Genomic DNA, 72,089 nt, shown 5'->3' on the forward strand with positions numbered 1-72,089 from the left:
TTATAAGGTGATTTTAGCCTTTAAAGTGTAAAAAATAAGAAAATACTCATATGCACACAACACAACCATTTTAATATCTTGGAATCTTTTAAGCAATATTGCCAATACTTTCATGACTCATAAAATTTTGATCCAATTTTTTTTAGAAAAGTAAAAACATCAATCCAAAATTGGATAAAGCCATCATCTTCATTTGTGTTGCAATAAGCAACAAAAAAATGAGAATAAAAAATAAAACATAAACAAAACCTTATACAGCAATAAAAAGAGGTTCATGGACATATAGGTCATTTAGCTAAATGCGCGCAGCACTCATATAAACTGCATCTAGAAAGAAATGCATAAGTAAAAGAGAAAATCACATTCCAAGTCATTCATGCATCTTCCAAAAGAGAATTTAGTCAATAGAAAGTTCACGTACAATGACTTATATTAAATATTTGAGCATTGTATTATGAACCAATAATGTAGGGAGATCCAAAAGGAAAGTTTTCATGAGCATAAAGGAAAGAGTGGAGAAAAAGGAGCAAGGTTGGAATGAAATTTTTTTTTACCAAGGGCGGGAAAAGAAGTGTTGATAAAAGCAGTGGCCCAAGCAATAGCCCTTACACAATGAGTGTCTTCAAACTACCTTCTACTTTGTGTGAAAATCTTAGCAGGGCAAGGGAAGTCAGAATCAAGGCATGAATTGGATGAGGTGAGAAAAATTATGTGAGCCAAAAGTAAAAGGGGGATTGGAATTTAGAGATTTAGAGAGTTTCAATTTGGCACTCCTGGCAAAACAGTGCTGGAAATTACTCACCATGGAAAACACCCTTGGATTCAAGACACTCAAGGCAAAGTATTTTCATAGAGGGACATTCATGACAGCAACAATAAAGTTCAATGCCTCATATACTTGGCAAAGTATACCAGAAGCAAGGTATGGCAAGATTGCTGGGTTCCAACTAAACCAACCCATAAGATTGCATTCCCTAGGCTGCACCATCCACTTGATATGAAAGTTACTGAGTTGATTGATCAAGAGAGAAAATGGGGAAATTGAAGCTTGTTGCAGAGCACGTTCATGGAGCATGAAGCTGAAGTGATTCATGATATCCCTATAAGTCAAACTCTGCCTTGTGACATGCTGGTTTGGAGTGGGACTGCCAATGGACAGTTTACAGTTAAAAGTACTTACAAGCTGCTAAGAGAAGAACCAGAGAGGGATCGTGGTGAAAGCTCCCATGGAGCTGAACGAAAAAATTTCTAGAAGGTAATATGGAAAATTGAATGTACCAAGCAAGGTTGGTTTCTTCATCTGGCGGCCTTGTAATGATATTATCTGAACTAGTCAACTAGGAACAGCTTGAGCAGAAGATATTTGGTGTCCCCCTATGTGGTACTGGGAGATAGACTACGGGCCACGCGCTCTGGAGTTGTGAGGTTATACACAGGGATTTAGTGCACCACTTTCCTTTCCTATTCACTCAATTCCAATAGCAGGTCGGGGTGATTTAAATTTTTTATGGACACAATAGTGGACAAGAGTGATACGGTGCTGCTGGAGAAAATAAGAATCAGAATGCGGGCACTATGGAATAATAGAAACAAATGGCTTTGTGAAGGAACATAGCGGGATACCAATGGTGTTATTTTAGAGGCTCTGCACCTCCTGGAGGAGTTCCACACAATACAGGCAAGAGCAGTGGCAAAGGAGATACATGAGGAAGCCCAGTGGATGCAGTCAACAACTGGTGCTGTGAAAATAAATTTCAACGGTGCTTTTTTTGAATGAGAACAGGCATTGGGGCTTGGAGTGATAATCCGGAATGCGAGCGGTGAAGCCATAGCAGCTATAAGTAAATGGAGTCCTTATACCAGAGAAGTTGCTACAGAGGAAGCCATGGCAGACATAGAAGGTTCAAGGCTAGCCAGGGAGTTGGGGTACAGAAACATCATATTGAAATGGGATCCACAGGTGGTGATCAATTCTGTGCAAGGGCCTGCAGCTTCAAGGTCTCTATAGGGACATTAGGATAAAGGGCCGTGAATTTAATTATTTCAGCTAAAATTTTGTAAAGAAAAATGCAATTATAGAGGCACATGTATTGGCCAAATAACAGACCAAGAGTGCTGGGTTGGCCAAAATCCACCTTTTCGTACAGTTCCAACTGCGAACTGATGTACTGGTTTATTTAGCACTATGAATAGAAGTTTTATTTTCAAAAAATAAAAAAATTAACTATTAATGACAGTATAGGGGAGGCAAAAAAACATAAATTGAACTTGAGGTTGCAGAACTAGAATCAGGAGATGAGAGAGAAAAGCAGACCTGCTTATCATGCTTTTTTAACCCAGCACCCAGACGAACAACTTTTAGAAGAGCCTCAGACCTTTTGGAGTAAAAGTCTTCATAAGGTAGCCCATCAGGAGGTGAGAGCTGAGCATGTGTAAGGACCACCAAAGCCCTATTCCATATTCCTTTACCAAAACTATCTGTTATGGCTTTAACAATCTGCTTATCCAAGTTATCAACCCTATACGCATCCAAGCGGTCCACATAGAGTAGGATATCAATGGTCTTGTTCAGAAGGAAACTGCTCAAACAACCCCCCACACCCACCCACAATGAAAAATGAAAAAAGAAAGAAAAGAAGACGAAGTCAGAGTTATAAAATAGATTGACATCAATTCCTCAAGAAACAGCCAGGAACATAATTCACTAAGGAATTGTAAAACTTAGCATACCGTTTTATAATCTCAAGTGCCTGGTCATTGACATATCCTCCTTCTATAAGTCCGGGAGTGTCAATGATGTTCAAAGTAAATCCAGCCCTTGAACGCGACACCATAACAGGCCTTGGTCCTTCCGACTATGGCAAACAACAAATAACCCGTATAAACAAATACGAAGTGCACAGAAAGGTAGAACGAAATAAATGTTCTATGACAGGGAAAGAATGAAAGCAGCATATACCTGAAAAGGACTAACAGTCACCGCTCTTTCCCCTATGATTGAGTTTACGGTTGAGGATTTCCCAACACCACCTTTCCCCATTACAAGTATTGTCAATGTGCTCACATCCTACACCCATAGCATATGCAAGAAATCAAAAAGTATATATAATCAGCACAAGTGATAATAATTAACAAAAGCAAAGCAAAGCAAAGCAAAACATGTATGTTAATAATGCGAAAATGGGGTACGAAAAAGAACCTCCTGCTTAAGTTTTCCCAACAATTCAAGCAATTTGGTCTGGGTGGCAGTAGCGAATGTGTTGATCCCTACCCAATCACGAATAAGCTGGGACGCCATAGATAACTCTCTCTTTTTTGTCCTACTCTACTACTCCAACAAAAGAAAAACCATATAAATAAACACATTCAGCAAATAAAGGTCTGGGACTGGGACTGGGTTAGGGTTAGGGTTAGGGTTATAAATAAAAACTGCACAGGCCAAAATTAAACCCTAATTAAGATGATTTAACATAAACCCATCTTGGGTAATTAATAAACTTAAAAGTAGTTATGGTTGATTATAGAAAAATATGTACAAGCTCACAGCACGAAAACAGTAATTACACAATAAAAAGACCCAGAAAGAGAAGTACCCTAAACCCTAAGAGAGAGAGAGAGAGAAAAGAATTAGAGAATTTGGTTACCTTACCTACCTGAAACTGAGGAAAGGAAAGGCACAGAAAAGAAAAATTAAAATGCAGTTTGTTTTTCTTTAGAATCTGTGAATACAATTCTAAGTAGTGAGATTTTGTAAAGAAGCAGGAAAGCCGAAGCGGCCTTATCTCTATCTATACTATATTATACTATACTAGAGTCTGTCTACTCTATCCCCTCTTCCTAAACAAACAAACAAACCCAGGCTGCCCTTTTTTGTCTATCGTACTCGTACAACGCATTTTACAAACTGACGTGGTACTATGCCACATCAGCATTTACATGTGGAAATTTAATAAAAATCAAATCCAAGCAGGCCGGCAATTGTCATTTTCTCCTTCGTTTTATTTTTTGGCATCAAATTTTGTATTAAATACTAATCATTCGGACGCCAAAACCCAGGTAAGGTGGTATGTTTCAAAAATAGAGAGAACGACTACAAGTATAACAACTCGTTGACTCCGGAGACAGAGAGAGAGAGATTTGGTACTAAATTTGGGTTTTCATTTTTTTTAAGTTTTGGTTTCTTAAGATTTTCTATAAATTTTTCCATTGCCAAGTCAGTTTGTAAAATATGTTGTAAGTTTTTCTCTCTTGGCCTGTCTACTCACTGGTGTCTCCGTCCTTTCTTTATTTTTCCCTTCTCTACATTTTTTAAACTACCTCTCAACAAACCATCCAAACATACTTTAGTGTGTTTGTTTGAAAGTGAAATAAGTGGATAGAAAACTTTAATACAAAAGATAATGAGTTTGTGTATTGTTTGGTTTGAAGGGGAAGAAAACTTTTATGTGGAGTCCAGACATTTTCCACTCGGGTCCACACAAAACTTTTCTCTCCAAAATAGAGAGAAAAGATAGATAAAAATGCTTAGGAATAAGGAAAAACAAAAACGCAGTCCCACTTTTTGCTCTAACCTACTCCCTACTTAATCTCACTTTCCCATCTCCTGATCATCAATCTCACTTCAACCTCTTCACAACAACGGTGAACTCTGCAAGAATGTATAAATATTTATTGAACAGTGAGTTTTGTTGCCCAGGTGAAGAAAATTTAAATATTTGTTGAATGGTGTTTGGTGCCCAAGTGAGGGATGTGTTAAAAACTAGTTGAATTGTGTAAATTTGCTGCCCACATTTTTGCTACCCAGTTGCCCAGTTAAATTATTAGTGCAAGTTGATTTGCCCAGTTGCCCAATTAAATTATTAGTGCAAGTTTTGATTTATAAGTTTTACCCAATTGAATTGCTTAGCTTATTTGTTGCCCACGTTATATTCACTAGTTGAACAGTGAATATAGGAATACTCTTGTAACAAAATCTTTTGCCCAATTAAATTTATATGTACACTATTGTAATTTTCATATTGTAATAATAAAAACTAGCCTCTGAGCGCACGCTCACACATGTGCTCAGAGACTCTTCTATTTTTTGGGTAAAGATTAAATTTGCATTTATTATAATTTGGAATTTCTACTTTTTCCAATCACCAAAAAAAAAAAAAAAAAATCCACTAAGGGTGTGATGAAGAAATTATTTCCCCCATAAATGCATAAATCAATACTACCAAGAATTTTGGAAGATACCTGTTTGCTCAATGAATGGTTTGAGTCTTGATTGCATTTGTCAATCTCAATTCCAAACCCTGTAAAATGTGTCCCTAACATCAAATCCATTGAAGTCATCAATTAGTTGCTAAAGTTTGGCTTAATTTTAAAAAATAACCATTGAAAAGCACAAATTGAACAAATTGTCAAAAAAAATTTACTAAGAAAAAGAAACATGAGATTGATGAGAATGAAACCTGGCCTTCACAAATATAAGATAAATATAAAACTGACTAACAAACGTGGAGGTTAGTGATAATAAGGAGATCGTGAGTGAGAAAGTGAAAAACAAAAATAAAAGCATGAGAAATTACATAGTAGTAACTGCTTTTTAGTGGAGATGTTGGGATGATAAGGATGGATAGAAGTTATAGTACTGTTGTACTGGTTTTATAGTAAGAGTCTTTTTTTTTTTTTAAATAAAAAAGAAGAGATTTGGGAAAATAAAAATGTGAGATTAGAGTAATGAAATTTAAAAATAAAAATAAAAAATGAAAAAAAAAGGGGACAGAATAAACAAATACATCGTGATGAAGTAAATAAAAAATAAAAAATGAATACATGGGGTGAGTTTTGTAGATTTGAGGAGTTTTAAAACTAACAAAAGAGTGATCCTATTTTGTAGGGAGTTAGTGAGTAGAAATAGGAATTTAAATCAACGTAAAAGTAGAGTTTATTAGAAGCCGAAAAGCATTTCAACGTAGAAGTATAAATTTATTATTTTTGTCAATTTACTATTTTAACCTCATTTTTAAGTTTTAGGTAGGAGTATTTTTCATAGTAAAAAAAGTAATAACTAATTTTATTTTGCCAATTTACTATTTTAACCCCATTTTTAAGTTGTTGGTTAATTAAATTAGGGGTATTTTTGACAGGAAAAAAAAGTAATAACTAACTTTCTGAATCCTCTTAATATATACATACAGATAATAATATAAATTTATATATGTATGATGTAGTAAATTTTATATTATTTAATGAGTATAAATAAATTTATTTCTTATGTATTATGTAATAAGGGTATAATAGTCAATTTATATAAACTACATTTTTTATCCTCTTACTATTATCTTCAACCAAACAAAAGAGTTTTCCATCCTAACACTTTTTCACCCCTCCAACCAAACACACATGAGGGAAAACTAAATCTTTTCAATCCTCTCACTTTTTAACTCCTCCATTTCTATCTTTGATCTTAAAATTTAAAAAAAAAATACTAAGTTTTTTTATTTGGAATATCACTTCTTAAGTAATTCAATATTAGGTGGCAATGTATAACACCAATAGGGATGGCCAAATGGCAATTTAAACCTGTCTTTGCAGATACCAACCTCATTTTTCCTTAAATGGATGGTTTTTATTTGTCCTGAATAGCAAATGGGACATGGATTAGGGTAAACATTTTCCCCTATACTCACCCGGCACTCACTATGTTTATATTTAAATAGTTAAAAAATATTTTTTATAATGCTTTTAGCTTTAAAATTTTAAATTTTTGATTCTCTTTTTATATTGTATTATTAAATTTATATTTTTATGTTTTTAGATTTAAATTTTTTAATTGTTGTATTTTTATGTTTGATTTTTTTTTTTTTTTTTTTTTGTGTTTCTTCATATTTGAATTGTTGTATTGTTATGCTCTGAGAATGTTTTGTAATATTATAACTTGTTTTTTAAAAAATATTTATGAGTTTTAATTTGATGTATTCAAAATAAACTTTAGTGAATTATATATATAAAAAACTTAAGTGTGGTGAAATGGGTACCCACTAGAACAAGGCGAGGGGAAAAATGGCTTGAAGTGGATGTGGGGCAAGGAGGGGATAATAGTCAATTTATATAAACTATATTTTTTATCCTCCCACTATTCTCTTCAACCAAATAAAAGAGTTTTCCACCCTCCCACTTTTCCACCCCTCCAACCAAACACACACGAGGGAAAACTAAATATTTTCTATCCTCCCGCTAATTTTCTATTCTCCTACTTTTTCACTCCTCCATTTCTATCTTTGATCTTCAAATTTTTTTAAAAAAATACTATGTTTTTTTGTTTGGAAAATCACTTCTTGAGTAATTCAACATTAGGTGGCAATGTATAACACCACTAGGGATGGCCAAATGGCAATTTAAACCCATCTTTGCATATACCAACCTCATTTTTCCTTAAATGGACGGGTTTTATCTGTCCTGAATAGCAAATGGGACATGGATTAGGGTAAACATTTTCTTCTATACTCACCCCGCACTCACTATGTTTATATTTAAATAGTTAAAAAATATTTTTTATAATGCTTTTAGCTTTCAAATTTTAAATTTATGATTCTCTTTTTATGTTGTATTATTAAATTTATATTTTTATGTTTTTATATTTAAATTATTTATATTTTTTAATTGTTGTATTTTTATGTTTGAATTTGTTTTGTGTGTGTGTGTGTGTGTTTCTTCATATTTGAATTGTTGTATTGTTATGCTCTGAGAATGTTGTGTAATATTAGAACTTGTTTTTTTAAAAATATTTATGAGTTTTAATTTGATGTATTCAAAATAAACTATAGTGAATTATATGTATAAAAAACTTCAGTGTGGCGAAATGGGTACCCACTAGAACGGGGCGAGGGGAAAAATGGCTTGAAGTGGATGTGGAGCAAGGAGGGGAATAGGAAACATACCCATACTTGCGAGAAATTATTAGAACTTACGGGAGGACCGCTGAAGTGGCTCTCCCAAGTCCTCCCAACCAATAGAAAGACGCCACCTATTAAAAAAAATGATTCGGCTTCCTCCTTATTGAACCTAACCCAAATACATTTAAGTTCTAAACTTCAAACTCCAAATTCAGTATGTCGCTTCTCATCCAATTTTCAAAAACCCATTTTTTTAACTTGCTTAGACTCTCTTCTCTCTCCTTTCCCACAATACACACCATCCTCTCATCACTCTTGCTTGCCGAAATCTTAACCTTTAAGCTTTCTAGAAGCCTTTATCTGTACACTATTACTAAAGTGGTTGGCATAATCCAAACACCGCCCCGCCATTGCAACTAATTATGACTGATCAAGGCATATTACAAAATCTTATTTCACTTCAATGTATCATTTTATTGCTATGTTTTGTCTTTATCTAACTTGCACTAAAACATTGCCTACAAAATAGGAACACTCTTCCACTAACCCACTTCTTCAAAGTAACTATACGTTTATTGTTTTTTTTTAAATAGAAAAATAAGTTAAACACCCCACATTTATCCAAAAACAAATCTAAATATCAAAAAAAAAATAGTTATTAAAAAAACTAAACTAAATAGATATATACACGTTATATATATATATATATATATATATATATAAAAGTAGATATATCTTTAACTCCTACTAAAAAGTTGCCTACAAAATAGGACTACTCTCTTAAAGATTTTCAAATTGCTTTGTCCATTTATAAAAACAATTAAAATAAAATAAACACACGTCTTTTTATAAAAACACATCTGCCATTTTGATAAAAAAAATTAAAAGAAAAAAAACACATCTACCATTATTGGAAAAAAAAAAAATAGTCGTACACCCACATTTTAGTCACACAAACAACTTCAAATTTCTACCCAATAAATTTAAATCTCCCCATTATCACCCCTATGTATTTTTGTGATTGGAAAATGTAGTAATCTCAAATTATAATGGATACAAATTATTAAGATTTACATAAAAAATAAAATAGCTAGTCTAGTTTATAAATATGGTGTCTTCTAACTATTTGCTAAAAGTCCAAGATAAGAAAGTAGTAAAAGAATGAAACTTTTATTTTATTTTTGTTTTTCTATGTCTAGTTTATGTGTATAGTGCCCTTTAACTATTTGATAAAAGTCCCTAAATATGTTTGAATGTTCTTAAATGTTCATATGTGTTTTTCATGTGTTCTTGGCTGTTCATTATATATTTATGCATAACAATAGCTTTAATCTTAAATCCACGTCAAAAATATGGAAAACATGTTTGTTTCATAATTCTTTCAAATTCTTAAATCTAGGATATCATCATTCACATACATTCACTAGAATTTATTTTTCAATCTAAATGCAATGCTTAATAAATTGAATTAGTGTTTATCACATGCACACACATTAAATTTAATATGCAAATTGATTGATAACATATTGAATTCTATAATATGAGTGTTGGCCATCATAGTTTAGAAAACCGGTTCATCGGGCAAGATGGATGTCTAATCTTGTAACATAGCCTCCGAGCTTAGATCAAGGGTTGATAGATCAATACTTATCCATGTAATTTTCAATTTCTAGATTGTAGCTAGAAAACAAAGTCATGTACTTTATCTTAGATTATATCTAGGACCAAACTCATATAATTTCTTATGATCAATGTAAATTCATTTGCAAATCAATAAAATGATGAATTTTTTAATTTTGGTTTTCTTATCTATTCCAATAATTAAATAAGTGGTGAATTTATTGTAAACCCCTTAATCTAAAGGGGAAAATATAATCAATCGAACCTCCATTTAGAGAGGCAATAACACGACTCCACCCATTCACATGGGTTTGACCCATCACCAAAAAGCGAGATGGGGGCACGGTCTCTCACAGAAATTTTTAGTTATGATGGGTTCAACATTAATGAAATTGCAACTATTATCACTCATGTAACTCAATTGATTGACACATGTGATGTTTCCAACTACAACAAACTTATAAAAAAAATTATGATATTTTGAATCTTGGGTTTTATTTGTTGGTGTTCTTAGATGGGTTTAAAACTTTTAATGTGTGTGGGATATGAACAGCTATTTATGATGATTTTGATGACAAATCACAAAACTTGTTTGTATTTTTCTATTAATGGGGTTCTCATTTTAGGTTGATCAAATTGATTTTGTTGTTGTAGTTGTCAAATTAAAATGGAGTCTCAGTTTGAAGAAGGCACAAAAAACAAATACTTTACTTTTATGTTCTTGTAAAAATAGTTGTGATACACATAAATGCTTCGACATTTTAGTTTGTTTTGGTCTTCTTATTTTGCTATCATGCTATGAATGGAGTTGCTTTATATCCTGCATACTAGAAGGCATATCCTTGTATTTATGCTTATGCAGATAGTCTTATTTGGTGAAAACAATATGGCAATTAATTGGTAAATATGTAACCAAAAAAGAACTCACCCACCTTGTATTTTCTTATGGCCTTGAATGAAGTTCAAAGTGAAAAAGAAGAGGTTATTTTTGTTATGTGATAAGAATGTCACATTTATTACTGTACACTTATTGCTACCACTACTTTAGAGTAGGTCTTAACTCTTAAGTGTATGTGTGTGTGTGTGTGGTGGGGAGGGGGGTGGGGGCAAGTGTAGACACTCCATTTCATTTCAACTTATATCCAAGCCCTCGATCCCAAATTTCAATGACAAGAAATCAAATCGCTACCAAAATGATCAGCATCGTGTGTGGAACCCAATGAGGATGACAAGCTTAAACATGACTTAATATAGTCTTAGTCCGAGCCCAATAATGAAAATATGTAGAAAGCCTAAAACCCAAAAGACAATTTTTTGACCTGATTTGGCCTAGGCTTACAAAGAGTGCATACATCGAGTATTTGATGAGTACGCACTCAATCTGTGGCATACACACTCTCTGTACAGAAAGCCTAAAATCACTCTATTTCCATATTGATAAGATTCTAAAGCAACCGGCCTGATCAATTAGCTGCCCAAACATGTCATCAAACCCTAGCTACCCATTTCCACTATAAATACCCCCATTTCCAACGTCCAAAGGGGGTCAGAAAATTAAGCCTTATCGAAACTCTACCAAAATTCTTTGATAATACTCAAACCTAGAGTTTTAAGGCTAGAAAGAAAAAAAAGGGCTAAGCATTAAGTTAATCTTTAGATCCTTGTTGATTTGAAAGTAATCTCTTTCTCATCCATACTCGAAATCTAGTTTGGTTCAAGTTTGCAATCATACTACTTAAGGCCTCTTAGCAAACCTTAGGTCACTCAACTCATCCTCCCATACATACAATTGCGGTAGTCGATTTTGCCCGAAAGGGCTGGTTGAAACTACATCACTGTAAATACTATGAGAAGGAGATGTGGATCTTTTCCGTGACCCACATTCTCCTCCTCGATTCTTGTTTCTATTATGCTTTTGTTGTTTTTAAGCCTTAATATGATGTTTTGCATGTACATATTCATATCGTGTCTTTAATTTTGTTCATTTCTATTGTTTGTGTTAAGAGCATATAAGAACCCTAATTTGCCTCAAGATGCGTATGTGTCGATGTCCTAGCAGACGCACTTCTCATGCGACTAGGGTTCTTGTTTTGGTTGTTTTTTAGAAATCAACATTGAGTCTTAATTGCATACGCTAGTAGAAAAGTGCGTATGCATCCTTCTTATGGCATACGCCAATTTGAGCTCAATTAGATTTCTTGCCTTTTTTGTTTCATTTGTCATTAGTGTCATGTTTTATTATCTTTCCTTATCTGCTTTTACTTGTCATTAATGTGTATATTCTGTTGGAGCATTTTAATATTAATTAATTAAAATGGATTTATATGACAATATAAATGTAAAGATGTGGAAGTTAATATGGAAGATGAGGAGTTAGTGAAAATGTTTAATCCTATATTGAAAAGGAGAGAGACTTTTTATTCTTTTTAATTGTGGTGATTAATAGGCTGATATGTATTGTAGCAATTTGTGGGTTAGATACATTTATATTAATTTCCATATTCATTGGTAAGTAAATTATTATTTTTATTATGGAAAAAACAAGAGCCATTCACCCACTTAATGGATTAGCTGTTGGGCCTTTTTACTCTTCAGAAACTCATTATGTCATCCATTTAATTGTGTAACTCTAGCCCATGGCCAACAATTAATCTTGTAATACCTATTATATTAGAATAATGAACCTAATTAATCAAATTAATTTGGGTAGTAAATTCATGAGGCACATTAAGCCAATAAATAGACTCATTCAGACTCAATACCGGTCACAATGTTAACACCAAAAATCCAGCAATTGCAAGCATTCTGATACAATAAAAAATAGAAAGGTTCTTGGCAAAGAAGAGTGTTCTTTCTGGTAGAGTTTTGGGCTTGAACACTTTGTGTAGAGGTTGTTCTAGTCATACGACATTTGTTGAGTTGTTGTATCTTGGAGGAGACAAGTTAGAGAAAGTCTGCACCAGTTACAAAATTTAGCCAACCAAGGGCTTGAATCTCCTTAAAGAAAACAAGTGTCACACCTTAGTCCAAATAGTGTTGTGTATTTTTTTTCTCTTCAAATTAATAATATTCAGAAATATTTTTTAGGTTTTCTTTGTGTTATTTCCATTATTATTATGTTTGCAGCAACATATTCTATTTGTCTTTATTTCCTTTCTTATTTGACATTAATTATAAAATACCAAAAACATTTATTTGTTTCATTTTCTATCTCTAAACCCTAATCCATTCTCTCCCTTCTCTCTCATCCAATTTTTAATTATAATTCAAACTCAATAAGGCAATTAAAAGTCTTAGAGGTAAATAAGGTAGACATTTCAAATATAAAAGATTTAAATACTTTCCAAACTCAAATTTAATAGTTATTTAGTATTCAATTCCCTTGAACCTAATTAGCTATTCACATCAAAGGAAAGCATTGCAAGGAAGATTTTAATTGAAGTAATTGACTTAAACTTAATTGGTAACATTAAAAGTGAAGTTAATCAAACCCTAATCAATCAAATTTTTGTTAAGCCTTAAAAGTCACTAAGATCTTAATATCAAATCAAGACAACTCAAGTCTAATAAAGGGAAAACACACACATAAATTAATGGTGATTCTACTTCAATTAATAATTTCTCCTCATAAGACTCGCAACTCTGTTTGGTATCCACATGCACGTACCCGCATACATGCACGATTGAATGTACACATACACACACTTGTTTGTCTTATCATGATGTCTTCCATGTCATGCGTTGTTTCTTTGAGTTGATTGCCATGAATCAATTTTCTTTTCCATGACTACCTTTATGCTTTTATGTTCACATGTCTATACCGTTTTTCATATTTTGTCACACATGACCCATAGATTACACCAAAGACTAGACACAAACGCATATTTTTGAACTTCTAGGATAAATCTACCTACTATTCAAATCAAGCAACGATATATGAAGGCTAGCTACGGTTGGACAGGCTTGGGGTGCTTAACCTCCTTGTACCCTAACTCTAGACCTTGTCTGGTAGAAAGACCTTCATGGAGTCATTTCTTTAGTTCCTGGACTTATAACCAGGTGACGACTCCTTTGCTTCTTTTTAAGAAACACCACGTACTTTTAGGCTCACGCTCAGTTTAAGTGTAAACCATTTTTAGGGAGATTAAGTACCATGTACCCCGCCTTCGCAGAAGGAACCGACATGTCAATATGTCATCTAAAGGGGGTACAAACCTTACAATGGGAACCAAAGCCTTGCAATGTGTTGGCTTGTCAAGTATATCAAATTCAGAAGGAATGTGTTCTATCATGAAAACAATGTTGTAATGGGTACAAACTTGTTTTTGTTTCCATTTCTTCTTCTACTTTTTTTCTTTGGTTTCTAAGTGATGTATTATTGATGCATCATTTTCTTGATATAAGTTGCATTGTCTAGTACTATTTATAATTTCAAATAAGCAATAATCCCAAGCGTTATGTGTATTTTCAACTAAGCATTAATCCCAATGAGATTTTTCTGAACAATTGGTTACTTGTTTATTTATTGTATTAATGGTTATTACTTTGTCAATAATAATTGAAAATGTCTATTTCTAATTGTGTAAAATTATTTCTCCAATGGTTTTAGACAACCAATCTTCAACAAAAGCTATTTGACTTTAAAGATTTTTTATAGGCATTCAATATGGAAGATTAATCAAATTTGGACTAATGGTCAAAGAATTAAAAGCTACAAGAAATGTCTTTTGTATTTTGAAGGTAATGAAAATAGGTCTATTTATAGTAAATGTAATATTATATTTCCTTATATATATATATATATATATATATTGTTATGCCTTCTCATCCTTTAGACAAAAATTACATTGTTTACCATTTTATCTTATGCTTACTTTTGTATAAAAAGATATACTAAACTTTTGAGCATCCCTAGCTTTAGCATTGATTAAATTATGCTTGTTCACCACATTATAACAATCTCTTTTTATAAATCCAACATTTCCAAACCCTTCAACTTCCTTAACTAAATAGGAATGTGCACTTATTGTTCTTATACCTACTTCCTTAGAAGTTTTTATCACACATAATTAAGCATTAGTTATTTTTCAATTCGACCTTAGAAACGACATTTCTTCTGGCTTTGCAAGCTTATGACTATGATTATGATTGAAGTGAGTAACATTCTATTGATCATTTGTCATTGTAAACTAGATATTAGCTTCCTAACCAATCCTAGTTTTTAATTTTGAACTTCTTAACATCCAACTGATTACTATCTCGTGGGAATCCTTCTTTCGAACATGCATACTCTCACTATCTTAAACAATTTTTTGCATATCTAAGTTTTTCTTTTCAAATACTAAAACCCAATTCGTATGGCATAATCATTATACAGTTTATATGATTCATCCTCACTGTGTACCACCATTCCAAGCAAATTTTCAATATCTTGAAAGTCTTCTTCATTGACTTAATCTATGATTAAAAACACTACAATAATTTTTTTTTTTTTTAATTTATAAAGAAACTCAAATCAAAAGCATATTAAATAACAACAGTGGTGAGAATGGTGCATGTCTGTGTATAAATTATTAACTCGTAAGAAATAATTCATTTTTTTATACTATTTTCGCATTTTGGATTTTTATCAAATAGTTAAAGGGAACTATATTTATAAACTTTTTCTTTTTTAGAAACAAACAAACACGTGCGTGCACACACACACACACAAGGGAGGCAAAATGAGTTTTAATACAAAGGCAAACCACAAACTCATAAAAATTCAACTTTTTTATATTTATAAATTCGATACAAAGAAAACAACACATAAAAATTTCATTCTTTTAATTCTTTATCATCTTGGTCTTTTATCAAATAGGTAGAAGACACCATATTTATAAACTATATAGAGACAAAACAAAGCAAGAAAATGATATATTGAAGAGTGAAATGAGTTTTTGTAACATATTTTGGTCAGCCATAGTTACTTGCAATGATAGTGTTTGAAATTTGGCAACCACTTCAGCCATAGCCTTTGAGATTATGTACTCACTACTCATCCATGGGAAAAGAAGGAAACAAACCTAGATAAATTAGGCCCAAAAACCAAGTTAGTTCAAAATCTCAGAGAGCTAGTCTTGCAAATCTACTACAATGCTTATATCTAGCATAAGATCATTCATGCAAAGAAAGACTCCTTCAATGCTGTGGGAAGGGAGAGATAAGAGAACTTAGTGGGTTAAATAAAATTTTGGGTTTTAGAGAATTGGGTGAGAAGCGGCTAAATTAATTTAGGATTAGAAGTTTAGAACTAAAATGTATTTGGGTTAGTTTGTTTAAATATCAAGTTGGTTTTATGGCTCAATAGGTTGAGTAATTTTAAAAAAATAGGTGGCTTCTATTTATTAGTCGTTATTGGTTGGCAGAACATGTCTCCATACTTGCATCCCTAAACACGAAGCGAATTTTTGTGGGTTAGTGTTTATTGTTAATGTGTTTGTATAGGTCAATATGCTTTAACTCAATTAATAAATGGGTCAATTTTCTATTGACCTGATTAGCCCACAATCAACCTTTAATGTAAATAAATGTCTTTTTTATCTAACATAAATTTGAGTTTTAAATATAATGGAGTAATTAAAAAAATTATTGGTTATATTGATAAATTAATTATCAAAAGTCTAAAGTCCCTAGCCCTTTTACCTAAAACAAAGAAAAAAACAAAATCTCTTTTTGCTTTATTTTTCCTAGATTGTCTCTTAAATGAGTTGAAATAGGCTATGTCATGTCAGCCCATTATATAAATATGTTATGTTAGGATTGAGGAGATTTGACATGATTATTAAATGGATTGGGTCAAGGTTGAGCTATGTATTCAAATACCCATACCTCAATATGACCCGCTAACACAAATTGTCACCCCTAGTTGTCTTATGTACTGTCACCCAATTTTATAACTTACATTTAACCTTAATTGGGGGCAAAATGATCTTTTGACATCTCAAGCGTTAAATAATAATTTTGATAATTGGATTTCTAAATTCTTCATGTAAAAAAAATCTTGAAGTCTTAAAGATTAAAATGAAGTGTCAAGAGTTCCAATCAGAACAATGGATCAAGGAGTCTCCATCAAGGTTCAAGCCTAGATTGTTTATTAAACGAGTTGAAATAGGTTATGTCACGTCATGTTAACTTGATTTATAAATATGTTATGTTAGGATTGAGGGGATTTGACATGATTATTAAAGGGATTGGGTCAGGATTGAGCTATCCATTCAAATACCCTTATTTCGACATAACTTGCTAACACAAATTGCCACCCCTAGTTGTCTCGCTAACACCCAATTTTATAACTTACATTTAACCTCGTTTGGGGGCAAAATGATCTTTTGACATCTCAAGGGTTAAATAATAATTTTGATAATTGGATTTCTAATTCTCCATGTAAAACAAATCTTAAAGTGTTAATGTTAAAAATGAAGTGTCAAGAGTTCCAATCAGACCAATGGATCAAGAAGTCTCCATCAAGGTTCAAGCCTATCAAGTTCCAACTCTCAAGATTAGACATCCTTAATGGACCAAGAAGAAGCAAGTATCCCAACTTTGCTTCACTCCATAAGTTGTCTGCCAGAATTGGGTTTTCAATATCGTTGTTTAGCATAAAGTTTGTTTGTTTCTATTTTAGTTAGGGATGTTTGTTTGAATATCAAAATGTCATGTTGTATTTGATGCATTTTTGTCTCTTATGCTTTGTTTGATGCATTTTTTTCATATATACATGTGTGTGTGTGTAAAAAAAAAAAAAAAAAAACCTTCAAATAAGATAAAAACAAAATCTAAAAAAAAAAAAAAAAAGAGATGGCAAGTTCCTTTTTTTTTTTAAAGGCACCAATACAACTCCAACTATTCACACAGGTTTGGCCTAACTTCATTAAATGGGCTGAGTGCGTGATCTCTTACAATTGTGTAATACATGTGTACACCATGGTTTTAAAAACCGGTATGGTTAAAGAACCATTTTTGTTCCTGGTTCTCAATTTTTACCAATTTTGGGAGTTTTTATTGATCGGATTGGTGCTGGATTCCCGTTTGAACCAGTTTGACTAGCCGATTTGGTTTGGTTTTTAAAGCCATGGTGTATGATGCTAGTTCATTTTGATGAGGACCTTAGTAAGATGGTAAATGCCTTCCACCAAAATTCACAAGTCGCGGGTTCAAGTTCGATCAATCTCTTCAAAAAATTAGTGTTAAAGTTGCCTATCATAACCTTTTTCAGACCCCGTAAGAGTTTTGTGTACTATGTACTACCCAATAAGTTATTTTTATGGTTCATGCATAATACTTATTAGGCGTTTTAATATTTTAGAGCTTAGTTTTGATTATGTGATGTATTATATGTTTCTAATATGAGTTCAAAAATGTAAATTATTAGTACTTACAAAAAAAAAATGTAAATTATAAGTCATATAATATTTGGGAAATTAATTTTGATTATATTATACGTCATTGATTATATTTGGAAAATTAATTTCGATTATACATTATATGTCACTAGAATGTTTAGGTTGTATCCATTATTTAGTGAATTTTTTAAAAGAATTTTTGGGTTGATTACAACTTATCCACCTATGGTTTGGCCGAAATTTAAGTTGCCTATCTATGGTTTGAAATTCCGCACTTTACCTACATGAAGTTAGCTTAGTTAGGGTTCCGTAACTCACATATATTAAAAAATGGGATTAAATATGTGTCTTTGCTCTCTTTAATTTTTCTCTCTTCTCAAAACATACAAAATATAAAAGAATATGTTTTGTATGCTTTGAGAGGAGAGAAACATAAAAGAGAGCAAAAATACATATTTGGTCCCATTTTTAACAAAGGTTGGTTACAAAACCCTAACTGAACTAACCTCAAGTGGGTAAAGTGCCAAATTTCAAACTACGGGTAAACAACTTAAATTTCGGCCAAATTGGGTAAGTTGCAATTAGCCAGATTATTTTTAAAATTTCTTTTAATTAATGACAATTAATAGTTAAGTTTTTGTGTCTATCCAAAGAATTTATAAAGCAATAGAGAAAAAGTTGATAGGAACAATTAGGCCCTTAATTCTACTTATAAAATTGTAGTAATTTGGAACCACTTGGTAATTAAACATAATACTTACTTGGTGCAATCATGACTTTTAAACCAAACTTTTATTATATAATATATGATGTGATGTGGATAGTACATACTATCCTTGCATCAAGAGATTCTTTGTTTCTCCAAAAAAAGAGAGACTATTTTTAAAAAAAAATAAAAAAAAAGGTTGACTCTCTATATGTATGTGTTATTAGGAAAATTATTACGTACTCTTGGAGTACCATAAATGCGTACTCCCTCCTCTCACATGAATGATGGGTCACATCATGAATTTAATTAGTGGAACTCACCATTCATGTGAGAAGAAGGAATACACATTTATAGTACTCCAGGAATACACAATAATTTTCCGTGTTACTATAGTTAATTTAATTTAAAATTTCAAGTGACTCACTAATTATTACGATAGTTTTGATTAGATTTACTTGGGTTGCGAATAAGTATTTTTATTTTCTTTTTGAGGGAAAGACAAAAACAAACAAGTAATTTTTGTTTGATGGAGCAATATTAGGGATACAATAATTTCACAACAAGTATTGAGATAGAATAGTGCTAAACGACAAGTTTTAACTCACCTTCCACGAACCTAGCATTTGTTTTTTTTTTGAATATTAAGTATTTTTAACACACACGAAAAGATGTGAGAATGTCTTAAAAAAACTTACGGTAGTATATATCCAAAAGGGCTTAACTCACACTCATTTTTTAATGTAGGATTAACCCATTATTTTTTCTTTTAAGAATATTAAGTATTCTTGACACACAAAAAAAAAAGAAAAAGAAAAAGTCTTAAAAAAAGTTGACAATGTCTAATTATTGAATACACGACACAAATCACTGCCCTGCCTAAACATATTTTATTTGGAGTGAAACTTTTGCTCATTCAATAACAGGGACCGGGTCGGGTCGGAAACGAAAGGCTGCAGTGTACAACGTTTTTTTTGTTTTTTTTTTTGTTTTCACTTTCTTTCTTTCTTGGGTTCAGTCTGGGTGGAGAGAGAGAGAGAGAGAAAACTAGGGCTTTTGAAAAGAAGTTGAAAATGGAGTTGGTAGTAGAGAAGAAAGAATCAGATAGCAACAATAATAACAACAATGGTAACAACGGTGATAACTCCCAGCCAATTCTGGAATCTTCTTCTTCTTCATGGTCAGCCACTGTTGATAGCAACAATAACAACAAAGAAGGCGAAGATGTCCGTGAACGCCAAGCTCGCGACCTCAGAGCTGGTCTTCATCCCCTCAAGGTCTCTCTCTCTCTCTAAATTCATTGTAAACTCTGTTTGATTCTTAATTTATTAATACTAGAACTGCGAGGCTCTAAGAATAATTTGATTTTAGAAATTTAAGAATCTATTTAAACAAATTTCAACTAATCAAAATCTGATGGATCAAATATAGTTTGTAGTATCTGTGATTTAAGTGAGAGATAGATAGAGAAATAGGACTGAATTGAATTGTTGGTTACTTGGTTTTGAAAGAATGTGAGTTAGGTTACGTGAATGCTGCTTATTTGAACAATTAGGAAAATAAAGCTTAAACTTGAAGTTGAAATTGGATTGGAAGCTTTGAATTGAAACTTACTATCTTTGTGAGTTGAAATGGTGACAGACGATGACATGAGTTTTGCTACATCTAGCTATCAACTATGAATCATCCACTCACTAATTAGGATTAGTCTTATGTATTCTTTTCCATCATTCTATCATATCCAAAAATCATACTCTCTATCGATTCCTTAGTCAGTGTGTGTATATATATATTTATATTTATTTATTTTTCCTGTTTTACTACTTCTACTAATGTTGTTTTAGATCTTTGGTTACCTTTTTTTTGTTCTCTCTATGTGAATCAACTCACTCTTTCTTACTTGTCCATTACTCGTTCACCTCTGCACATGATCAAACCAAGCCATCTCAAATGATTTTCCCTTGTCTTTAAGCGAATTTCTTTCGCTTCAAATCCTATCTTGTATTTTTATACAATATGTATGGCTAAAAAAACCATTGCCCCAATGTAGGCTACATGTATTCCATACATAAATTAAAATTTCCTCAATCATGGAACTAGAATTTTAATGTCATTTTTAATATGGTTCTACAAAATTAAATTGAATTTATCAAATCGTTTTACAGTTCTGAGAACACCCTTAAAGGTTGTAATTATTGTATGGGTATGTGGATTTGGTGGTCTGCTATAGGTTAGCCCTGCCTGATATGATATAAGAACGAGGAGTAAAATTGACATTTCTTGATAATTAACCTGGCATTGATTTTTTATCAAAATAATACTTGTCCATTAACTTTATGAATCTCAGTACAGTGCAATGAATTCCATTCTACAATTTTTTTAAAAAAAATATATATTATATGTAACACCATAGGGTCAAGGAGTGGTTGCTTCCATCTCATTTTCATCAGGAACTTAAATATTCTTTTCTACCTTCCTCAATTATGTGAATTTGAATACTGAAAAGAAACATTTTTACCCTCATAGAGGCTTGCATGTGGCCTTGGGTGGGGAGAAAAGTTTTTGCTTCTATCCCTGATGGGAGCTTTATCTAGATCAGGTTTTGAAGGGTCTCCTATCCCTTAATTGTGTGAGGCAACTGAGGTGGCCTCTCATTGCTTTTTCCTGTAGGCATATTAAATTCTGGTTAACTTAGAGACCTAGATTGACAACAGTTTCATGAACTTTTCAAATTATTGGAGGGGTTAAATTTATTCTATAAGGTTTGACTGAATTTAAATTTTAGCATGAAATGCTATATGTGGTTTTGTTATTCTTTTATTGTCTAAAATTTAAAGCTGTTTTAGAAAATTTATAATCACAATGGTTTATTAACACTTATTTTTTTATGTCTTTGTGACCAGTACAAGTTTGTTTTTTGGTACACTCGTCGAACCCCTGGAGTTCGAACGCAAACATCATATGAGGACAATATAAAGAAAATTGTGGAATTTAGTACGGTAAATTCTTGGCAAATACCAGATTAGTTTGAATTGTTACCTCATTTTGAAGTTCACTTTCTTTGATCATTGTCTTCATTAGCACTCTGAACATTATGTGTGCCTAGGTTGAAGGTTTTTGGGTCTGCTATTGCCACTTGGCCCGCCCCTCTTCTTTGCCAAGCCCAACAGACTTGCATCTTTTCAAGGATGGAATCCGCCCTCTATGGGAGGTAAATTTCTAAGGACTAAGCCTGAATTAAGATGTTCCTTCTTTTTTCTCTTTTTATATGATTTTTTTTTTAAGTAATAAGATTTATTGATATAAAAAAAGGGACGCTCTAGTACACAGGAAGTGTATAGGGGTCAAAGAAATCAAGTATAAAAATTACAAAAATCTAGAAATCAAGAAAGGCAGAGTAAGATTGGTTTTGCAAAGTAGACAACCAATCTACTAAGGTTCTAAAGAAAAATAACTTGAGGTCTGAAATGGATCTGTCATTATCTTCAAAGCACCTACTATTTCTTTCCCTCCAAAGAGACCACATGAGACAATGGGGAATGATTATCCATACATGATTGTTCCGATGACGACCAAAACCACCCTTGCCAACAATCTAGGGGCCCCACAACTTTGGCATATACCCAACTTACTCCAAATAAGCCCAAAACCATAGACCACAAGTCCATGGCAATTGGACAATGAAGGAAAAGATAGTCAACTGATTCACCATTACACTTGCACATATAACACCAATCCAATATCCAAACCTTCCTTTTTCTTAAATTATTAATCATCAAACATTTCCCCCAAGCTGTAGTCCAAACAAATAAAGCCACTTGAGAGGGGATCTTTTGCTTCCATATGCTTTTCCAAGGAAAGCATAAATCATGAGAGACCACTAGCAGACAATAATAAGCATTAACCATAAACCCCTTAGTTCTATCTAGTTTCCAGCTCATTTATCCTCCCCAATTCCCTTTACAGAAGTTCCATAAATGGTATCCATGAAGCTCAACATAGCCTCCAATTCCCTATTATGTACAGCCCTAAAGAAACTTACATTCCAATGAAGAACTCCATTTGTAAACTTCATAGGCTCAGCCTGAGTCACACTTGCCTCCTTTTTATATGTGATTAGTTAGGACTTACAAAGGTAAATTTATCAACAGTACTCACTAGTTAAATAAACTTTGTTGTTTCTCAGGACTCTGCTAATTGTAATGGCGGTAAGTGGATAATACGATTCAAAAAGGTTGTCTCAGGTCGCTTTTGGGAAGATCTGGTAAGGGGAAAGGCTTAAATTACATTTTTTTTTTTAATCTCCATAAATGTGTAGTTTCAAGTTTGCGATGATTCATATTCGTAGTTAATTTCTTTCTCTTTGATTTGATAGTTTCTGACTTGTTGCCACAAGTCCTATCATAAGTTCATATTGGGTGTTTTCAACATTTGATTTCATTTGAGCTATTTCATAAATTTGATGTGTCACTTTCACGCATTTAGGTTGTTTTATTGAAAATATGATGTACTTAGAATTAAGTGGCTTCAATTTTTTATCTTGGCAATTGCTATTTATCAAATGAAAATTGTTGATTTTGCCAATTACTGAAATTGATCTTTGGACCTTCGTTCCAGTTTTTTAAGGAAAGTTTCATTACTTAGGAAATTCTTGGCTGTGTGTCATTTTACATAGTGCATATAGAATGGTGATGATGAAACTTTTTTTGCATATAAGCAGCAGTGGTTTCAGCTAACTGAAATTATCATGAAATTTAAAAAGAGGGCATTGGTTTGAGAAGCCTGTTTGCACACGTGCAGTTAACCATAAACCCCTTAGTTCTAATGTTGTTTTAGATCTTTGGTTACCTTTTTTTTGTTCTCTCTATGTGAATCAACTCACTCCTTCTTACTTGTCTCTTACTCGTTCACCTCTGCACATGATCAAACCAAGCCATCTCAAATGATTTTCCCTTGTCTTTTCATCAATAGGGGTCACACTATCTTTGAGCAAATTTCTTTCGTTTTGAATCCTATCTTGTATTTTCATACAATACATGTATGGCTAAGAAAACCATTGCCCCAATGTAGACTACATATATTCCTGACATAAATTAAAATTTCGTCAATCACGAAACTAGAATTTTAATGTTATTTTTAATATGGTTGCACAAAATTAAACTGAATTTATCAAGTCATTTTACAGTTCTGAGAAAACCCCTTAAAGGTTGTAATTATTGTTGGGTATGTGGAATTGTTGGTCTGCTATAGGTTAGCCCTGCCTGATATGATATAAAAACGATGAGTAAAATTCTGGTTAGAATAGAGACAATCTAGTAATTTTGAGTTTGTGTCTCATGGCTTCAAATTCTGATTTGGCATTCTGAACCCAGTCCCTACCTAATATTCTACATGCTGGTCCGTAGAGCCAAGCCACAATTGATCTCAGTAAAACCTGTAAGCCCCTTTCTGCACTGAAAAGTATGTGAGTGCTCTTTTTGCAGTGCTTCCCAAGGGCATAAAGCCTTGTAAACATAATTTAGTCACTTTGAGCTTGGTCTCATGTCTTCAAAATTTGACTTGGCTTTTGAACTCAATCACCTGCCTTATATTGTACACTAAGTTCTGTGAATCCTAGCCAGTATAAATTGATAAGTCTTATGGTTCATTTCTTCTCCTAAAAGTATGCATATGATTTTAAATTCCATTTGGTTAATTGGATGACAATTTGTCAGCAAATGCTATATGGAGACTTGGGTATTAAATGTTTTTTATGTTTTAACCATGCTTTATTGGGGAAATGGTTATGGCCAAGAGAAAGAGGCATTATGGAGAGTAGTAGTTGATAGAAAATGTGAGAGTGGTTGCAGCGGACGGGTTTTAGGTGTGCTTCATGAACCACATGGTGTAGTCTTTGGAAGCATCTTAGAAATGGTTGGCCAAATTTCTTGAGGTTCATAAGATTTGAAGTTTGGAATGGCCATTGTATTCAATTTTGGCATAATGTATGGTGTGGGGATGTTATACCTAGGGAGGTATTTAAAAACTTTTTTGCATAGCCCAGTCTAAAGAAGCCTATGTAGTGGAGGATTTGCCTTGGAATATTGATGTTATTCATTGGGATATTACTTTTAGAAAAAGGTTTCTCTGCAAACTAGTTTGAAGAGAAACCCTTCAAATTGCTCATATATCTTTTATTGGGTGTGAATTTTGAAAATCTAACTTTTAGATGCATGTTCCTTATGTTCTTAACCTGCATGTCAAATTTCGTTCAAATTGGATATTATTTACTATTCGGATGTTATTGATCTTAACTGTTCTATTAAGATTGAAAGGGATGGCGAAGATAGGATTTGCTCGATACCAACAAGGACCGGTACGTTTGAGTTAAAATCTTTTTGCAGGGTTCTCTCTAATGGGAATCCTCAATAATTTCCATGGAGAAGTATTCGGGGCATTAAGGTTGCCATAATTTTTTTTCTATATTTTACTTAGACAAATGCTTGAGTGAAATTCCTTACCATGGGTAATCTTCCAAAGAAGATTTTTTGTTTGGAAGAGTGGTGTTTCATGGGCAAGAATGGGGAGTTCATAGACCACTTGCTCATTCTTTGTGATTTTCCGTGTGGTGTTTCATGGGCAAGAATGGGGAGTTCATAGACCACATGCTCATTCTTTGTGATTTTCTGTATAATCTATCATCATTGGTGTTTTGTTTGTTTGGGATTCAATGGGTTATGCCATAAGAGAGTTGTGGATTTGTTAGCTTGGTGGAAAGGGGCTTTTCACGGACATCGAAGTGTAGATATTTATAATGTGATTCTTTTATGCATCATATGGACTATTTGGAGAGAATGGAAGAATACTTTTGAAGGGGTAGAATGATCACCTTTGGAATATTTATTACACACACACACACCTATGTATTAGTGGATGACTGCCTTAAGTGGTCATTCCTTTTCTGATTAGGTGTATTTTTTGGATTTATGTGCCTTTAGATGATGTATTGTAGCAATTAAAGTACACTTGCTGTGTACTTTTTTTTTTTGATAAATAACGTAAGAATATTATTAATAATAAAAAGATTGCCAAACCGAGTACATTGGGGATGTACTATGGGGGCACAAGTCAAGAAACAAAAGAACAATGGTCAAGAAACAAAGAAAAGGAAGAACAAGAAAAATGAGAAAAAATCACACTCCATTCAAAGAGAGTGTGTAGGAAAAAAGACTTAAGCTACAGTAAAGAGTGTTCACAACCCTCAAAACTTCTATCATTCCTTTCACGCCAAATGCACCAAATCAAGCAATGAGGCACCATTCTCCAAACATCAATGTGGCGATGTCGCACAAACTTTCCTTGCCAAGCCTCAAACAACTCAAGAACAGTATGAGGCATAACCCATTGAATACCAAACAAGCAGAAAACCATGGACCACAACTCCCAAGCTATGGAGCAATGAAGTAGAAGATGATCCACCGACTCCCCACTCCTCTTACACATATAGCACCAGTCAAGCACCATCACTCGTCTTTTACGAAGGTTATCTGTTGTTAAGATCTTACCCAAGGAAGCAGACCAAGAAAAGAATGCCACCCTTGGGGGAACCTTTGATTGCCATATCATTCTCCATGGAAAAGAAACAAAAGTAGGAGGGTAGAATGAGTTATAATAACCTCTAACCTCAAAACCTCTATTCCTTGCAGGTTTCCAACAAACCTTATCAGGACCAAACCCCTGCACCGTCGAAGAATAGACCAATTCCATAAACCGGTCAAAGGCTTCTTCTTCCCAATCTTGTGGTGGACGACGAAATTGCACATTCCAGTGAAACCTCCCAGCAGACCAACCCATAACTTCAGCCACCGAGGAATCCTTTGACCTACTAAGACAATAAAGCTCTGGAAATGCCTCTTGGAGAGACCATCCCCACACTACAATGCTTCCAAAATTTCACTCTAGTACCATCCCCCACATCATAAACAAGGAATTTAGAGAAGTTCAACCAGCCACTTCTAATGTATCTCCACAGGCTGACTCCATAAGGACTTGTCACCTTTTTCGTACACCAACCACCCCAAATATTCCCATATTTTGCCTCTACAACCCTCCTCCATGAAGCATCAGTCTCCATACCATACCTCCACAACCATTTACCTAGCAATGCAGAATTAAAGTTCCCCAACCGTCGTATACCCAACCCCCCCACCTGCAAAGGCCTACAAACCTTGGCCCAATTAACTAAATGTATTTTAGGTTCACCACCAATCCCATTCCACAGAAAGTCTCTCTGTAATTTCTCCATACGCTTTGCCACCTTCCCTGGTAAAGGAAAAAGGGAAAGAAAGTATGTAGGTAAAGACGAGAGTGAGCTTTTAAAGAGAGTCACCTTACCCCCTTTAGATAAATACATTCTCTTCCAACCTGCTAATCTCCTCTCCATTCTCTCTAGGATAGGATTCCAAACAGATAAATCCTTAAATTTGGCACCTAAAGGAAGACCCAAATATTTCAAGGGCAAAGAAGACTGCCCACACCCCAACAAACCCACCAAATCCTCCAAATTGTGTACTCCACCAACAGGAACCAGCTCAGACTTCCCCAAATTAATATGAAGCTCTGAGACCTCCTCAAATCTAGCAAGTATCGCTCTCAAATTAGCAATCTGAGAAGGTTCAGTAATATATATATATATATTAAGTCCTTGGGCTAATTGGGTTCAATGGGTCATGCCAAAAACTGTGGGGATCTCCTAGTTGGCTAGCGAAACTAGTTTGGTAAACACACACCTATGGTATGGAATTTAGCCCCTTGTGTTTGATTTGGTTATTGTGGGGGGAACACAACAATGATACCTTTGAGAATGTGGTGGTTTCAGAATCCCAGATAAAGAGATTCTTTCTTAGACAGCCAAGAGAGTGGTCAGATGTCTTGGGGTTGAGTGATAGTAATACTGTCACAGAATTTATTCACTTTCGTTTGCTTGTAATTGTTGACCTATGTTTTTAGGCTACCTTGTGTTTTTCCACACATGAGGTAGCTCATAATGCTATAAAATACATTACTTATTAAAAAACAGTATCCTCCTTGAGAGATCTAAGCCTAATTTCCACTACATGCCACCCCTTTTAGGGATTTTAGGACCCTTGGTTTAAATTGACCTGTCCTTTGTTTTGTAAGTTAGTCCTGCCTACCTGTGCAGGTTCTTGCATTAGTGGGTGACCAACTTGATTATGGAGATAACATATGTGGTGCAGTACTAAGCATTCGTTTCAATGAGGATATATTGAGTGTGTGGAACCGCAATGCATCTGATCACCAGGTTGGTGATTTTATAATCTCTCTCAACACAGACATGCACTTTACATGCACAAAATACTTATGTAATACCTTGACCTTGGTTTGCTTGTACCAGGCTGTAATGGCTCTCAGAGACGCTATTAAACGGCACTTAAAGCTTCCCCATGGCTATGTTATGGAGTACAAGCCCCACGATGCCTCTCTGCGTGACAACTCATCATACAGAAACACATGGTTGAGAGGGTAGGGCTCTATGCTCGATTCTCTCATTTTGCAACCATATGTGTAATCGAAGTCTTCCTGTCAAGGTGACTGCTATATAGGAAATTTATCTACTGATAGCAGTCAATTAATCCTGTTCTGCAATCTAACTACTATGTGGGAGTGTGTTGTGATTGGTGACAATCCTTTAGGTTGAACTGAATTTACTGTTAGTTGCATTTACGAATATCTGGTTTTATAATGAAATTTTATGGTACGTTGCATACCTAATGCTTTTGCTAATACGTGGATGCCAGTGTTGTGAATAAATGTGCAATGGCTCACTCTAGGCTTGTTTCACTCTGGTGGTGAAAAGGGATAGTGGAGACCTGCATAAGCACTAATTCCGTTCTTTAACAGCATCAGGTCGTATTCAAATTTAAGATTGCCATCAGAAATGTTATTGTTAGAATGATTTTGTTTTTGTTGAAATTCTTTTCCCCACCATTCTAGTTAATTGTTCAAGGGTTCAAATCCTATTGCTCTCAACCCCTAAAGTACCCTCTGCCTTTATAGTAATAGACTGAGGGATAAACTATGATTATGGGGGTAACAACTGACAACATCCCGTCAATCAATCTCGATGGGTCTCACCCATTTCTTAATACTTGAAAGAAAACAAAAGTTTACTGTGAGTCGCAAAACAACTTCTTGAATGGTTACTGTTGATGGCTCATCTCATCATGAGATGCCCTCTTTTTGGATGGTAGATCGAGGATAAATCCGGTGATTTGATAGAGCACCACAAAGGGAAATGGATCTTGGACTATTTGAGTAGGTTGGGCATATGCCACTCGACTGATTATTATTAATGAGGGTCTTTTGATATTTAAAGCATATTTGATAGACTATAATAGACACTGTAATGTAATAGTTATTTTTACGATTTAGTTATTTTGTAGTTGAGTCATATTTTTATTACAAGTAATAGTCATTTTTTATGAATAGTTCTTCTCTAAAATAAAGAAATTATTTCTAAAATGATTATAATAGCTATTTTTTAATAGGTGTAATAATTTTTAAAATTAATATATTTTCAATTAAAAAAAACTTTTTATATACACATAACAATTATAAAAATAAAAAATTATAAAAAAATAACTCATCTTTTTCTCAAATTTAAATAATATCATTTTTAAGGAAATATCATAACAATTATTTCTCCAAAGTTGTTTTTTTTCTTCTTATTATTTCAATTGAATAATTATAATGGATATACATGTGCAATTTATAATTTTTTACCTTTTATGGTGAAACGATTACTAATAAAGTTCCATAACAATTATGCTATAATACATGTACAACATCCTCTAAAACCATTTTACTTGAAACATTACAACATTATTTATGGTAACTTACTAGTTTATCTTAGTTGAAAATGATTTTACATAAGAATGAAAATAGATAAATGTTGGAATACTAAGGTAGTGGACAAAAAAAGAAGAAGATAAATATTCTAATTCTCTTTTCAACTACTATGATGTCAAAAGGAATAGCTTTGGTCAAGCTCCCTATAAAATACAATCACTATACAACAACTGGAATATCTGATAATGAAAGAACCCAAATGCTCTCACTCTCTACAGAGTGAATTAGATGATTACAGGTTCATATAAGGAACTTAGCCAAGTCCAAAATTAATAATCCTCCAACTTGAAGGAAAGAAAAAAGAAAGGTCCGGCAAAACTGACGCCAGCTTCCTCTAAAATTGCAATGGGGTCAGGCTAATTGAGAGTTGAGACTCAAGATCCGGCCTTGGTGGCCATACAAGTAATAGATCAAGGCGTTGGAAGCATATAAAGTTGTTGCAAAGACAAGAACTTGGAAGTTTACCAGAGACACCAAACTATAAATTTAGATGATCATGCCCACAAATCCGAAAAGTTCACAGATAAGAAAAAAGGACTTTAAAATGTAATTTCAGTTTCATTCATAACCATGTACATTCCAAATGCTTTCCAAGGTCCTTCTGCGGGAGAATTGCATATTGCATCCATGTATGTTTCATGAACCTATTGATTTTTTGCAAGCAATCCAACCTAAACTGATGATTGAAGCCCAATGATACCTGACCAAAATTGGTGTATAAACGTTAGGCTTCTTTACGTATGAATAATGAATAGAGTTCAAATGAAACAAAGGTGCAATGGGAACTGCTGGGTTACACTATTGCATTCCCTTTGCTGACTGCATTTCAAAATTCTCTCCAAAAACATAAAGCTAAGGGAAAAAAATATTTACCACATCCAACTCTTGCACCGGCATTCCCAGTACTCTTGCTGAGTTCATGTCCACCTGTTGCATTAGTCAGTTTAATTAGTGAGATTCAAAGAATGTGATGAGATATATGTTTACATAAAAAAAAGTGGCAGCTATTTGAGAACAAGAACTTTCAGACAGAAATAGGTAACCAAATTACTGACCATTGTGGGACGTAACAAACTGTAAGAAAAAGTGAAGCTGGCTGATTAGGCGATTAAAATTATAGTTTTTGGAAATTTTTTAGAAATTTTAAATAGCCTAGTGTCCACCTCACATCATTCTGTGCGTTATAATGAAGGCGGGATGAAAATTCTTCACTTTGAGCATGTTTCCAAAAACCTGTCTCCCTACTACAAAAATTCAAAGCAGAGAGATACAGGCCACCAAAAAGTCTAAGCATCTATAAAGTCATCCCTTTAATTTGAGTTGTTATAGGAAAGATTTATGGGGGTTCTTCAGGTGATGCTTGAAACTGTCCCAATTCCTAATACATATTAAAGACCCAAATCCTCTATTTAATTCTTAGCTTTTATGACTCACAGAATGAGTTGCTCGAGTTTCCCCCATGTCTTTTTATCACCTGCATTAAATTTTGTCTTAATTCCTGGTGAACCTTGGTGAAGAGGAAGACTTTTGTGATTAGTGTTTCATGCAATCAAATTTCTATACCTATTTCTCACTGATATTTACTTTATTGATCCCACCAAGTGAACCATGGTTCTTCAAGACAGAAGTACCGGACAATCCACACTTGCAAGCAATGTTTAAGGATATAATTGTTTCAATCAGTACAAATCTTTTGGCCCATTCTCTTGGGTGATAAAAAGATTGTCATTTGGAACAACTAAAAACCCTTTGTTTAAAAGGAGGGGCTATGTCCTAAATAGGGTTCATTCCTCTTCTCCTACTATGATTCCATGAAACATATAGAATCTCCCTGACTTTTGTTTAATACTATATCATTCAGATCAGAGTCTAAGCTTGTTTCCTACAACAAAAGACCTCCATTTCATACATCACCCTTCAAAGTGAACTCCGAAGAATAAAACCTCAATGAAGGAATCAGATTATAACCTCACCCATTTGGCTTATAATAAATGTCAAAACTTTATACGTCTATGAGCTCTAGCTCAAATGACACCTCCTTTCCTTATAAAATTAAGTGGAGACGGCAAGGTTGTGGGTGTCACCAATTGGGCGCCTGTGTAATTACCAATAAAAAAATTGTTAGAGCTACATAATAATTCCATGCCCATGTAAACCATTGGTATACAGCTCATATGAGCTACCAACATCTGTCTAGACTTTTTTTATTTTTTGATGACGAGGATACCGTTGTAATGAGAAAACTATGGATCATCTTCTACTCCACTGTAAGTATGCTTATGTTTTGTGGAGTGAATTTTTTTTTGATGTTTGGGATCCAGTGGGTGATGCCAAAGATAGTAACGTCCCTTATTTTTGGATGGAGGAATTGGCTAGGGAAACATTCTTCAAATATTTGGAATATGGTTCTTGCTTGTCTTATTTGGTTAATTTGGCAGGAATGTAATAATCATACTTTTGAAGATATTGTGAGATCTATAGATCTTTTGAAGCCTATACTAGTTGGAACTTTGTTTTAGTGGGTTAGAATTTGGGGTTTTACACAATGTTCTTCCATTTTTGATTTTCTCCTTTCTGTTTAGATCTCTTTTTGAGTTATTTGTATTCGTTTTAAGTATAGAGTGTTCACCATCATGAACACGGTGTCCTTTTTATGCAATAAATCTTTGATTATGTATCAAAAAAAAAAGAATTTGATGACGAGGAGCCCTCTCAAGGTATGAGACAGTGGGACCACCCCTGAGGGGTAAAACCATAGATGCCTACACACCTCAACTAAGTAGGCATTGGGTAAATTGTGAAATGCCTCAGTTAAGAGTCGAACCAGAGACTTTTGGGTTTACAGTTAGCCCAAACACTTCCTTACCATTGAGGCACTCCGGCTGGAGGCATCTATCTATCTAGACTATAATAAACATCTAAAATTTCTTTTCTCATATTTTCCTCAAAAAAATTCCAAATATGACCTTTCATAAACTCTCAAGATGAAAATCTATCTAGATACATGCATGTAACCTAGGCTTCCCACCTAGATTTGTCCCACGGTAAACGTTAGGCTTCACCACCTAAGAGTTGATTGGAATCACCACCAAACACAATACAATTTTACACGAATAACCTCTGATTATAATACAAAATAAACCATCTGGATATATAGATAAATAACCATCTGGATATATAGAGCTTCCAGGAAAATACAAGATAAAGATAAATAACCTTAAAACGAATCCTAATCTAACTCAAATACTAAACTAATCCTTATCTAAGAGCATGAAATTTACTCCCTATCACAACTCAAACTAAACAAATAAAAACATTAAAATCTAAAATTATCTAATGAAAATCCAAAATAAAATATTGAAATAGTTTATGGTTATGCTCCTGCATCAGTAACTATCCTAGGAAGGTTACACCTAGAGCTAATGGATTCCTACAATAGGCTGAAACTTACGATCTGGATCAGGCACAACCTTAACCATTAACTGTAAAATATGTTACCAATTATTAGAAAAAGAAGGGATATCTAGCCACAATCTGAGAAACATATGATAAATCGGCCACAGAGAGAGAGAGAGAGAAAATATAAGGAGTAATAAAAATCAAGAATGGAAGATTTTCACATTCCAATACACCAATCCTGGGGAAGAGTTTTCACTGGCTCAACTTGAGGAGTATTCTTCTTGGACTCGTATATAATGTGCAAACAGTGTATGCTTAAACCTGTGGATAAAATTTTATTCCAAACCTGATAGCTAATTGGTTCACACGCACAGTCCCAAATGTAATAATGTGTTCAGGTGAATACAGAAAAATATGTAGCAGGTGTGCCACCTAACATAGAAAATATCTCCAAACAAGGTATAAAAAAAACATTATAAATTAGCTAGTTATAATATGATGGTAATGCTTAATGAAAATTAGGTCACATGACAAGCAACTCTAAGCACAAAGAGAATGACAAGAAGAAACTCTATTCACAATGAGACTTACAACCAAAAATTAGCCTTCACTTTAAAACATTACATTTTTTTTGAAAAACTAGGAATATTACTGAGGAAGCCATTATACTTAATAACCATGGGATATGAAAGAGCAAGTTTCACAAAGTTGGAGAGACTAAGAAGTAAGAACACTGTTGATATACCTCAAAATAGATACATCAGAACCATGAAGGGAAAATTTAAAATACAATGGCAAGATTGGCGAGTTGGAAAGAGAAAAAGAAGCATGTTTCTAATTTTAGCAAAACTTTTGGATCATTTCCAAAATTTCCGCAATTAGAGCTTGTTATTATCTTTATCCATCACAAACTCAAAATCCTTCAAATATAAATGTATTCATTCTTCAATAATAATGAATACTTCACTTCACCCAACAAAATTACAGCAAAAGAAGCATACCCATGTTGGCAAAGATTTTCACAAATTTTCATATTCAGTTTTTTTCACATCCAACTGGCTTAAGTTTTGGGGACAGTGGTGTCTAACACATAACTCTACCAAAATCGTGTAGATCCCACGTATTAACAAACACTATGTAAGCAAATTAAATATACTCTCACCTCTACCAAGATCATCAGGATCAGCATGCACAACAATTGCCCTCCCAAGTATGGAATGAGGACCAACAAGCGGAATCTACAGGACGTAACAGTGTCAGTGAGAGAGGACAATTTTATATATTCAGAGAACACTACAGTTTAAGTAAAACTAAGACCCATAATAATGACAGCAAAAGGAATAAAATTCATCCCATTCCCATTCCCATTGTGAGTAGTAACACAGCATTATGGATAATAGTTAAATCATACAGAATTATTTTTAGGACATCACCATCACATTCCCTTCTTATTATTAACCTACTGTCAACTTGAACAATCCAATGAAAAGAAGCAGAAAAGTTTTGATGCCATAAATAAAATATAAATCGATTACCTGGTTGTCTTTAATGGAAACCTCAGCTACACCTGAAGGGGATTTAAAATTAATGACAAGGCAATTGATTCATTTCCTGTAGTGTAAGTGCATGAAATGAAACACACACACATATATATACATATAGTATTACCATCTGGGCCTGCAACAACGTTACCCAAATCACCAGCGTGACGCACTTTATCCATAGGAGATCCATGATCCTTCTTTAATGGATTGAAATGAGGGCCTAACAAAACAAAACAAAACCCATTATTATTAGTATTAACAATAGCCAAATAGCAATATAACATAGCATAGAATTAGTACCAGTGGAGTTGCAGCCATTAGTGGTATCACCAAGGGCGTGAATATGGAAGCCATGGAGGCCTGGTGAAAGCCCTGTTATCCTCCCTTTCACATGGGTTGTTGTTGTTGACCCTATATATATATATATATATATATATATAAGTATAAATATAATTTATGTAAAATCGAATATCACAACAAAAAAAAAGCAGAGAGAGTGTGAGACCGTTGGTTTCCTGGACAAAATGGATAGAGCCTCGAACGTTGTTATCCCCGGAGAAGGATGAGATGAGAGCCACCGCTTTGAGACTCATTTCATTTGCTTATGTCATGTGTTTGTGTTTGTGTTTGTTTAAACCGTTATAGTTGTAGTCCGTCTGCTCTGCTTCCATTTGTTTTTTTGGGCTTTGGAGTTTCCGGGATGATGGGCCTTTCTCTTCCTATTACTAATAAGTGTAGGCAACCAAGACGAATTATAAATATTTTCTCTTCATCGTTAATGAGCATTTAGAAAAATAATGAAATTTCAAAGAAAAATTGAAAAAATTGGGAAGGTATTAGGCACCCATCCTGTCCAATCTAAATTAGATTTTTATAGTACAATAGCCAATATAAACAATTTACTATTCTAGCAACCAAGACAATTATAATAATTACATTGCATATGAACATGCATGGTGAAGATTTAGATCTAACCAAGATGCATGACATGTGAACGGTATTTAGATTTGACCAAGATGACATGAAAGCGGTTTAATTTATTTATTTATTTATTTTTTTAAAAAACATAATATATTTTTTATATTTTCATATTTTATGTGATTTATATGATAATAAAATATGTAGAATTTTTAATTATGGATAAAGAGACATGTTATGAGATGCATGAAACCTTGATATAAATCATACGAGCAATTAATTAAAAATATAAACCTATATCTACATATTAATTTATGAATGCATGAACATGTTATTGAGCATATCTTACCTATATCTATGTTAGAGATATATATTAGACATATTAGCCCAATGTAATAGGCCCAAGCCCATTCCTGCTTGTACTAGTAGTCTAGGGTTTATTCACCTATATATACTCATGTTAGGGTTAATTATAACATAGGAGGTTATTGTACTACACTCTCATATAATAAAGATGTAGCCCTTAAGGGATTCCTCCGTGGATGTAGGCCGTAAGGCTGAACCACGTAATTCTTGTGTTCTTAGTGTTCCTCTTCTATGCTTCATCTTCCGCATTTACTTTAGCATACACAACATGATATAACACATCGCGTTGCTAATATTTAACATGGTATCAGAGCCAAACTCCGTTCTTGGCATCAAACAAATATCTCTAGCAAACAAAGAAGATTCTCACGTGCACACCGCCAACAGAAGTCACACATGCTTGTCTGCTGGATCTAGACTCCACAGCATCTCGCAGCCGCCATGGCTCCCTGCTGTGTACAAATCCTCAAGTCCCAAGCAATCCGTGCCTCTCCCTATCAGATCTGCGCAAATCCAAGCCTTGCCTGACGAAGCCAACACCACAGACGTGCTCCACGGCATATCGTGACCAAAACCCAGGAACCCGACCTCCAACGGCAGCCGCACGCGCCACCACGCGCGGACAATGGCTCCTAGAACTCTCACAAGCGCCGCCGTAGATTCTCGACTCCCAGGCTAGATCTTAGTCACATGCGCCGCCAAGACGGCCTTCTCGTCAACCGATCTACTTGGCCTGAGAATATGGTGGTCATACGACGGTGCACGCGCTACCACGCGCTAGCGCAGTTTCTAGCGACTTCTCCACGTGCCGCCGCCAATTTCACAGGGTCAGATTCTCCTATGGTTACACGCGTCGCCATGATGGCCTCGTAGCTTGCCGATCTGCCAAACCACAGAAGTTCGAGCATTAATCTCCCTTACACGCACTCCCACGTGCCTTCGGAAGTTCCAGACACGCGCCGGTGGAATAGAACACGCGCCGAAGAGCTGCTGCTAATGACGTGTGACGTCACTAGATGACGTCACCTATCCACGTCAGCATGCCACGCACGCCCTAGTCCACGTCATCAGTGACACGTCATCAGCCACGTCAGCAGTGTCGTCTCGTCAGCACCACGTCGTTGACCCAGACTGACCCGACCCGGACCACCCGGATCTGACCCGTGAGCACTTTGACTGTTGACTTTGACTCTGGACCAGTTGACTTTGACTTTTTGCGTTGACCTTTGACCAAAAGTCAAAATTTCCAAAATGGCCTATCTTGCTCAGTTTTTCGCGTAGATTCTGATTTTGGCCTCCGTTTCTTCATTTGAAGCTTCAAAATTGGACAATTGGCACATTCTTCATTGTGGTTTCTTCAAAGGCATTCTACAAGGCATCTTCAAGTGATCTTCTCATGCTTATCCAACCTCAAGTCTTCATCAAGCTTCCGCCTTGAGTTTGAGGGAGGGTGTTAGAGATATATATTAGACATATTAGCCCAATGTAATAGGCCCAAGCCCATTCCTGCTTGTACTAGTAGTCTAGGGTTTATTCACCTATATATACTCATGTTAGGGTTCATTATAACATAGGAGGTTATTGTACTACACTCTCATATAATAAAGATGTAGCCCTTAAGGGATTCCTCCGTGGATGTAGGCCGTAAGGCTGAACCACGTAATTCTCGTGTTCTCAGTGTTCCTCTTCTATGCTTCATCTTCCGCATTTACTCTAGCATACACAACATGATATAACACATCGCGTTGCTAATATTTAACAATCTAAAGCCTTAACATGTTAAATACTAAAACATGCTAAAAAAGGAATCTATCCTAAACATATTTTTGGATTTTTTTTCTTCACATTATTGTAAAAAAATAACAAAACCTAATTGAACACGTTCTTAAAAAAGTATTGAAATACTACCTACATGAAAATTTTGGATCATAAACGGTTGATTGCCACGCTATAGATTTTGGTTCTCTTCACTCCAAGGATCGTGCTTGATCTTGAACTTGTTGAGATCTCCACCCTTTATGATTTCTTTGGAAAGATGAAGTTTGTGAATGGATCTTCATTTATCGTTGATGAAAATTGATGCAATGAACAATGTGGTTGATGAATAATATGAAAACTATAGTGATTTGTGTGTGTGTGTGAGATGTGCTAAATGTATGTTGAAAATATGCAGAAAAAAAAAAAGAGAGTAAAAAATCATTGCTATATGCACTAGAGGAGTTTACTTTACGTATGTGAAAATTTTGGTCCTTTTTCAGTTGGTGTACCTCTCCTATTTATAGAGAGATGTGTTTTCTTTGTTTTTATTTCTCATAAAACTCAAGACAAAGTGGAAACAAATCAGATTCTCTATATGAAAAAAAAAAAATAATAATAAATTTATAAGATAAAGACCCAGTGTCGATCAGCACTCATGGCCTCCAAATGGGCACATTAGTTATACCTTTGGACGTTATCTTTGGTAGTTCTTCCATGGTTCAAATTCTAATTAATTTAATAAAAAAAAATACATTACCCAATTAGATAAATATAATTATTTTGAATTTAATGAAAAGATAATATTATTAGTATGGAATTATTTTAGTATTTGCATGTCTATCATAATTAAAATTAATAACCAATAGATTCAATATTTTGAATTAATCTTTCATGAACCTATTAAATCAATCTTGGATTATCCCATGCATGCATGCATGCATACGGTAAGATCATAGATTAATCAATCATATTTAAGCTTTTGTAAAACAATAATCTAGACGCTGTTTTGGACACAAAAAGAGACCAATTCAATCACGATTGCATTATGACCAATCAGGATGTGAATTTAAGGTCTAGGGTTAATATTAGATTTTTTACACATGTAAAATTACCATTTTTTTGCCTCTTGTGCCAAAAAGTGAAGAATAATAAAAATAAAAAGCAATAAGCAAATGCACAAAACCCCTTAGGCATTTTATCATTTTTGTGATATGATGCTCATTTTTTTCACATTTATGGTAAATCCTGCCATGATTTTTAGTAGTGAGATACACTATAAATATGAGGATAGCATTCTCAAAAAAAAAAAAAAGAAAAAAAAAATATATATATATATATATATGAGAAGATAGAGCACCATATCACCGTGCTCTAGAAACACAAACACCTAATAATTACTCATAGAGTAAAAACTTTTTACTTCGTAGTACTTGCAAGCATCTTCCCCATGCAATTTGAAAGGAATATAGAGGGCTTTCAATTGGATAAATTAGGATCATACAAACAAAAGTGGCCACCCACTCAAAATCTGAAATTGACTCGTGTTTGCCCCTTAACCCCTTCTCTCTCATTGGGGTGTCACATGTTGCCGGTGCAGGTGAACTGGCTTGAGAGAGTTTAGGGAGAAAAGCAACTCCTCATTAGGGTTAAAATAGATTTGTTTATAGGGAGAAAAGCAACTCCTCATTAGGGTTCATCAATACAGTACATAAAAATTGTACCTTTTCTAATTGAAGTTTAGATACTTTATTCATGGCACATTACTGGTAATTTAATTATGAACAAACCGCCACGAATTTTCAAATGAACTCTCCATTTAGATACAAAAAAGAAATAAACCTAATTCGATTTGGGCAGGGGAGTAGAGAGCCATTTAATTTAAAACCATCCCCGAGATAATCTTCAAAACAATTGGAGGAAAATATCCAGCGTAATTTTTGTTTTTAAAAAAAAAAAAAAAAAAAAAAAAAAATCTCCAATGTCATGGCATAATTGTCATACCAAAGACTAAACCAAAAAAATGATTTAGAAAACAAAACAAAACCTTTAGTTGACACTGAAACAAAGTTGTAGCCACTATAAAGCATTTCAGTATCCATTGTTGTGGATCTGTAATGGAATAAATGGATTATATCTTTAAGCATTTGATACATAATATGAACTAACATTAAAAGAGGAAGGGGACATATTGGTGAGAAGGTGTGATAGATTTCAAAAGAAGTTGTAACAAATGTATTCGCACAATTCTCTAAACTTCCCTTAACCTTCTTTGTCCCCTCCATAATCTTGAATTCCTCGTAAATTGATGATGAAAACAAAAACAAAAAAACAGATGCATTGGAGGTGAAGCAAACAGACTCATGACTTCCGGGCAAATAGTTCACAGGTTATCATATCATCCATCGATGTGGCAGACCTCCCAGCACCTAAGACAGGAATAAGGTTAAAGATGGGCTCTTCACCAATAATAATTCTCTGACCCAATTTAGCTAGTTCATTGAATGCATTGGTAAACATCAGGGAAAGTGCCTCCAGAGGCAAGCCAAGGCTTGTTGGGAAGTAGAACCTCAAATTCTTCAAAAGAAAATACACCAGGTCAAACTAATTATAGTGACAAAGGTCACAAATGATGAAAATGTCATAAGAAAAAGAAAAAGAAAAAGAAAAAAAGAATTGACACATGGGAAGGCAAATCTTAAAATCCTAAATGATTGCCAAATAGAATAGAAAAATCTATGGTAAAATTTATCTATTTATAAAATATATAATAGAGGATAAGCAATTAATTTTACTAATCTCCTGTTGAGCCACATCAACAGTCTTTCTTGACTCTTCTTGTCCCCATTATTCCTCACCTTACCACTACTCTTCTCCCAACCCTTCCTCTCCTGTTTTTAATTTTTTTTTTCTCCTCCCATATTCTTTTCCATAAATTTGTTATTACTCCATCTGCACCTCCCCCTCCCATTCATTCCATGTTCTGCTCTCAACAAAAAAGAAATGAGATTACTCTCTCTTTCTTTGATTTTCTTCTTTTTGTAGGTGGATCTTTCATTATTTCTGCCATCGCTACGATGGATTTCTGATTCTTACTTGCAGCTCTGCTTTGTGCTGATGTGTTTTGTTGTTTTTGACAGATCGTCTTTGGGTTAATAAGTTTTGGTGTTTTGATGTGTTGATTCCCCATCGCAAGTCATCCATCTCTCTTATTATTTTAACAGATGTCATCTATCTCTCTTATGAATTTAGTTCTCTCTCTTATTATTTTAACAGATGTCATCTATCTCTCCTATGAATTTAGTTTGAGTTAATATGTAGTTATTTTAGAATTAGGAATTTGAGTTTATATCAAAACACTACTTGCTATGTATTTGATTGAGCCTAATAACTCTGAGTAATTGATAATTACTAAGTCTATATCTTATTACTTAGATTTTGGTTTGTTTTGTTGGGTTTTGGGCACTCAAAGTTCTTGTTTCAATTTTTTTTTTCTTCAATGAATGATTTTTGAGATGTGTTATCTATGTTTTAAATATTAGGAAGAGAATGTAAGGATTTTTATGTGAATTGTTTTTTCTTTTTCTGTTTTTTTTTTTTTTTAATAATGTTTGAAGGAATCCCTAATACATGTAATTGTGATACCACCAAGGACAATTGTGTAATATGGTATCTAGAAAACTAGAAAGGCATATATGATTATTTTATTGAACATAGAACGAAAATTGATTGTGGCCTGCTCAAGGTCAGGAAGAAGAAAGTAAAAGCAGTTTTGCACTGCTTAACGACAGGAGGAATAAAGTAAAAGCCTGAATAAATGATTGTGGCCTAGTTAAGGTCAAAAATAATTTCACAAGCTAAAGCTAGACTTGATCAAGAAAGGCATATCAAATGTAATCAGGCCCCTAGGACCAACTTAAACTGGAAAAATTAGGTGTTGACATAAAAAACTAACCTTTGTATCTTCCCAAGAGAAATTGTTCTGCATATAAAGTTTATCAAGAAGATAAATGCAAAATCTTGATACTCTTTCCATTTGTGCCTCTCTGAGTGAATTTTGATAGTCTCCATTATCCTGATCACCACCTAGAGACTCGGAACAAATCTTCACAAGAAGTTCACTAGTGATACACAAGACAACTGCACAGATCTTTCCTTGAACAACACATTTCTGGATGCAAGAATCATGCCAGTGTGCATGCTGAATACCCCAATAACTAGGCATCCTAGAACAAGAATGCTTTTGCTCAGTTCCAATTGTCACATTCATATCCTCTGGGACATATAGGAGAGGCTTTACTTCCACAAGTGCTCTGCATCAATAATAACAAAAAGATGTAATTCCAGTATCACGGGCAAAATAAATGGTAAGCCCTACCATAAGTGTTCCCCACAATACTGCAAAAAAACGAAAAAAGAAAAATGCAAAACTCCATATTCATAAATCAGGACAATGGATGCATGCAAATGTAGGCCAGAACCTTCAAAGCACAAGACTTAATATCTTGATAACACCTACTGTATGACTGACTCTTCTAGGCAGTGGCCTCAAGATGCAAACCTGAACTCTTAGTTGTTTCTAACATATCCTACATTAGACATGTTTAGTATAGTACTGAATTAACCATTGTAAGTGCATTTCTAGCGTTTTAGGGCACATGATGAAAATCTTTTAAAAAGATGCTTCTTTTATGACAATCATTCCCAATAATAATATGAAGAAGAAGAAGAACAACAACAACTAGTGGAATGTTCATTACTCGGAAAGCAGCATTTTAAGAAGGGGGGAAAAGGGGAAAGGAAAAGAAGAAAGTAATGAAAACCTGAAGGCAGAAGAAAGTAATGAAAACCTGAAGGCAGAATTAATACTACTCAGCATGTATTGAAAAATGCAACTTGACAAAATATTAATTGCTGCAATCAACATTTTAGACAGGAGGCAACCAAGCAATGAGGTAGAAAACATATTGACAATTCATATAGCAACATCACAATTGAAGTACTTTATTCAAGTCACCATAAAATTAGTTAAGCAAATCATTATTTATTGCCATAATTCTAATGCTTACTATACTGTTGAATTATGTAAAAGTATAGGAACACCAAGACAGCACCCAGTCTAGTACCACCTTGGCCCATTGATTCGATCTTGTCCAAATGTCAAATATGGATACTATAAGCATGGAGAAGGGCATGTTAGGCAAGATGTTTGAGGATAATTTTAACTTCAATAATTTTTTTTTTTTTTTTTTTTTTTTAAAAGAGGGAACAGACATGGACAGACTGCATGAATGAACTAGACATGCAATACTTCATCAAACCACAAACTGAAACATCTAGTCACACAGATATCATTTCGTAAAAAGTCCAAGTAAACATGCCCAGCACTGATGCAGACAGATAGGAAATGCAAAATTTATTGGGTTATACTTTATTGGGTTAACATCTAGTTTAACCCAATAAAGTAGTATAGACAAGATTCCAAATGCAAAGTGTTGGTTGAGACCTAACACAAGGACCTACACTTATGAAATTAACCAGCTAACCCATAATTGACTTTTCAAACAGCCATTGGCCACTTACATTTTTTAGACACATTAGATCAGTCTAAAGCATTAGTGATTTTGTATTTTATGAAAATTTGATCAGATCTAACCATATCCAATACCAAGCACAATACTTCCTTAAAAAGCCTATAAATAAATTAATAAAAAAATAAAAAAACTTTGATATGGACATTTCTAGAAGGGAACCATATCCAAACCAAGAACAATACTTCTAAGACTCTTCCTGTTTTCAACTTTTGAAATGTAATGGATGTATGACCTTTTACTAGTATAGCATAGGAATATAGTTGTGAAGAAAAACATAGGGTGAAAGTATTTATTAGTGGAACCCCACCACAATGTCCTACTCTTTTAAGAATTGTTTGATGATCAATGTATTAATAGTACTCTACCTGTAACCCTCTTCCGTACTTATGCTTCTAGCCAAAGGTTAGAGCATATAGAATAAGTACCTTTTTGGCAAATCAGGCACAAGGACATATAGAAAAATGGGATCAAGAACTTGAATAACACTTCCTTTGTCTAACTGAAGGAGCCTCATTTGCTTAAGGTAACTGTCCTGCTTGTCCTTAATTTTGTGTCTCTCTGATGATGGCACATATGTCGAGCAGTAAACAACAAAAAGAACAGCAGAGGTAGATATTGAACAGTTAAAGGATTTTGCTATTGCTTCACTGTTTTCCAATGCTTGTTCCAGCTCAGCAGTGGCACCTCCTTTGCAGAGATTCATATTCGGAGGGTCGAGCCCCAACTGCCCAGCCATGTAAAGTATCTCCTTATGCAAGGTTGCCTGGAAGTAAAAATCATAAGATAGACTACATAGCAGATGATTAAATGAAAGAATTTCTTTCATACAGCCTGTGTCAATCCCCTCATTGAAAAAAAAAAAAAAAACTGAATTATCTAAGCCTAGCATACATGAGATGATTACCATTGTTTGTGCTGAAAATGAAAATTGCAGATAATTTACCTGGCTATATGGTCCTATGCAACTTGGTGCCCAGCAGGAAATACTTTGAACATGCAGAACTCTTTTACTCTGGTCATTTGCCACCAAAACTTCTATGTAAGCACTTCCTAAACCCACTTGCAATAGTGGTAGTTCAATGGTACTTCGGGATGGAACACCAAAAGGGCACTTCTCCTGTGTTATATATCTCACATATGTCTCATTTGCTATAGAAAAATTATTCATATCAGCAATATATAGATGAATATAAAGGACATTCTCCCAGCCAAAACCATATCCCAAAAGCTCTAGCTCAATCTTCCTTAAAACAGCCTCCAAATCTTCTTGCAAACCTACAAATAAAAAATAGTAACATTGAAAACTAAAGCAAGAGCAAAAGGCACAACGATTCTGGATGAGAAATACTCTTGCCAGGAATGAATCAAAATCACCATTCTTATTTTATCTACCTGCTGAAGTTCTGCACGAATCTTGCAACCAGAAACAGATGGAAAATGTATTGTCACTTTTCGTTCTTGCAATGTGAACTCTATTTTCTGCAACTTCATCTGGCTCAACGACTTCAGCAGCAGCCTTGAATGTGGCTTCACAGCTTTGTATACAGTCTCCTTGCACTTCAAATACAAAACCCTCTTTCTCCTTAGAAATCTCAGAGGCTTCATCAATGCCACTTAAAGAATAGTGCTCTGCCTTTTTTTCTAGATGAAAAGCCAAGGGGTGAAGAATTCCAACTGGAGCAATGGCATCAGAAGAGTGCAGTACAACTTTAAATTCATCAAGCACGATTCGGGCATTCTGTAAATTCATAATGGCATATGGCAAACAAAAATATTATTAATATCAATTATTTAAATGGTAAATCAACGACCATAAATTTAGGAAAATGGTACAAGCTAACTAAATCATGTAATATATAATAAGACTTGGGTTTTAGAAGTCGTGGTGGTGCCAAGTGGCTATCTTTTCTTTGTGACAAGTGTCAACACTCTCAGTAAGTATTAAGATAGCTTACCTTATATAAAACTCTATTACCAATAGTTTACTCCACCTAAAACTCCATTTCCTTCATTTTAAGAAATTTAAAATTCTATTAACAAAAATACCAATAATGAACTCTATGTAAAACTCTATTACCTAAGTTTTAAGAAATGTAAAATTCCACTTCAACTAAAATTATATTAACAAAAGTACCAATAGTTTACTCTACGAAAAATTATATTACCTATGTTTTAAGAGATTTAAAATTCTAAATCAATAACAAAAGGTTACAAGTAATTTAAAGTAAAATTTACATTTATTTTAATTATATATCACAATTTTCTAAGTATGTATTATATATCGTAAAATTAATGTGTTTATTTATTTTCTACAAGTGACTTATTAAGATAGTTAATTTACTTTAGGTCAAACATTATCAAGTTTCAAGCAACTAACAAATTATTAATGAAGTTTCAATTTACTTCTTTATAATTATTAATTAAGCTGTGCATCCAGGCATAATACTAGTTATGACAAATAACAACACTATAAGAAGAAAATAACAAGATTAGCAGTAAAGACATTTGCTTGAGCATATATGAGATCATGGGCTAGGAAGAGGCATAAAACCCAATGAACAAAGAAGAGTCTAAAAAATCAATCATCAACATATATATATATATATATATATATATAAACAGAGACCTCATGTGGGAAAACATGAGGTTCTGCCAAGTGGCGCATTCTTTGTAAAGAGAATTGGAATATTTTCAAATGCTACATCAAAGATAAAAACAAATTAAATATTGACTTTTTGTTTCATTTGGTTCAATATTTCAGGACTTTTCATCCCTCACACATAACTCTTTGCATTTTAATTCAACATTTTCACCTCTTGCACTTCTACCCCTTTATATAGACCTACCCATAGCCATTCATGCCATCCTATGTCAAATACACATAGATAAAAAATGATGTCATTTACCTTCAATCTTTTGATGACACCTACCTAGCTCTAACATTGTTGTTTCATCTAATCCTAACCCGTATGAGTTAGCTACAACCAAGGAAGGGGGCTTGCATTTTATATTGAGTGACAATGACAATTACGATTTTGATATTAAGGTCAGACATTGTGGATTTGTGATTTTTGTAAATGATGTGATTAACTGTGGGTGTTTAGGATGAGTATTTTGTTCTATATCAACTTTTATTCTATAATATTCCTCCAAAGTTTTTTTTTTTTTTTTGATAAGTATTTTTTTTTTTTTATAATTATTTCTCATTACTTCAATGAATAATTATAAGGGGTATGTATGTGCAATTTATAATTGTTGCTTTTTATGATGAACTCATTACTAATAAAGTTCGATAATAATTATATTATAATACATATACAACATTCTCCAAAACCATTTTACATAAAACATTACAATTTTATCCGTGCATCGCATGGGTAACTTACTAGTTACAGATAAATGCAAAACACCTTATTCATGACAAATGGTAAGCCTTGTTACAAACAGTTGGAGTGAACTTAAAACAAAGAGGGAGCAACATTGGGTGGATAACTCAATCAAAATTGTTAGACCAAAAAGAGCCATGGAGTGAACTTACAACAAAGAGGGAGCAATCAAGTGTCAGTGTCTCATATTCCCCTCCTTCACCACATACATTAATCCCGTACATCCTACGAAGTGATGGCAGAATGAATAAACCACTTACACAGTTGTCCTTGAAAATTTAGAAAATCAATGACAAACATCATACCAAAAAAGCAGCTAATAAATGACTAACTGAAAAAGAAAAGAAAAGGAAAAAAAAAAATTTGACATACTCTTTCAATTTATGTAGATAGGACTTCAAGAATCCTATATCTTTGCCCAAGTGTTTTGTAGGGTCCAACCCCAAAGCTGCAACCTATGAAATTGAAAGAGTGTTGGACTCCAATCTACAAGCCATCTATGTGAATATAAATAGCAATTACACTTATTATGCATTTAGACAGTACAATATGTTTCACTTAATTATTATCAAACCAACAAACCCTTATTACATAAGGCCTAAAGTGGACATATTATTATATGATAAGCACATATAAAAACAAGACATGGGTCAAACCAGAAATCATACCTTTACTGTTATAGCCACAATCCCATTTGTTATCTAGTTGGGATAAGAGGAAAAACATATTGTTAGACAAAATAACTCTAATATTGATTGGCCACCATTCTTACTTTTAATATACGATTTACCATTTCCTGAAGGAGCAATGACTGATCTTGTTTCCACAAATATGCCAAAGAAACAAGCCCTAACCTTGAACAAACACTTTCCACTCGCAGCCTTTGATAGTCAGATGCAATAGCACCAGAAGATACTGCTGTGACAGAAGGTATCTGTCTTTTTACTTCATTTAACAGAATAAACATATCTTCAACTTCATCACCCACAGTCATTCTGTAGCTAAGATTTTGATGCCTAATTGATCCACAAAACCATTGAAAGTGAGAATATGCATTGAATACTTTCAATTAATCGTAGTGGATTCTTGAGTGACGCATACAATCTTCAATGAAAAACTTTGCCTTCAGTTATATCAAATTTGATAGAAAATTCTTGCAGTTAAATTGATAGAATGTCAACCAACTAATAATTCTCCTTCCCTACAATTTTTCAAAAAGAAAAACCTTCCCTACAAATCAACCTATGCTCAAAGATAATTTATAAAACAAAAGGTTAAAAAAAAAAAGGAAAAAATTGTTATATCAGGTGAAAATATGCAATAATCAGGAAGCAGCATAGGAACAGCACACCTGAAGTTTTTAATTTTTTTTTTTTAAGTAAAAGATTTAGTGAAAATGAGGAGATATGTAATGTACACAGGGTGTGTACACAAAACTCTCCTAAAGAGTTTGCATTGGCCATGACTTTAAAATAAGTCTTGCAATTATAGCTTCACAAGTATAAACTACTTTCTTAACCCATAAAAAGAATAGATTGTTAAAAATTCCCCAAATCAAATAAATAGTTTTACCAAGTATTATAATGAAATATACATATACACTCTATACCAAAGAATTCCCACTTAAAAGGCTTGCCTTGATGATCCTTTTATTCGCCGTCTGAACAATGGTAGTCCCATGCATTCAGCATAGCTGACAATTATTTGGTGTCCAACCTGAGGAAAGGATTTAACAGCCCCAACCAAATGGTAAAACAAACATAAGTAAGAAGAAATATTTATCTTCACAAAACTTGTGTTTCTTTATCTTATCTGTTATGATAACACCTAACAGAAGAAAAAAAATAAGTAAAATAGAATGAAAGAAAAAACAGAAGCAAGGGCATATAAACAAACATGAGTGGACATACAAATACATGTCTTTACTATTGTAATGCAAATGTCTACTGTGGGCTCAAGGCTTACTTCTAAACACAGTTTTCGAAGCATTTGCATTCACACACAATTTTGAAACAATGAAGGCATAACAAACGATTGATGTTTGTTGTTGGTTAATGCAATGATAAATTTATTAGCACTCATTCTTAATGTGTTCAAAATTCTGGAGTCACATACAGTAGAAAACCAGCAAGATACAGAGACTAACAGTTTGGTACATGTAGCTATCGAGATCGTCCACTGAATCATCAACCGGCATCAAATTTGCCAATGCAACAACCTACAAATAGCAATCAAAATTCAATCTTTAATTTTATATATAATTAACAATATACCAATGCCAGTCAATTATCAAACTTTAAACTGAATCATTAGAAAAGATAAGTAAATACTAGAATTGATTTATGAAAAGGAACCCAAACAGAGCACTTGTAACTAAATTAATAACTTTGTTAGTACTAAATCACATGGGCATGGGCAAGGCAGACTTTTTCTTTTTTCAAATTTTCATCAAACCCCAGAAAACATCATCCCATAATATATTTTCTTTGCTTTTGCAAAGTGGGTTTTCTCTGTTGGGAGAGAAGAAAAGAAAGAAAGAAACCTGGTGACCGTATTGGATACACTTGATCATGGCATAACAGCTATCCTTGCCGCCGCTTACCAATGCCACCACCTTCATCTTCTTCTTGCTGTGTCGTTATGTTTTGGGCACTATAGGCCACCACCACCTCAACAATATTCAATATGGGCAGACAGTAATAGTGAAGAGAGAGTTGAAAGAAGAGAGAGAGAGAGGATTTTGTTCCGTTCCGTGGCAGAAAGTGAGAGACAAAATTTAGTATTTCACTAATAACTATAGTTCATGTCTGGTTTGAAGTTCCAACCCTACTTTTTTTACTTATAAAAATTATATATATATATATATATAAAACTAAACTAAATAAATAAATTGGATTTGTCATTTAATTTTTTTTAGGGAAAATTTTCATTTAATTTCATTTAAACAATATGACTAAAATTTTTTAGTCATTCAAAATCTGTTAATTTTGGTTCTGAATGAAAAAGAGGGGCTTGCATGTGACCTATGTTAATAATTAATATTATAAATTAATTATAGTTATGATTATTGTAAGGACACAATTCTCTGGCGGCCCAATAAGGATGTTGGGCTCGCGTACGAAAGATCCCTCACAATATGATTTGTAGAGAGTGGGCTTGAAAAGCTAGCCGCTGGTCACGGGGCGATGTCCGATCCTGGCTTTATAGGAATTCAGGTAGAAAAAGGAGTTGGGCCTGAACATTTAAGCCCTAAGACGTCGCACCCTATGGGATGGGACTCCTCGGAGTTGATCCGAGGACCATTGAGGCCTTCCCCCGGTTATCCAACGACGGACTTTCTTCAGTGAAGTCCGGTGTTGTTGAGATGTTCTCCCCCATGTGATCTCTCTTTTTTTGGAGGTCAGATTGGATCCCTTTAGATTTATTTACTTTCTTCTCTTATACTCGTCCGTGTTCATTGTCCTTCGTCCACGTGTAGGGTCAATCTTTACAAGACTGATATTTGTCCCATCAGTCTAATCCCAGAATTGTTGGGTATGGTTGATAAGGCTGCAGAGTACGGCTCTGTCATGTGTTGGATCTTATCTGGAAGGGTAGTAAGGGTAACTTCTCCAAGATATTTTGGATCTCCTTACGAATTCGTCCCTATACCAGTTTTACCCCTTAATTCTGATGGGGTTCTGGATCTGCCGAGGACTAAACAGTCCTCGGCTGCCTTCCAAAGTTGTTTTGTGCTCTGTACTGTAGAGCTTGGGCCACAGCTCTCCTCGGACTAGGCCTTCGGATTTTCCAGGAGTAATTGGGCTTGGTCCTTAAATTATTGGGCCCCACAATAGCCCCTCAAAACCCTTCTATCCGACTTCCAGGTTGGAAGGGAGGGTTTTGGCAAACCCGGGCCCTTAATATGGTTTGTTTAGTTCAACCCCGCATTTATGTGGGCGGTTTTCCATCTGTCCAGGAGGTTAGCCGGTTTTCTAGGGATTCCGTTTAATCTGCTCGTGATCCACTCCTGCCGCTTGGCTATCCCAGACGAACCCTTAATGAATCCCCTTTACGAGGCTCATTTATGTCCGGCGGCTCATCTGATAAGGTGGGGAAATGGAACGGACGCCTCTTTTTTCTTCAGATTTCTTTGGGAAACTTGAATGCAGTTAATACCCTCCGTTCTGCCCTTCCTATAAGAAGGCAAGCAGGAGGCCATCACTTTCGTGCAGACTCCTCTCCTTCCCTCTGAGATCTGAAACTCGTAGTCTCCTTTAGCGCCTGCTTAGCCTGTTTGTTATATGCCGTATCAGTACACGCCTACCATAACGAACGATGAAGGAACCATGCCCCTCCTCAAAACACCGTGTTCCGATAAAGCTTGAAATGGCTCGATCGGGGCAGGGGTGGCGCAGACTTAAGATCTGTCCCGCCTCTCTTTCAGCCAAAATCCGAAGCAGGGGCTCGTCATGTCGAACTCTTGGCGTGATTGAGTCGAGAACACCCAATATCAGCACCACTCGGCTCCTCACGAGCGTACCTAACATGGCACCAGTGTGTTAGGAGTCAGGGCTGGGGCAGGGGCGAAGTGCTTCTGCTTCCCCCCCTCTTTGCTCACTGGTGCCCTCCTCCGCCTTCCTCTTATAGTCTTCCCAGCACCAGTTCCGCCCTGGTGCTGTCCTTCTCCCTCTTTTGCTCCTCTCTTTATCCTTTCATTTCTCCCACTCTTCTTCTCCTCCTTCCCTTACTCATGTCCTCCATCTTCTTCATTGATTTCTTCCTTACTATTTCCTTCTTCTTTGTTCTTCTTTTTTTTTGAAGTGAGTTCTTCTCTTAGTATGAGCAACAATGAGGCAGAGATTGGAGAGACTTTGAAGACAAGTTTAAAAGGCGCTTGACCGTTTGCTTATCTGTACTGTGGATGTTAGTACTGCTTCGGCAGCCCCTCTTTTGTATAGGCTGGTTGAAACCTCTTTTTGTACATTGTAATAATTTTTCATATTAATAAAAGTTGTTTCTATTTCACTTTGCATGTTCTGTCTCTTTGTTTTTATAAATTTGCAAGTGCTGCTCGGCTCAATAATACCGCATCTAAATCTATGACGACTAAGACCAAAATACTTAATAATAAAAAGATGTTGCCATAATCTTAACAGAAGTGCTGGGCGCAATAAGGCAGACCAATAAAAAGTAGTACTTTCCACCTTGGCTTGGGTCCGAGGACCATGCAAGGCCTTGGTTATGTCCAGAACTTGTAATAATAATAATTTTTGTACTTGGTTTCCCCATAGGCTTGAGTCCGAGGACCATACAAGGCCTTGGTTCTGTCCAAAACTTGTAATAATAATAATTTTTTTACTTGGTTTCCCCATAGGCTTGAGTCCGAGGACCATACAAGGCCTTGGTTCTGTCCAAAACTTGTAATAATAATAATTTTTGTACTTGGTTTCCCCATAGGCTTGAGTCCGAGGACCATACAAGGCCTTGGTTCTGTCCAAAACTTGTAATATTTTCTTTTTTGTACTTGGTTTCCCCACAGGCTTGAGTCCGAGGACCATGCAAGGCCTTGGTTCTGTCCAAGACTTTATGCTCTTTCCTCTTTCTCTTTGCACCTGTCTTTCCTCAGGTGTCTCATAAGTTGCCGAGCAGGAAGTTGTCCTTGGCAACAGTTATTCCTTGGTGTGGGTCATAGTCTGTGGGCTTCTGTGCAGAACGGGCTTGGGCCGCAAATTTATTAGGCCCACAGATTTAGAGGCATTTCCGTAGTCTTTGGTCACGCGGTACTTTTTGGCGTCCCAGTATTCGAGTTGCGCCTTCACGAAGCTCCTTTAATCTCAGGGTTGCAGACGGCATTGGAAATCGAGCCGGAGACATTTTGTCTGTAGCGTTCCTTGGGACGCTGCGTGAATTAAATGCCGTCACCTCATCTTTTAAATAAATAGGAGAGAAGGTTGTTTTACTTTCACACGAATTCTTTAGTCTCCTCTCTTAGTACATCATGTTTGAGGCGAGGATTGGGGCAAAGGAGCCCTCTCCGCCACGAAAGCGTCGTGTCTTCCTGCGACTCCAGATAGTGAGGTGCGGGCCAAAGAGGCGTAGGCTCAAGAGAATATTTCAGTTTGAGAGAGGGGAAAGGATGTTTCTCCCTCTTTTAGTCAAAATCCGAAGCAGGTTTTGGTCATGCCAGATTTTTGGCATGCCCGAAGAAGGAATTTCCGCCATCAGCGCCGTCTGCCTTGTAGCAGGCAAATTTCTGCGGGGGCTTCCCAACTTCCGGCTCCCTGCATCTTTTCCGTAGATGGTGTTAGCCTGATGTCAGGTTCTTTGGCTGCCTGAGTTATGGGCATGTAGAAGCGTCGAGGAATAGTTTCCTTAGACGACATCTTGGAACAGTAGCCAACCTCTCCTCTGAGATATCTCCTCGGCACCATCTTCACTCTTTTGTACTTTTCTTTTGCTTACGCAGTTAACTTTAATGTAAGCTGGTTTCAGCTTTTATTGTACACTGTACTGTTCTTTTGTCTTAATAAAAGATGTGTTTATTTCTTTATACATATTTTTTTTTTGCAACAACCACTTTGGGTCTGAATATTAAGTCTAAGCATGCCTTTAACAATATTCTGGACGGAAGAACACTTTAATATAAACCCTTATTAGTTTAAACTCGCAAATATTATCAAGTATAACAATGGCAATCCTCAATAGATTGAATTCATGGAACTAACCGAGATAGCTGCTGAGCGCTGCGTGATGCACGCTAGACGAATATCCGAGAGAGCAGCCGAGCAGCGATGGACTTGGATCGTGCCCTTGGGACAACATACTGTGCCGTATCGTATCAGCCCCTTTGGCACTGGGGATCTGAGGGTAGACCGGGGAAACCGTGCAATTAAAGACTGACCCAACTGTTAACGAGAAGTTCTCTTCGGATGGATTTTAATGCTCTAGTAACAGTTTTTATTTTGTGTACTTGGTTTCCCCATAGGCTTGAGTCCGAGGACCATATAAGGCCTTGGTTCTGTCCAAAACTGGTAAGATTTCTTTTATGTACTTGGTTTCCCCATAGGCTTGAGTCCGTGGACCGTGCAAGGCCTTGGTTCTGTCCAAAACTTATGATCTTTTAATGTACTTGGTTTCCCCATAGGCTTGAGTCCGAGGACCATGCAAGGCCTTGGTTCTGTCCAAAACTTATGATCTTTTAATGTACTTGGTTTCCCCATAGGCTTGAGTCCGAGGACCATGCAAGGCCTTGGTTCTGTCCAAAACTTATGATCTTTTAATGTACTTGGTTTCCCCATAGGCTTGAGTCCGAGGACCATGCAAGGCCTTGGTTCTGTCCAAAATTTATGATCTTTTTTATGTACTTGGTTTCCCCATAGGCTTGAGTCCGTAGACCATGCAAGGCCTTGGTTCTGTCCAAAACTTATGATCTTTTAATGTACTTGGTTTCCCCATAGGCTTGAGTCCGTGGACCATGCAAGGCATTGGTTCTGTCCAAAACTTATGATCTTTTTATGTACTTGGTTTCCCCATAGGCTTGAGTCCGAGGACCATGCAAGGCCTTGGTTCTGTCCAAAACTTATAAGATTTCTTTTACGTACTTGGTTTCCCCATAGGCTTGAGTCCGTGGACCATGCAAGGCCTTGGTTCTGTCCAAAACTTATAAGATTTCTTTTATGTACTTGGTTTCCCCATAGGCTTGAGTCCGTGGACCATGCAAGGCCTTGGTTCTGTCCAAAACTTATAAGATTTCTTTTATGTACTTGGTTTCCCCATAGGCTTGAGTCCGAGGACCATGCAAGGCCTTGGTTCTGTCCAAAACTTATAAGATTTCTTTATGTACTTGGTTTCCCCATAGGCTTGAGTCCGTGGACCATGCAAGGCCTTGGTTCTGTCCAAAACTTATAAGATTTCTTTATGTACTTGGTTTCCCCATAGGCTTGAGTCCGAGGACCATGCAAGGCCTTGGTTCTGTCCAAAACTTATAAGATTTCTTTTATGTACTTGGTTTCCCCATAGGCTTGAGTCCGAGGACCATGCAAGGCCTTGGTTCTGTCCAAAACTTATAAGATTTCTTTTATGTACTTGGTTTCCCCATAGGCTTGAGTCCGAGGACCATGCAAGGCCTTGGTTCTGTCCAAAACTTACGATCTTTTTATGTGCTTGGTTTCCCCATAGGCTTGAGTCCGAGGACCATGCAAGGCCTTGGTTCTGTCCAAAACTTACGATCTTTTTATGTGTTTTATTTTTCAACCACCAGCCCCTACACCAAGGCGGGGACAGTTGGCCTGAGGCTGAAAGCCCCTAGAGACGCCCGCGCCCTCAGCACTGCGAGGCGTAGCCCCTAGCAGAAGCTTACGTCGGAGCAACAACTATATGTCGTCGGAGACGGGGGAAATCCCAGAAATTTCTGCTTGCTAGAGAGCTGACTCCACCGCCACCTGCGCCAACGCGCAAGCTATTCCCACAGACGGCGCCAATTGTAAGGACACAATTCTCTGGCGGCTCAATAAGGATGTTGGGCTCGCGTACGAAAGATCCCTCACAATATGATTTGTAGAGAGTGGGCTTGAAAAGCTAGCCGCTGGTCACGGGGCGATGTCCGATCCTGGCTTTATAGGAATTCAGGTAGAAAAAGGAGTTGGGCCTGAACATTTAAGCCCTAAGACGTCGCATCCTATGGGATGGGACTCCTCGGAATTGATCCGAGGACCATTGAGTCCTTCCCCCGGTTATCCAACGACGGACTTTCTTCAGTGAAGTCCGGTGTTGTTGAGATGTTCTCCCCCATGTGATCTCTCTTTCTTTTGGAGGTCAGATTGGATCCCTTTAGATTTATTTACTTTCTTCTCTTATACTCGTCCGTGTTCATTGTCCTTCGTCCACGTGTAGGGTCAATCTTTACAAGACTGATATTTGTCCCATCAGTCTAATCCCAGAATTGTTGGGTATGGTTGATAAGGCTGCAGAGTACGGCTCTGTCATGTGTTGGATCTTATCTGGAAGGGTAGTAAGGGTAACTTCTCCAAGATATTTTGGATCTCCTTACGAATTCGTCCCTATACCAGTTTTACCCCTTAATTCTGATGGGGTTCTGGATCTGCCGAGGACTAAACAGTCCTCGGTTGCCTTCCAAAGTTGTTTTGTGCTCTGTACTGTAGAGCTTGGGCCACAGCTCTCCTCGGACTGGGCCTTCGGATTTTCCAGGAGCAATTGGGCTTGGTCCTTAAATTATTGGGCCCCACAATTATATTACTTAATTAATTAGGTGTAAAAAAATTTATTTTTTATAAATTTATAAGAAAAAATGATTCACCAATAATTTTATTCTCAAAAATTATATATAACTTTACTATGATATGGACTATTTATATTATGAATACATTACGAATAATAATTTAATATAAATTTATAAATTTAGTCTTAAATATATTTTATACATATAAACATGTAATATAATAAATACTTAAATTGAGCCTTGTACTCATAAGTTTATTTTCAAATATATTATTATATTATTTTATATAGTTAATGTTTGGCTTCAAAGCCCACTAAAAAAGTTAAAATTGTTACATATTTTGAAAATCTAACTATTGGATTGCATGTTCTTTATATTCTTAACACACATGTCAAATTTTGTTCCAATCGAATATTATTTATTATTTAATTCATAAACTTCTTTTTTATGCGTAATCTTATATTACAAAAAAAAATTGAAATTTAAACATTTGCTGATAATATAGCTATTAATTTTTTATTTTCTGAAAACTTTGCAAGTATGAAGGATTTAAGGAAAAAAAAAAAGTAATTTAATGATGAATCTATCAACATTTACATCAAATAAAAAGATATTGAATAGTGTTCAAGCCAAAATTTATCCTTATTAGATTGAAATTTGACTTGTTTGCTAAATAAATGAACATAAACGAGTTTTTTCTCAACCTAAGCCTAAACTGTTCATAAATAACTTAGTTCATATATAAATACAGACCTAGACAATGTGCAACTATGGACATTTTTGTTTACTAATAAATTTGCAAACTTATTTTGTTAATTAGGATTGTTTATAAGTATTTGGGGATATAGTTTTTAAAATTTATGTTTTCAAAATTCAAAGTTTTTTGCAAAAGAAAAGAAAAGAAAATGATTCTAAGAAAATTACACAAAAATAAACTATATATATATATATTGAAATTTGTGTCTCCAAATGGGGGTCTTTCGATATCATTTTTTAAGCTTCCTGCCCGAAAGTTCAAAATGCCCCTCTAAACTTTATGCATAGCTAGTATTCCTTAGGGTCTGTTTGGATTAAGGGGGGAGAAAGATGGAGTGGAGGTGAGTAGAGTAGAGTTGGTTGGAAATAGGCTAATTTTGGATCATTTTTATTCTACTCTACTCTATGCCCCATCCCTCCCCCCTCAATCCAAGGAATTCATCAAAGATTGGTTGGTACTTCTCAAAATATTTCCCTTAGGAATTCCTTGAAGGTTGTAGTAATTTAAAAGAGTTTTTCCTTACGATTCCACAAATGTTGATTAGTAATTCCAAATATTATTCTCTAGGAGCTCCTGTAAGGTTGATTAGCAATTCGAAGAGTTGTTCTTTGGAATTCCCTGAAGTTGGTTAGCAAGTCCAAATTTTTTTCAAACTTTTGTGCATAGCAATTATTTATTAGGGATTCTCAAGGTTGGTTAGTGTTGTTACGCATTTTTTTACGCCAAGACTGGATTGGTAAATAGAACCCATGACCAAGAAATTTGGGTCCAAGGGAAGAGAAAAGCATCAATGGCCAACAAATGTTTCCAAATTAGACAATAATAAGGGTCAAGGATGGCCCAATTTCCTTGCTTGAATGGGAAAAAGGAGATCAAATATGGTCTGGACCAAGAATGGGGCAATGAGGGCTGACGATGGCCTAATCCTCCTTGAATGAAAGAATAAGCCTAGAAAGTGGTCTCAATTGAGAATAGCCTTTGAATAAGGCAAGAATGAATGATCCCAGAGGTGGCTCAAAGCTCTTAATAGTTAGAAAGAGTATGCATAAACGGCCTTTGAAATGGGCATGAAGTGGCCCAGGGCTTCTGCTAGAGGAACAGAGCAACCAAACAAGTCCAAAGGAAGACCAAGACCCAATCCTTGCAAGAAAGAGAAAGAGGAGAAGAAAAAAATAGGCAAAGGAACCTAAACTAAAGCCTTCGTTAGGTATCCAAGTAAGAGAACTAGAAAGAAGAAACCATATACGCCAATGGGTAAAGTGAGGAAGGCATAAGGAACTCTTATCTACATCCTACCCTAGGCATAAGAGTAAGAGAAAGACCTGTCATTATTGAAGGTCGGGGAGGAGTGTTATAGTATTGACATCTTGCCATGGCTCTTTCTTGTCTAGGGAAAGCACCCCATGCCAAAGAGGACACTGAGCAGTGCATGTCTTAGGAAAGAGCCATTTTGCTTGGATGTGAACAAAATTAATGGTTTTCACTATTTTATGCTTTATTAGGAACTAGGGGTGTGCAGAAAACCCATCGACCCGCCAAACCTGACCCAATCCAACCCGATCTGCCGGGTTGGGTCGGTTTTTAAGGCTTGGTGGATTGGGTTGGGTTACAAAATTTTTTTTTATGGCGGGTTGGGTTGGGTTTGGGTCATAAAATTACAAACCCGCCAAACCCGACCCGACCCACCCATATTTAATATATATTTAAAATATATAATAATAATTTTTTTAAATCAATTGCAGGGCACTTATATACATATACATATATATATATATATATTTAAATATATATTATATATTTAATAATTTTTTTAAAAAAGCTGTAGAGCAGCATTTTCTCAGTTCTTCCTACTAAAATTAATTTAATATATATATAAAATATATTATATAATTAATAAAATTTTTTAAATAGCCAGTTCTTTCTATCCTATATAAAAGCCAATTAGTTCACACAAATCCTAATAAATTACTATTGTTGTTTAGTCATTAGTGTTGTTTGCCTTTAAGGAGTTACATTGATACTAATCTTTAGGTTTTTTTAATATATTAATATATATTTTATTTTCTACTCAATTTAATAATAAAAAAAAAAAATTCCAAACCCATGGGTTCAACCCGACCTAACCCGACCCATGTGGGTTGGGTTGGGTTGGGTCAGATTTATGTGATGGGTTGGGTTGGGTTGAATTTTTTTGACCCACCATGGTGGGTTGGGTCAAAAAATCCCCTTAACCCGACCCATGCACACCCCTAGTAGGAACCATTTTGTTGAAACCTAAACCATACCCAATAGTAGCTGAATCTTCCATTTAGAGTTTGGACAAAAAGCCCTTTCGCTGTAACAATTACCCAAAAGAGGAAAAAGGTCTTCTAAAGAACGGGACAAGTTGGTGTGAGAGATCAGTAAACTAGATACTCTCAAAAGAGACTTACAGAATCTCTTGGGGGGTAAATTATTTTCTAGAGTTGCCACTTATATTTTAATTATACAAAAAAAGAAAAAAGAAAAAATGTAAAATGAATAAATTTGTATTACATTGATAATTTTTGCAATTGATGGAAATCTAAAATGCTTAGGTACTAGTTACATTCTAAAGAAAGTACAAGACTTTGGTCCTAAATACATTCTATCAAAAAAAAAAAAAATAATAATAATAGTAATAAAGCACTAATTTGTGAACCACAATTTTAGGCTTGGGGACTAAGTTATAAAGTGGGAAGGTGTTAGGCACCCGCTTTGCCCAAAAGATTCGGATTTCTAGACTTTGAATGACCATTAACATATCCACTAATCAACATACAAGGCACGACACACGACACAAAACATACAACATGTTGATATTGGATCAAATAGCAAACACTTGTTGATGCCTACTTTGGCAAGAAGGCCCAATAACAAGAAGAAGCCCAACAATATAGAAGGGAATAAGGAGGAATAATTAGCAAAGTGAAGAAAAAAACCATTAAGCCCGAATGGTAGGAATAATGGTCCATGGGCCTATGGAATAGTAAAAAGGCTCCAAAGAAAGCAAACAGGCCCAAGGGAGCCCAAAGAAGGAAGTAGTAAGCACATGAGAATTATAAGAAATGGGAAGCAAGCAAAAATGGGTTGGAGGAGCCCAAAGAAAGGAATTAGTAAATGGGGTTGGTACAATGTCCAACAAACCCCAAAAGTAAAGAATATGACAATTGTGTCGGGGAAACCCAAAAGATATAGCAAAAGCCCATGGGAATGTAAGAGTGGAATGAGCCAAGGATGCTCAAAGGAATAAAACAGGCCAAGGATGCCCAAAGGAATGAAATGGGCCAAAGAAGCCCAAGATGGTATGAAGATTAACCCAGTAGAAACACTGGGCAATGTGAATTGAATAAGAGAAAAGTGCGTGGTAGGCCCAAAAGAGGCCCAGCAAGCTCAAGTTAAGTGGTAACACGGCAGAAGCAATGAAATGGTGTTGCGGGAACACTAGTCGACCCACAAACCAGAAGAAAAGAGAGATAGGGGCCGAACTAAAGGAAGAAGGGCCCATACCCAAGCAAGACCCAACCTAAAGAAGAAGAGGTGCAAAGAATGAAGACCCAATGACTCATCCACGCCACAAGAGGTTAAGAATGAGTAGCAGGATGTGCAGCAAAGACCAGGCAAACCCCTAAGCAATGGTAAACGCATGGACAGCAGACAGGCCATGGACTTACATGAAAGTGGAGCACACATAAGGTTCAGGCATCATCCACTTGTACCCAGCCAATACAGAGGCGGTGAGCCATGGGTCAGAGGTAAGAGAGGGTCTGGTCTGGTGGTGGGGAGAAGGGGGAAGTTTATTCTAGGATTCCTGCTCAAGCTTTTTTGGGGGAAATGTCCTGCTGGGATAACATACTACCCAAAAAAGGCAAAGATGAGCTGGAATCACTAGGTGCATGTGCTTGCTCACTCCTAAGTGCAGGAGATCATAGTAATATAATTCTCGGAGTACCGAGGTCGAACCACAAGGAGCAGGGTAAATTCAAAGACAATATAATTAAATAACAATTTGGGTGAATAAGAAAAATACTTTTGCTTGATGATTGTTAACAAGAATAATAATAATAACTGATTTAAATCAATAATGTAAATACTAGGGCATCAAGGTGTTTCCCTATATTGATATGAAATTCTTTGTGATCTAAGAAAATATCTATTTCATAATTGATTGTTCTTATACAATTAAAAACTTATGATTCGGTTGAACTGAGACAAACCCATTCACTTTAAATCCTGATTTCTATTTGAAACTATTAGAAATTCATCTAAACAATAAGAAAAACATGATTGAACTTATTGAAAGCATGGAAGAACTAATATATCAAAAGAAATCTAATTGAACAATCAAATATGTTATAGATAAAATCCTAGAAAGAATCACATTGAATATTCATACCGTATAGAAAAAACATAACCCCTAGCCCTAGCAAAGAGTTTAGGCTGCCATTAGAGAAAGAAAAATACAAGGTTTGCTCTCCAAAATTCGTTCTACACAGCCTCCCTCAAAACTCTAATGTCTCAGTGTCCCTAGAAAATAAAACATTTACTATTTTAATTTCCGTCCAGGTTTACAGTGGTAACTTGTGAGTTAATTTCGGCCTTCAAAAATTGAGAATTTCGAAAAACTCAAAACTGGAAAGTTGTAGATATTTAAGTCACGGTTCCAACCTATCTAGCCTTGCATCAATTGGATTTTTGAGGAGAGAGATAAGCCCAAAATACTGATCAGTGCTCAAATCAGATTTTTCCTTCTCAGATTCTGCCTCTTTGATTTCTTTCCTTATTTGAAGCTTCCAATTATGGTAGACGATCCAAGCACTCCAGCTACACCTCCTTAGACATTTAAGCATGGTCCTTTAACTCCACTTTAATTCTAGTTTGACCTCCATTCTCTCACAAATTCCTGTAAACTCATCTTTCTCACATAATTTCCTGAAAGTAGAAAATTACACATAATGAATAGCATTTTATTCAAGAAATTATGTAAAGATAAATAATAGGGACTAATGCAAATCATGGCTTAATTATACAAATTAAGTATAGTAATAAGGAGATAACGGCCATATAAATATATAATAAGTATACATTTTAAGGCGTTATCAGCATGCCATAGGAGTTAGTAAGAGAGAATACCCAACCTTTATTCGGATGGGAATGCCATGGAGAGTAAGAAAACGAAACAAAACTCTTTTGTCTGGGAATGGAACGTGGCACGGCTAGCACAGAGTAGTGATGATGGTTGGGCAACTGACAGACTAGTGGGTGGTGTGGGAAGGACACCCATACCAAGCCAAAAGTAGTTGAGGGGTAAAACAGTAAAACTCATTACGACAGGCAATATAAAAAGGCTTTAGCTATGCATAGTGAACGACAGCAACAAAAGGAGGAAGAACAACAACAAGCAAGCAGAGAGCAAGGAAAAACAAGTGAGAAAAATAGCAAGAAAGAAAATAACGGAAAATAAGGAAGAAAAGAGGGAATATAGGAATAAGAAAGAAAATGGAGAGTATAGAAAAACAGAGAGGATAAAAAGTGAAGTGAGGAAGCAAGAGTGTGATAGGGGCATGCACCAATAGGCTACTCCCTTCTCTTTCTCTCTCAATAGCCTACTCTCTAACAAGATTAAAAGGATTCGAGGATAAGCCATTTAGGCCAATTCTTTCAAAGTGGGCAATTTGAATGGTAGACTAACCACTCCTCTTTTTTGATTAATCAAGCATTAACATTACTCATTTTTCTTTTATTATTGTCAATGACCTATTTCTGACGTACTCATATCACAGTGTTTTCCTTACTAAGGAAGTGGTTTAATCATTGTCTTTGGCTGGCAGCAAATATATTCTTCTTCTTTTATTATATTATGCCCTCCTGTTATAACATTTTTGTGACAACATTTTTTGCCGTGGTTATGTGACCAAGATCTCAGTAAAGGGGTCCTAGCTTGCACACAAGCTGGCTTGAGGTGAGTTTCAATCAAGCTAGTCCCGACTCTCCTACCCTAGAACTATTGGGCCATAACGCGGCAGGAAGCAGTCTAGCCCAGTAGTACAGAAAGGCCCACCACATTTAAATTGGCGACTTCGCTAGGGAAAAAGCCCTCGCAAGTTATGCCCCCAAGATCAAAGACGACACGGAACATGAGTGCAGTGCTCTCGTAGGCAGAGTCAAGGCCAGCAACGCCCCACCAGCATCAACCCAACCAGGCGGAAGGTGTTAATGGAGTGGGGGCTAGACCTTAGCAACAACAAAGGGTTCCCACTGATAATGCCAACTTATTCATCGAGGTGTTGCATTCTGTGCAGCATTCCCAGCAGCAAATAATGGAAGAAACTCACCAAATGAAGGCGGACAAGATAAAAGAAAAAGGAAGCCAACATGACCCAAAGCTAGCAGGCAAGGAAGAGACCCCAGTAGGGGGTGGTCCGTAGAATTAGGAGCAGCGTTTCATCACCATGGTCAAAGTTGTAGCAATTTTAGAACAAGAAAGGGCCAAGGTGTCGAAGGAAAGGTTTTATGCACGAAGGCCTCTTTATCCATTGAGAATACTCAGCAAACCATATACTGAGAGGTATGAGTCGCGAATATTTGCATAATACGATGGCAGAAAGGGAAGCGCCATCAAACATGTGAGCAATTTTATTGACACCCTCGGTCCCTACACGGCAGACGATGACTTGTGTCTTCGGAAATTTTCCAAATCCCTATGTGACCACGCGTACACTTGGTACACCAGTTTGAAACTAGGGTCAATCCCGACGTGGGATGACATGGTGGACATGTTTTGCACTAAATACTTCCATGGAGAGGAGACAGTAACGCTTGCAACTTTGCAAGCAACCAAGTAAAGAAGCGGTGAAGATTTGATGGAATACATCAAGAGATTCAGAGACATAGCTCTTGACTGCTATGATTATTGTAAGGAAAAGACATTGGAGGAAATGTGTACATGATTATGGAAAATAGAGCTGTTTTGGAGAATTTAGAAATATTTCAATTTGCACAATTATTGCAGAAAGCCAGAAAGACCGCCCAATCAGTGAGGCCAAGTTTTGATAGGCCTAAAGAAAGGAGGACCACTCCATAAGCCATGCTGGCATCTATTAGTGAAAGGAAGAGGAAATCGAAGGGGAGGGAATATGATGCAAACCTCAATCGATACGCTTTAAGACCCAACAAATAATATTGGAATATTTGCCCAAGAAAGCTAAAATTCAGATTTTGATAGAGACCCTAACCCAACATTTATAATTGAAATGTGAACCAAAGGTATAAGTAACAGACCCTGACCCAATGATTATAACTGAATTACGAACCGAAGGTATAAAATTTGAGCGCCACAACGAAGAATCCCTGATAAGTTCACAGTTCTTGAAGAACCAAGAGAGGAAGCAAAACCTCATGTTTTTTCTGATTTTTATTCAATAATCCTCTATTACAATGAGTGCATGCTATTTATAAGACATGACTGAAAATAGAAAAATATAAAAATGCACTAAATAATAAAAGCCTAAATTAAAGTTGATTTGGTTTGTAATTAACAGTTCCAAAATAGGAAAATAGCTAAAAAATGTTCTAAATAATAGAAGCCTAAAATTAAGGTAGATTTGGTCTAAAATTAGAAGGTCCAGAATAGGAAAAATATCTATTAATTGATATGGAGTTGGAAAATTAATCAACCATTAATCCATTCCATAAATCACATCCAATTAAGCCAGATCAGCCCTCAATAGCTTGGATTAAATTTATTATGCCTTCATCTTCCTTTGGGCCAAGCTTGGAATGTCCTGTGTTAGAATCAGCCCATTAAGTGCTTCTTTGATCTTCTTGGATCTTGCTCTAGTAATAGGCCCAACTGGAACATGCAATGGATCTTTTAATGCTTGTTGATTCTCATAAGAATATGAGACCCTTTTGCCATTGTCATGTACACCATAGGAGCTAGATTTGCTCCTGGATAAATGGATCACAGATGGGGTCTTCAAGCCCAATCAAGTTTCCAGGGAACCTATCGAAGACGAGCGGAGAGACCTGCGTTTTTGTCATTTGCACAACTATGTGTAACACCCTACCGCAGAATGCTGGGTGCTTTGTAGACTTGTACATTGAAGAATCAAAGAAGTAACTCTCGAATTATCTTAGCCAGAAGTCCAAAGAAACCCGCTCCCGAACCATAAGGGGAAGGGAGTAGCAGCAATTATCATTTGCGCGGATCTAAGGGAAGATGAGGAGGAAAGACCAGGCCTGCTTGCCGCAGCAATCACCACCTTGCAAAAGAGTTCTAGGTTCAAGAACCTATTTAATCAGTTGGAACTCACAGTAAATGAGTGAAGAATTGCCACGGAGGCCCTAGTGAGCATTGCCTCAAGAGTTGGAATAGAGTGCTTGTCGATGGAAACCAGAGCTGACAAAGTTCTCTTACAGGACACAAACAAGATCACTTTTAGTGATGAAGATATGGAAGTACGATATTCAGATCATAGAAGGCCCCTCTACCTGGCGGCTTCCATAAACGAAATCCCCATCAAAAGGGCCTTGGTCGATACAGGTGCTTCCATAAACCTCATTTTGCTGGGCACATTGCAAGCAGCAGGAATTTTAGAAAGAAAAATACAGGGGTGCCCAATGGAGGTAATAGGATTTGGGGGAAGAGGTGAATATAATGCAGGCGACATTCAATTTTCGTTGAAAGTGGGACCAATAGCCTCTTTGGCTCGCTTTCATGTGGTAAAAACAGAAATTTCATATCATATATTGTTGGGAAGGTTGTGGTTGCATAAACATTGGTTGGTCCCATCGACCTACCATCAATGGGTAAAGGGAAGGCTGAACGGTAGAATGATACGAATAGCGGCAAACTCATCACCCTTTGAGCAAGCAGAAGCACATTTGATAGAAACCATGTTTTATAATGAATGGGCACTGTCTGGTGAAAGCTTAGTGTCCAAAACATAAGGCACCTTCATCCCAAGATGGGAGGATATTCAAGATGACCCAGAGCCCGATTTAAGAGGGTTGCTAGTGTAAAGAAAGAAAAGGAAAGAAATGCTTGCTTTGGAGGCAAGTGATGCACCATGATATGTTAGGGTTTGGACCCCTGATGGTAGAATAATCTACAAGTTATGAAGGTATGCAGGGCCCACTTGCGATTCGCAAGGTGGTCCCGGATAAGAGCTGTAGCATAAAAGTTTGGTGTACTGTGTAGCTTAGGAAAATTTGCAAGAAGAAAGGAATGTGAAAGAAGAGGAGGCAATTGCAGCAAAAAAGGATACACAGATAGCAGCAGAAGAGAAGTTGGAAGAAGTCGATTTAGGCACTGACCTATAGAGGCCAAGACCCATTTTGATAAGTTTGAAACTGACAAAGGAAGAAAAGTCAGAACTGACACTGTTGTTGAAAGAGTTCAGAGATGTCTTCACTTGGGACTACAGCGAGATGTCTAGGCTAGACCTAGGATTGGTAATGCACACGCTCAACGTAGATCCTGAGGCTAAGCCTGCCAGCGTGTTTCATACCAAAATAGAAGAGCAGATAGTAAAAGAAGGGCAAAGCTATTGGCAGTTGGCTTCATTAAGCCCATCTAGCACTCGCGATGGTTGTTCAATATCATGCTGGTAAAGAAGAAGAATGGGCAGATAAGGTGCTGTGTAGATTTTAGAAATCTCAACCGAGTCTGCCCAAAGGATGAGTTCCCATTGCCAAACATGGACCTACTAGGCTCTGCAGTAGGAAACGCCATGTTCTCCTTTATGGACGGATTTAGTGGATATAACCAGATTCAAATGACACCAAGAGATGCGAAGAAAATTGCTTTCAAAACACCCATAGGCAATTTCTACTACACTGTGATGCCTTTCGGGTTGAAAAATGCAGGCACAACTTACCAACGTACAATGACCGCCATATTCCATGACATGATGCATCTCAAACTAGAAGACTATGTGGATGACATAGTTGTAAAGTCAAAGAAATGTGAAAACCACGTCAAAGTGTTGAGAAAGGCGTTTGAAAGATGCAGAGTTTTCAAGCTGAGAATGAATCCCCTCAAGTGTGCTTTTGGAGTGTCTTCTGGAAAATTCTTGGGATTCTTGGTCCATAACAGGGGAATAGACATGGACCCTGTCAAAGCTACAGCCATAACAACTATGAAGCCTCCTGCCACGGTGAAGGAATTGAAGAGTTTTTTGGGGAAGGTCTTTTACATTTGAAGGTTCATCCCTGGCTTGGCATCAATCACTTCAGCATTCGCCAAATTACTCAAGAAGGGACAAAACTTTGAGTGGGGAGAGGTAAAGCAGATAGTCTTTCAAAGGCTGCAGTAGATTATGACGAACCTCCCTACAGTGCAAGCCCCAATCCGTAAAAGGCCACTGTTGCTCTACCTAGCTTCCAGCCCCTATGCCATAGGTGCTTTGATCGCCCAAGAAGATAGCAGTGGTATCAAGCAACCAGTCTATTACGTGAGTCGCGCTTTAAAGGATACGGAGACTCGCTACCCTAGAGCCGAAAGAGTATGCCTGGCAATAGTATATGCATCACAAATGTTGCACCACTACTTCCTAGCTTATGAGATATGGTTGATGACAAAGTCCCATACAATCAAGGCTTTGCTTCGACAACCAATCCTTTCTGGGAGGATGATGTGCATGAAATATATACAATAAAGTACTCACATATCTACATATTTAGCCTTACTTTTATGTTATGTTGTGACTGACTATATAATATCTTTGTGTTGCAGGTAACAAGGGCTTTACATGCAAAGTGGGGCTAGGCCAATTGAATCAAGCCAACTTACATCTAGCCAAGTGTGAATTCAAGAGAAGACCAAAAAGTAAAGAATAAGAAGTGAGACTTACTATTCAATTTGACAAGGTAAAAGTGCCAAGGAAATATTTAATTATGAGGTAGTGAAGTTAGCGTGTGAAGTAAAAAGAAAAAAATAAAAAGCAGGGATTAAGAATAAAGAGAAGCGGCTTGAAGTCATGTCACATGTGAAGGAGCAAGGAAAAGAAAACAACAGAAGAAGAAATAATTGATAGGAGGCTTGTTTTCGTGGACCCACATGTTGGCTTGGGCTTTCATCTTACTCCACCGAACCACAAATAAGAGAGGCTCTAGGTCACTGTGGGTTTTCCTGGAGGCTTTAGGTCGGCTGTACGAGGGCAAGTATATAAAGGGAGCAAAACAGAAAAATAGGGGGCGGCTAGGACTGGAGCGTAGGAAGCAGCACGTAGTTTCTTTTTTGGCTTTTCTCTAGCACTGTGACTATTTCTTTCTCTATTTTATTTGTCTAGCTGAATGTTTAGTATTTTATTTTTATATTTTATCTCAAGTACCGTGAGTAGGTAAATATTCAATTAAGGTTGAGGATGAAACCTTGTTAAGGATTATCAGTAGTATTCATGTGATTTGATTTTTCCCACAATAGTTATTCTTTAATGATTTAAATTTTTCTTGCCTCACATTAATTGACTAAGATAAGATTCTAGATATAAGTTCAATCATGTTTTTCTCATGATTTAGGATTTATCTTAATTAATTGAATTCTTGGATTACGATTGTTTGATTTTAAAATTGGATATCTTTTGTGATTTGTTTGTTAATAGATACAATTAATGATTTGATTTTAAACTTAAGAAGTGAAGAAGAACATCATTTTGATTTTTTAAAATAAGGATTTTAATGACAATATTTTCCATGATAGCAAGATTGATTTCTAGATTATCATGTAGTGGTTGGAAAAAATTAATGATCATAAATATATGCTGATATGAATTAATAAGGCGGATTCCAAAACTTTAATTCCTTTTTCTTGATTGTTTACATCTTTTTATTACTTTATATCTTTTGCTTAGTTTAACTATTTGCTTAATTTTATTATTTGCTTAGTTTTTTTTTAATCTCAGAAAAATCAATTTTTATTAAACTAGATTAGGATTAATTTGGTTAAGGTTTAATTAATTTTCCTATGTTCATTCAAGTCTCTGTGGGTTCGACTTCGTTCTTGTCAAACTATACTTCGGTACGGTTCGTACACTTGCGAGTACTTTAAAATTTCACAACAGAGGATATCCCGGTGGTTGTTACAATTGTCACAATATGATTTGAAGGTGGGAACACCCAAAGCAGTGAAGAGTCAGGCTATAGCAGATTTATTAGTACAATTCCTAGGAGAAGAGAAATTCCCACTGGATGACAAAGTTCCGGGGAAGTAGCCACAACAGAAGTAATTGAAGAGCAATAGGTAAAGAAGTTTAACAGTTCTTCCACTGCCCACTTAGGAGGCGTGAGAATAGTCCTCTATTATGGAAGGAAAGAAGCTATGGTGCTCTCGTTCAAGTTGGAATTTTCTTGTTCAAATAATACCGTAGAATATGAGGCTTATCTCACTGGGTTGGCTACAGCCCTCGAAATGGGGATCAAGCATTTGAAAGTGATAGGTGACTCTAATTTAGTGCTCTGCCAGGCCAAAGGAAGTTTCTCTTTGAAGGAACCCAGTTTGACTCCGTACAGGACAATGGCCTAGAAGATAGAGGAAAGATTTTCAACATTTGAAATAGAACACGCTCAAAGGAGCGAGAATCGGTACGCTGATGCGTTGGTTGCGTTGGGATCACAAATAGCATTTGAAGGAAGTAACACTAGGGTTGAAGTCAACAAGCGAAGGGAGTTTATTGTTGAAAACTAAAGGAAAGGTTCTAAGAAGGAAGGTGTGAGGAGGATTGGAGGATTCCCATAAAGGAAGCTTTAATGAAAGAAGAAGATATGGCAGATTTGAAAACATTGAAGGACTATACCTTGGTGAAAGGAGAATTGTAGCGTAGGATGTTGGGAGGAATTCTATCAAGATGTGTGGGGCAAGAGGAAGCCTAAAGAAAATTAAAGGAAGTGCATAGCAGAACCTGTGGGTTCTACGGAGAAATCAGCCTTTACCACAAACTCCAGAGAGTAGGTTTTTATTGGCAAAGCATTGGTAAGGATGCAGACTTAGTCCAAACCCAATGCGAGGCCTACCGTTTTGCACTAGACAAGGAGAGCTACGCTGTTTTCACCAGCGAAGACTAGAGAAGTCCGTTTGTGCAATACCTGACAAAGGGTATCCTGCTACAAAAGCATAGTGAAAAGTATAAGCTCAAAAGGATAGCAGCACACTACTTTTTGCATGAGGGAATCCTTTTTAAGAAAGGGTATGATGGGGACCCATTACGATATTTGGGTCCTGAAGAAGCAAGAGAGATGATAAAGGAGATACACGCAGGGGAATGCGGGGAGCATCAAGGGAAGAAAAAGCTATACCGGTGCCTATTGTAGATGGGCTATTATTGGCCCACCATGAAGAAAGACACAACAAAATTTGTGAAGAAGTGCCACAGCTGCCAAGTACAGGCTAACCTGATTCACACTCACCCGCAGAGTTTACACAGCATGGTCACCCCATGGCCTTTCTACACTTGGGGGCTTGACTTAGTGGGCCCAGTTAATCCACCCTTGCATGGGTACATATGGATCCTTGTGGCTACGAAGTACTTTACCAAATGGGCGGAGACCATACCACTCCGTAAGGCCACAGGAGGAGCTGTGGCAAATTTCATCAAAGAGAACATAATTATTAGATTCGGAGTACCTCATAGGATCATCAGTGACAATGGCACATCATTTGTCAACAGTGAGGTAAGAAGGATGCTAGAATTTTATCAAATCAAACACCACCGATCACCTTATTACCCCCAAGGGAATGGGTAAGCAGAGGCAACAAACAAAACTCTCATTAAGATCATTTGCAAGATAAATCAAGAATATACTGGGGGATGGGCAATGCATCTGCTAGACACCCTTTGGGCCTATTGAAGCTCACCTAAGTCTGCCACAGGGTTTTCCCCCTTCTCCTTAGTCTACAGAACAGAGGTGATGAGCCTAGTTAAAGTGAGGACACCTTTCTTAAGGGTCATGCAGGGACGAAATAAAGAAAAGGAGAAGGAAGTCTTCACAGCAGAAAGATGCAAGGACCTGGGGGGATTAGATGAAAAAAAGGAAGATGAGTAAGAGTGCAGCCGCAGATACAGACAAAGAATGACTAAAGCTTATGGTAAGACAACCAAGGAAATGGTGTTTGCAGAAAGACAGCTTGTACTAAAAACAGTGGATCACATCAGGTGAGGTATGGTAGGACCATTTAAATTTTCCCCAAAATGGGAAGGACCCTTTGAAATAAGGGAAGCACATGCAAGTGGGTATTACTGTTTGGCCCAGATGAATGGAAAAGATTTAATGGACCCCATTAACGGCAAATGGCTAAAGCGATAATATACCTAAGAGACATTGTGTAGTTGTTCATTTCTCCTGTTTAGTTTTATTATTATTTTTTTTTTTTCCAAGTGATTGCCTTTACCAGGGATGGTATCACAAGAAAGTATAGTAGTATGTTTTCACTTGTGAAAAGTAATAAAGACTATGGAGTATTAGCAAAAAACATATTGTATCATAATCATAAGTAATAGCCATAGCCGATGTAGTAGCAGATGTATCATAATAGATTACAAACCCAAAATGTATAAGTCATGTCAGACTTATCAAACAAGTGCTAGAGAAAATAAGAAAACGTACTGGGTAGAATGAAAAGAGAAGAAGATAAACATAGGGGAAAGAAAATAAACAGGAAACTACATAACGTATTAAGTCTCATCAAAGGCCTGAGATAAGGGTCTGATCTCCAAAGTGGCTAGGGCCAGCAACACCAAAAAGGAGGCGCTTGTGACGTGCCTTTCGCAGGTGATCCAGTAGGAACTCCACTGCAAAGCCAACCTTGATCAACTCCTGAATTGTAGCCTTCCATTGCAGAATCCTTTCAGTAGATACGGTATCAATGAAGTTATTCTCAATATCATTCATCACGCTTCCCAATAGCTTGAGGAAGTACTCCCTTGTGGATCGGCCAAAAGGAAACCCCTACATGAAGTCCCCATGGCTATTTTATACTGCCTCCAAACGGGAAATGCACTTCTTAAGGACTTGAAAGCCATGGAAATCAACATAAGGGGACCTAGCACCCTAGAAATCCACAGGATTAAGGTTGTTGTTCTTAGGCTGGTCAAACCGGGTGAAGAAAGCAGCAACCTCACTCACTGGATCAAGAACAATGGCAGAGCTGCTGCCAACCTCAAACTGAGAAAATGGAGGCACCTTAACAAGAGTTGGACCTGGAGAGAAACATGAAATGTAACATGAGGGATGGACAAAACGAAGGAATGAATCCATAATGGAGATTAAGGAAGATATGAAAAGAAAGAAAGAAAGAAAGTATCAAGACCTGTAGGAACGACAGATGTGGGGGCTATGGGTGTGGCAGTGTCTGTTGTAGTCTTGGGCTCCTCGGGAATATCTATAGCTAAAGGAATGAAAACACAGGATAATCAAAGAATTGCATCGGGAAGTTATAAAAAAATGATGAGAGAAAAGAGAAGGTCTAACAAGGGCAAGAGACACATACCCATATGGCCTCAGTCTCGTGCTCACCACCAGCATCCTCGTCAGAATCAGAGACCCTTTTCTTCAATGTCGAGCTCATCCTCAGAATCCTCGAGAACCTCCTTGGATCCCTCATTAAAAGATAAATCCACATCGGGCCCATGGG

General features: G+C 35.9%; 4 protein-coding genes across 9 annotated transcripts in view; 1 reads left to right on the forward strand and 3 right to left on the reverse strand.

Moving 5' to 3' along the window:
* LOC115952807 (translocase of chloroplast 34-like) overlaps positions 1 to 3,846 on the reverse strand; it is a 15,440-nt gene extending 11,594 nt beyond the window's left edge. Inside the window, exons 1-5 of one of the 6 annotated variants that reach the window (XM_031070093.1) lie at positions 3,654 to 3,846; positions 3,200 to 3,325; positions 2,960 to 3,067; positions 2,731 to 2,855; positions 2,315 to 2,579 (exon numbers count right to left, since the gene is read on the reverse strand). In XM_031070093.1, coding sequence (XP_030925953.1) covers positions 2,315 to 2,579; positions 2,731 to 2,855; positions 2,960 to 3,067; positions 3,200 to 3,298 — 597 coding nt within the window. In that variant the 5' untranslated portion in view covers positions 3,299 to 3,325; positions 3,654 to 3,846. Of the gene's footprint in view, positions 1 to 2,314; positions 2,580 to 2,730; positions 2,856 to 2,959; positions 3,068 to 3,199; positions 3,329 to 3,644 lie in introns of all 6 variants that reach the window. The other 5 variants (XM_031070091.1, XM_031070090.1, XM_031070092.1 and 2 more) reach the window with 5 other exon arrangements.
* Positions 3,847 to 19,580: 15,734 nt separating this feature from the next.
* LOC115953130 (eukaryotic translation initiation factor NCBP) lies at positions 19,581 to 28,378 on the forward strand. Its single transcript, XM_031070644.1, has 6 exons — positions 19,581 to 19,870; positions 21,497 to 21,592; positions 21,700 to 21,804; positions 22,780 to 22,857; positions 27,775 to 27,894; positions 27,988 to 28,378. The coding sequence occupies exons 1-6, from the start codon at positions 19,667 to 19,669 to the stop codon at positions 28,117 to 28,119; spliced, it is 735 nt and encodes a 244-aa protein (XP_030926504.1). The 5' UTR covers positions 19,581 to 19,666; the 3' UTR covers positions 28,120 to 28,378.
* Positions 28,379 to 29,875: 1,497 nt separating this feature from the next.
* On the reverse strand, positions 29,876 to 35,144 carry LOC115953700 (superoxide dismutase [Cu-Zn] 2). The gene is made up of 7 exons (XM_031071462.1): positions 34,950 to 35,144; positions 34,745 to 34,855; positions 34,569 to 34,664; positions 34,436 to 34,467; positions 34,063 to 34,138; positions 30,375 to 30,428; positions 29,876 to 30,201 (listed from the first exon to the last, which is right to left on the reverse strand). Exons 1-7 carry the CDS (start codon positions 35,035 to 35,037, stop codon positions 30,173 to 30,175), a joined length of 486 nt encoding a protein of 161 aa, XP_030927322.1. The 5' UTR covers positions 35,038 to 35,144; the 3' UTR covers positions 29,876 to 30,172.
* A 4,428-nt stretch (positions 35,145 to 39,572) lies between these two features.
* LOC115953010 (diphthine--ammonia ligase) lies at positions 39,573 to 49,275 on the reverse strand. The gene is made up of 12 exons (XM_031070418.1): positions 49,006 to 49,275; positions 48,610 to 48,681; positions 48,100 to 48,179; positions 47,254 to 47,479; positions 47,132 to 47,164; positions 46,836 to 46,918; positions 46,616 to 46,688; positions 44,470 to 44,815; positions 44,021 to 44,352; positions 43,503 to 43,840; positions 41,439 to 41,796; positions 39,573 to 40,060 (listed from the first exon to the last, which is right to left on the reverse strand). The coding sequence occupies exons 1-12, from the start codon at positions 49,081 to 49,083 to the stop codon at positions 39,845 to 39,847; spliced, it is 2,235 nt and encodes a 744-aa protein (XP_030926278.1). The 5' UTR covers positions 49,084 to 49,275; the 3' UTR covers positions 39,573 to 39,844.
* Between the last annotated feature and the right edge of the window lie 22,814 nt (positions 49,276 to 72,089).

Source organism: Quercus lobata, chromosome 7 (genome assembly GCF_001633185.2).
Source record: "Quercus lobata isolate SW786 chromosome 7, ValleyOak3.0 Primary Assembly, whole genome shotgun sequence".
NCBI lineage: Eukaryota > Viridiplantae > Streptophyta > Magnoliopsida > Fagales > Fagaceae > Quercus > Quercus lobata.

Coding starts and splice junctions, on each gene's coding strand:
- LOC115953700 (XM_031071462.1), bottom strand. CDS start 35,037: ATGAGTCTCAAAGCGGTGGCTCTCATCTCATCCTTCTCCGGGGATAAC. Junction 34,856..34,949: donor TTTTGTCCAGGAAACCAACG/GTCTCACACTCT, acceptor ATATATATATAG/GGTCAACAACAACAACCCAT. Junction 30,429..34,062: donor TCCTGATGATCTTGGTAGAG/GTGAGAGTATAT, acceptor CTAATGCAACAG/GTGGACATGAACTCAGCAAG.
- LOC115953010 (XM_031070418.1), bottom strand. CDS start 49,083: ATGAAGGTGGTGGCATTGGTAAGCGGCGGCAAGGATAGCTGTTATGCC. Junction 48,682..49,005: donor GTATCCAATACGGTCACCAG/GTTTCTTTCTTT, acceptor TGCTATTTGTAG/GTTGTTGCATTGGCAAATTT. Junction 47,480..48,099: donor CGAATAAAAGGATCATCAAG/GCAAGCCTTTTA, acceptor TGGATCAATTAG/GCATCAAAATCTTAGCTACA.
- LOC115953130 (XM_031070644.1), top strand. CDS start 19,667: ATGGAGTTGGTAGTAGAGAAGAAAGAATCAGATAGCAACAATAATAAC. Junction 19,871..21,496: donor CTGGTCTTCATCCCCTCAAG/GTCTCTCTCTCT, acceptor CTTTGTGACCAG/TACAAGTTTGTTTTTTGGTA. Junction 27,895..27,987: donor GCAATGCATCTGATCACCAG/GTTGGTGATTTT, acceptor TGCTTGTACCAG/GCTGTAATGGCTCTCAGAGA.